General features: G+C 37.9%; 3 protein-coding genes and 2 long non-coding RNA genes across 5 annotated transcripts in view; 1 reads left to right on the top strand and 4 right to left on the bottom strand.

Moving 5' to 3' along the window:
* The window catches only part of LOC754335, a 9,974-nt gene extending 8,174 nt beyond the window's left edge, over positions 1 to 1,800 (bottom strand). Inside the window, exons 1-2 of the mRNA XM_030983426.1 lie at positions 1,726 to 1,800; positions 901 to 981 (exon numbers count right to left, since the gene is read on the bottom strand). Of these exons, the coding sequence (XP_030839286.1) occupies positions 901 to 981; positions 1,726 to 1,793 (149 nt within the window). The 5' untranslated portion in view covers positions 1,794 to 1,800. The remainder of the gene's footprint in view (positions 1 to 900; positions 982 to 1,725) is intronic.
* A 4,970-nt stretch (positions 1,801 to 6,770) lies between these two features.
* Positions 6,771 to 10,456, bottom strand: LOC115923150. The gene is made up of 3 exons (XR_004063821.1): positions 10,272 to 10,456; positions 8,262 to 8,455; positions 6,771 to 6,836 (listed from the first exon to the last, which is right to left on the bottom strand). It is a non-coding gene; the product is annotated as an uncharacterized LOC115923150 (long non-coding RNA).
* A 6,381-nt stretch (positions 10,457 to 16,837) lies between these two features.
* Positions 16,838 to 21,150, bottom strand: LOC105438442. The gene is made up of 4 exons (XM_030983732.1): positions 20,751 to 21,150; positions 18,868 to 18,955; positions 17,897 to 18,183; positions 16,838 to 17,394 (listed from the first exon to the last, which is right to left on the bottom strand). Exons 1-4 carry the CDS (start codon positions 21,010 to 21,012, stop codon positions 16,838 to 16,840), a joined length of 1,194 nt encoding a protein of 397 aa, XP_030839592.1. The 5' UTR covers positions 21,013 to 21,150.
* A 13,245-nt stretch (positions 21,151 to 34,395) lies between these two features.
* On the bottom strand, positions 34,396 to 45,505 carry LOC115923341. Its single transcript, XR_004063868.1, has 3 exons — positions 45,430 to 45,505; positions 35,892 to 35,978; positions 34,396 to 34,482 (listed from the first exon to the last, which is right to left on the bottom strand). It is a non-coding gene; the product is annotated as an uncharacterized LOC115923341 (long non-coding RNA).
* A 1,754-nt stretch (positions 45,506 to 47,259) lies between these two features.
* LOC592291 (elongator complex protein 3) lies at positions 47,260 to 68,859 on the top strand. Its single transcript, XM_030983425.1, has 14 exons — positions 47,260 to 47,362; positions 53,067 to 53,166; positions 53,819 to 53,909; positions 54,997 to 55,044; positions 55,689 to 55,823; positions 57,409 to 57,632; positions 58,506 to 58,586; positions 60,411 to 60,491; positions 61,523 to 61,649; positions 62,899 to 63,092; positions 63,409 to 63,565; positions 65,757 to 65,929; positions 66,606 to 66,660; positions 67,723 to 68,859. The coding sequence occupies exons 1-14, from the start codon at positions 47,341 to 47,343 to the stop codon at positions 67,879 to 67,881; spliced, it is 1,647 nt and encodes a 548-aa protein (XP_030839285.1). The 5' UTR covers positions 47,260 to 47,340; the 3' UTR covers positions 67,882 to 68,859.
* Positions 68,860 to 72,089: the final 3,230 nt, after the last annotated feature.

Genomic DNA, 72,089 nt, shown 5'->3' with positions numbered 1-72,089 from the left:
GCAAGTTGAGAAGGCCTGTGCTAGATGATCAACCGTTTCTGATCGATTTCACAACGTTTCTTTCACAATGCAATCGCATGACCATAACTAGTCTTTACCTTTAAGCTAAATAGGGGAATCGTACATTCAGCGCCTATATCACCTGATCAATTGTCACGTGAAACAATATTGTGAGACGCCTCATGATTTCACTGAGTGTTTAAAATTATTGCTGTTGTTGAAAAGTTTTCAGTCGGCAATCTTGTGGACAACTTAGCACCATTTCAGCAGGAGGAAATATCAACATAGATCATGATATTGTCGTAATAATTACGATAACATTAAATGATAAATTTCATTAAATATTATTGAATGAATTTCTCCTTAATGTCTGTAATTGTTTTAATACTTTTTGGAGCTTTTGTACTGTTCGATAGTATTATTTTAAAGACCATTCGTACCAAATTCAGGGATAATATAGTCTTTGAAGTTTCACATCAATTGCTTACTTCTGTATATTGATTATGATAGTACTTGTAGTTGGACCAACTGATGCGTAGTGGTCTTCATTTTTCTCCAGCTTTCGACGTAGTTGAGAACATAAATACTTCGATGGTTGTGAGTGCATTAGTGAATGTGCATTGCACGCAGTCTAAGTCACAACTCTACTCCATGTGACTTAACCGAGTGCAGCGCGTATTACTAATGCATGAGCTTCAAAACATGAATTAATTGTTTCATCAATAAGGTCTACAATATAGATATTAAGTTTAGAAATGAGCTTCAAACCCGAAAAACCACTAGGCGTGGTAGGGAAAATGATTTACGATCATGTGGTGTCGTTGCCTACATTCTAGAACTCCTTTTTATGAAAATGAGTAATGTTACATTATGCATGATTTGGACAAACAAATAACTTACAGTGTCTTTAGATTTGTGAGTTGTTCGATCGCTTTGCCTAAACCCGCGGGAGCCAGCCGATCAATAGTTGGGTGGATAGTTCTGAGAAGAAGAAAAAAAAAGTTATGAACAACTTCAGTTAAAAAAATACTTTGAGTGACATGAACTTTTATCTTGTAGCGTTCGATTAGAAATAATCAAGAGGTTCTTAAATTCCTACGCATTTTCTTAATCATTATAACTGTTACACTGACAATTTGAAATATACAGAACACAATATGAAAAGAACCTTTGCCGCAAAAAAAAAACGAGCAGAAATAATCATAACATTATAATCCATTCCCGACTCTCTCGAAAATTATGAAAAGCAACGGTTCGGCTGAAAGCACACTGCTTCATTTGTCCTCAGATTATAGAACATCGCGATCATAATACGTTCTGATTTTATATGTTATTTTCGGTTGTAAAATATGACAAGAGCTTTGGGCTCTTCTATGCAAATCAATTGAATTAGTTGGAGTCATGTGGTCGCTACATCTTAAAGGTATGAAAAAGGCAAGGGGCGAGGGGAGTGTGGAAAATGCCGATGTTGCATGAAAAGAGACCATTCTGCACTTCAGGGGTTTCTGCCATTGCTCTCAAGGGGCAAAAGTTTGAACCTTTATTTTTCGTTTCATTTGTCTAGAGTCTATGCCCCACATTGTACTAAACTTCAAGACGATGCTTATTTCTAAGCTTCGGTTAATCGCTTTCAACTAGAGAGCTAGTAAGGCGAAGGTTTAAGTTTTCTTTAGCTCAACGAGATCTTAGACACCGGTTCGGGTTTAGGGACATATATGTACTTACAGGGCTTTTAGCTGCTCAACATTCCTTAACATATCGTCTGGTAGAGGATTATCATCTGGTGACTTCATGGGCGGGTATATGCTGTTAGACAGGTAGAGAAAGAGAGAGAGGGGAGAAGAGACGAGAGAGAGGGAGAGAAAGAGAGAGAGGGGGAGAGAGAGAAGAGAGGGAGAGAAGAGAGAAAGAAAGACAGAGAGAAAGACAGACAGAGAGAGAGAGAGAAAGAAAGACAGACAGAGAGAGAGAGAGAGAGAGAAAGAGAGAGAGAGAGAGAGAGAGAGAAAGAAATATAGATGAGAGTTAACAGTCAATGGTAATTTAACGAAGATTATATCGACATTAAGTCAGAACTACGAAAGTTAAACGAAACGCTAACCTCGCAACTGGCTGAGATCAAATCTGGCCAAGATGAGCTAACTAGGTCTGTTGAGTTCTTCAGTGGGAGAGTAGACGAACTGACAAACGACATTAAGACGCTGAAGGACGACAACAAGTCTGTAAAAAAGGAAAACGCGGATCTAAAGCAAAAGTTGTCAGCACTAGAGAATCAAGTGAATGACCTTGATCAGTATCATCGGAGAATTAATCTGGAAGTGGCGGGTGTATCAGAACAGGAAGGCGAAAATGTGAGGGAGTCGGTATTGAAAGTTTTGAAGGTGGTCGCACCAGAGGTGAACTACACCGACATTGATGTATCCCATCGTCTAGGCCGCAAGAGGGAAGGTGTTTCTGGTTCGAGTCCAAGACCAATCATAGTACGATTTACAACCAGGAGGGTGAGAGATGAAGTGTATGCTGGTCGAAAGAAGCTGCGGGAGACAACTACTCGGGAGCTGGGCTTCTCAAGAGATGAGAGGATGATTTTCATCAACGAAAATCTTGCCCCGGCAACGAGGTCACTACTGAGGAAGGTGAATGAGGAAAGGAAGAAGGCTGGCTGGAAATTCCTGTGGACTGTAAATGGCACCATCCTGGTGAGGAAGAACCCCAATATGCCACCGATAGCCATCCATCGAGAAGAGGATCTCAACAAATTAAGTAGGGCCTAGTATGCTTCTGCCTTGTTGTACATTCATAATTTTATCTGTAAATGATGATTGACTTTGACACGATGACGAACATTTCCAGTGATTCTGATAATGTCACACAGGATATATTATGTGCTAATAATGAAGAATTGAAATGTGGATTGGATCCAAATGATAATGCTTCGGGTCTCATTTCCTCAAACTATTATACTGAGTCCTCGGCCAAAAATATTTTCAAAAGTATAACTGATTCTTGCTTGTCTATATTACATCTTAATGTTAGAAGTCTCAACAAGAATTATGAACAGTTTCGTTCGTTTATAGATAACACAGGAGTTCCCAAAAATACAGTATTAGGCGTAACTGAGACGTGGCTTTCAGATCAAAATAATACACTGTTTTCTCTCCCTGGATATGATATACTTACAAATAATCGTACAAACAAAATAGGTGGTGGTGTTGCATTCTTTGTGCCAAGTCAATTTGAATATGTTGTAATCGAAGACATGAAAGTGATGAATGAAATTGCAGAAACTTTGTTTATTGAAATTACTGATCGCAATAGAAGAAAAACTATCTTGGGAGTTGTTTATAAGCCACCTCAGAGCAACCATGCTGATTTTCTGGACACTTTGAATAATTTATTACACTATCACTCCGTTCAAAACAAAAAGTGTATCATAATGGGAGATTTCAACTATGATCTCTTAACGAGTGATGCTAATATTCATGCACATGATTTTTTAGAGACATTCCTCTCTGCCTCTTTCTTGCCACTTATTTCTAGACCCACTAGAATAACCAATACTTCGGCAACTCTTATTGACAACTTTTTTTCAAATGTACGCTCTGAATTTAAAGCTGGCATAGTTCTGTCAGATATTTCTGATCATTTCCCGATTTTCATGTATTATTCAGAACGATTTCAGGCAAATAACTCTCCTAGTGATGCACCTAAAAGACGTGTATATAATGACGAAAACCTATGTGGATTGAAACTAAGCCTAAAAGAAGAATCTTGGGATGACGTATTTAATACAGATGATGTTAACCAGTCGTATGAAATCTTTATTGGAATTTTTATGTCTCATGTAAATCGAAATATTCCTTTTTCTAAACCCAAGTCTAAAAATTATAAGAAGTCACCCAGACTACCTTGGATAACGAATTCGATTCTACGTTCAATAAATCGAAAAAATAAATTATACTATAAATATATATCTAAATTAACTGATCAAACACGGATCCAGTATACTAATTATAAGAATAAACTTACAGGAGTGATACGTACTGCTAAAAAAGATTATTATCATGATCAATTCAATCGTTGCAAAAATGATCTTAAAAGAACATGGAAGATCATCAATTCTACCATCAACAATGGATCAAAGCATTCTAAGATTACTAAGCTTAGACATAATGATGCAATAGTTGAAGATGAAGTTCAGTTGGCAGATATTTTCAACAATTATTTTTCTCAAGTTGGTTTTAATCTTGCTAGGCACATACCATCCACGTACCGTTCATTTCACCACTATTTGGGGGAGAGAAATGAAAGTTCTATATTTTTCTCTCCTACGTACCCACAAGAGATAATTAAGATTATATCTGGCCTAAAAATAAATAAGAGTGCAGGATTTGATGAAATTGATAACAACCTTTTACAGAAAACTATGAATTATATTGTTGATCCTCTCGTTTATATATTTAATTTGTCATTATTATCTGGACATATTCCAGAATCAATGAAAATTTCGAAAATAATCCCAATTTTCAAAAAGGGTGACAGTACATTAACAAGTAATTATAGACCAATCTCATTGCTTACAACCTTGTCTAAAATCCTTGAAAAGTTGGTCCACATACGGACCATGAGTTTCTTTAAAAAGCACAACATCCTCTCTGATACTCAATTTGGCTTCCGAGAAAAGAGTAGCACTACCCATGCCATACTTTCTTTAGTTCAAACGGTTGCCAAAGCTATCGATCAGTCTTCTAATACGGTTGGTTTGTTCATAGATTTTTCTAAAGCATTTGATACTGTTGATCATGATGTACTTCTTTACAAACTTTCTCACTATGGAATTAGGGGAAAACCGTTGACGTGGTTCAAGAATTATCTTAAAGGGCGCTCCCAGTTTGTTTCGCTGAATGGTAATTTCTCTGAAAGTAAACCTGTCCTTTGCGGAGTTCCGCAAGGAAGTATTCTTGGCCCACTTTTGTTTATTATTTATATAAACGACATCGTGAGGTCATCTTGTCTGCTTCAATTTATACTTTTTGCTGACGACTCAAATATTTTTTTGTCACATCGCGATCCAGAGCAATTGACGCAAATACTAAATAACGAACTTAAAAGTGTGGCAAATTGGATAAAAGCAAACAAACTGTCACTTAACTTAGACAAAACTAGTTACATGCTATTTAGTAATAAGGTTGCAACTTTGCCTAATTGTATAATTTTTGATGGTACTGTCATTCAAAGGGCCCGAACAACTAAATTTTTGGGGCTAGTTATTGATGAAAAACTATCTTGGAAAGCGCACACTGACAATATCTGCAAAATCATTGCTCGCAACACTGGTATCCTTAGTAAATTAAGACACTTCCTACCCCATTATATTATGTTATCCTTGTATTCTACGCTTATTCTTCCTTACTTGAATTACGGACTTATTGCCTGGGGCAGTGCAGCAACTTCCCAAATTAATAGACTCTTTATATTACAAAAAAGAGCGATTCGTATTATTAATAATGCAGATTTCCGGGCACACACGAATAATCTTTTTCTGAATAATAACATTTTGAAAATTAAAGACTTGTATATTTTTCGACTTGGACAGTTAATGTACAAGCTCAACACTAAACAATTACCTTTGCCTTTTAATGATATGTTCGTAAGAAATGATTCGATTCATAGTTACCTCACTCGCCAGGCGAGCTCTTTTCATTTACCATTAAATAGAACATCTTTTGCACAAAAGACATTTGTTTTTACAGGTCCAAAACTGTGGAATTCTCTTTCAAATGATATTATACAGTGTAATTCGATACAAATTTTCAAAAGGAGACTTAAAAGCTTTCTTCTGAATAGTTACTAGGCTATTGCATTCCCCAATCAAATATAATTTGTAGTGTGACTTTATGCAACTTTGATTATTTCTTTTTATAAACATGTATGTATTTATCAATGTTTTGCGTTTAAAAGTTTTTTTTTTTTTTGTATTACTGAATCAGTTACTGTTATTATTGTTGTTTTTGTTTTGTTTTCTCATAAAATGATAATTCATGATAATTACTTTTACAGGGGGGCTTACACCCTACAAGCTCTGCTTTTTAGTCGGCCCTCCTTCCCTTTCAATTTCATGTTTATTTTTTAATGTATTGTATTGTGCAAATTGATCTATATGTATATAAATATGTGAATATGTTAAAATATACCATCATTGTAAATATGAACGATTGAAAGAGGAAAAAATAAATGAATTGAATTGAATTGAATTGAATTGAAGTGAATTACAAAAAGAGTTCAATGCAAGTTGTCGAAGGGGTCATCCCGTTAGACCGTCTACCCACGAGACTGATACAACGGAGAAGTATACCAACATAAGAAGATGTAAAACATATTTTTTAAATCCACATTATTTTTAATGAATTGAAACGACATCAATCCAATCATCTAAATGCTATAAAGGGAATTAGATTGTAGGATGGCACAACGTTTACTTGATCATTAAATTTAGTAATATTGCATGAAGTTGATATTTGGCGCCGTGTAAATCAATGCATAAAATTAGTATTCTTGTATGACGAACGGCTGTCAAGTTTGCAAAGGACGGGGCAGGCCGGGGGTGGGGTGGGCTCAAGCCCCCCTTCAAAAGAAAACCTCGATTATAAATAAATTTAAGCGAGGAACAGGTAGAAAATGCATGCAAAAGCCCCCCCCCCCCATCTCTACAAAGCCCTCCTCAAGATTATTCTTCTGTAACCTAACCACACCCGACAACTTACACTACGTTAGAGACGTCATGCACTGCTGACAAGTAAGGCTCCACATCTTGGAATAAGAGCTGACGAAATTCACTGCAATGAGAGAAGAAAAACACATAGAGAAATCTTGGCATACATAGATGTAGAGTTATTAAAGAAAGCAACATAATTCATACCATTCAGAACATAGTAAAATCGTGATGCGTCTTACAATATTAGTTCCCATGTTATACATTGTACGTACGAGGGGCGCAGGGGGGGGGGGGAGGAGGGGTTCCGACTTCAATTTATCCGGAGTTGTGACCAAACACAGTCGTCAAGACTTTCGAAAAGTCAAGCTAAATTTATTTAAATAGCCTTGCCCATTTCTCATTGAACCCAAATAGTGAACCTTACCTTGACGTATTAAAGGTAATGCAAAGTTTTTGGGAAATTTCGAAAATTGGATTGACAGTAATTCTTTACAATTTTGATATATTTGGATGCCCCAGTGAATGCATTATATTTATAAGCACTTGAAAATTTAGCCCCTAAAACACTTCTGCTTTCGAGAAATTGAATAATCAAATAGCGCCTAAGGCCATTCCATCATGGTAGCTGCGATCATGAAAATCTCAGAATGTACAGTCCTGATATATAATTTCCAAACGGTAATATCCGATCGGTCGGTCGTAGTAAAAAAAAACATCGTTTTAGAGCTAAAGCGATATCAGTCTTGAGAGCGCGCTAGACAACATAAAGAGTTTATTATCTACAATTTCATCACTTTAGACTCGATTTCAACCGCGACAACGATCACTGAATATTGTAGGATCGCATATGCTTCCAATGTTCATTTGAACCAAATTCATGACCCCATATACTTGGTAATACCTTTAAGCCCAACGCACACTAGTCTATACAATTTTACGACGAATCGATTTTGGAAGAATTTGAAATGACATTTATAATCACATTAGAAACTTTTAAATCCTAATGATCGAGGATCCAAATAGTCATATGCTTAATAAATCCATATTTCAAGGCATTTCAAACTGCATTGAAGAACTAGCTATTAAAATTGGCTCGGAATTGTGGTGACGTCATTTTACCGTGAGTTCGGAAATTCCGACGGTCATCACGTTGAGTTTTGCTCAGTCGCTCTCTTCTCTCCTTCGAAAAATGTATTGACTATTAATACAAAGTTGGAATTTGGGCAAGAGATATTCATTTGGGAAATACCGTACTGTACACATGTCAATGCTACATCCCTTTTATTTAGGTTTTTTGTTGTAGATCTGGGACCCGTTTCACAAAGCCTTTCTTCATTGATAAATGACACAAATCAGTGACAAATCTGCTGATAACCAATCAGAAGCAAGGATTTCAATAGCTTTTAACAAAGACTGTCTCTTGTCACTGGTGACAAGTTTTGTGAAATGGGGCCAAGGACATTGTGCTCAGGGATGAGACCCCATCCATCCTCAGTCGGAAAATATCACCTCAAAAATTGTCTCCTTGGTATCTTTTGGGACTTACATTGAGGTGATCGGCTCATCAAACTCTACTGGTTTGTGAGTGTAAGGCCATGATTTGAAGCAGACAGCTGTATCCTTTTTCTCGGGACTCCCTCGGCAGATGCATCCGGTCGGACAGGCGGATGAACACCCGATATAGGTGGATACGAGTATGAATAGCAACACGCAGGTCTGACTGTAATATGTCTGCATCTTCTGAAATACAAAATACAAAACAAATACAAACGAACTAAGACATAAACAAACAAATAGATCTAAACAAAACTACCGAGTTTAATTAAGACCTTACAGCTTTTTTTTTTTTATTTGGTAAGCTAAATCGAGTACTCGAAATATTGGACAATATTATAAATGATAAATACATGTATTTATGACGCATTTGCTATTTGATGGATATTTTTCGTTAAATTTAAAGGCAAATAGGAGAGCTTTAATATAGATCTAATTTTAAGCGTCCGGATCCCCCCCCCCCGATCATAACTGTGTGGTTTTTAGTTACACACGTAGACCTGGTTTACAAATGGTTAGGTCTTTATAATGCTAGATGAAACCTGGATCAATAGGGAACTCAGTTCACACCGAACCAGATTGCCACTTGAAATCATATATTTTATTGTTCGGTATTCTGTCAAGTAGCGCAATAAGGTATGGTGTGAACTAAGTTTCCTATTGATCCAGGTTTCATCTAGCAAATTTCCTATATAGGCGACAATCTGGCGTCACAAGTAAATAATTTGTCTCTCGACAACTGCTGATTTCTTGTGCTGTATTTTGTCAAGTAGCGTAACAAGGTATTTTTAAAAAACAAAACTTATAGCGATTTTAAACTAACTTCTTCTGCTTCAAAATCTACGGTATCTTCAAAACGTCCTTCAATAAAAATATACAAAAATAAATAGAAATACAAAATAAGGTTCAACAAACCAAAACCTAAGTATGGAATTTAGGATTACAGGATTACATTACCATGTTTATACAAATCAGAGGCGGACATTGAAAAAGAGAAAGATAGAAAAAGGGCAGAGCAAGAAAAGAGGAGAAAAAAATAGATGCGAGAGAGAGAGAGAGAGAGAGAGATGATATGATGGGGGGGGGGGGGGGGGGGGGGGGGTGGGGGAGGCGAAGGTGCCCGGACACTTGGGCCACTCCAAACCAACTAACATAGCCTTTCAAAACATGAATAGTCTAGACTAGATATTCCAGCCTCTGATTTTTCAGAAAATCTCTAAATTGAACAAAAAATGATAATACATGTAGCCACCCATCCTTCACAGATCCTACGCTTGCTGGGCTACGCCCCTCGAAAAATGGTTATACGGTCACAAGGCTTGATGATGCATTTGACGTCATTGTGGGCATGTCCGATTCGATCATTTCATAATTTCATAATTAGGAATGACGAAATTGCCAGACACGTAGAGGGATTATCAGGTGCATATTATTTTTCATATAAATTTCTTTTCCCCCCTCTAATTTATACCATAGTTTGCCTTTTTAATGCCTAAATCACCCTCCCAGTTTCACCGGAGAGGCGCCTGCAGTGACGTCAAATGCGGCATCACCGAAACTGGGCTTTTTCTGCGCGTTCTGAGTCGCCATTTTTAAAGTTAGATTCCAGAATTATTGATGATTTCTAAGAAAAATCATTGTCATGTTCGGAATCTCCATCACAAATTATTCTACATGTTTTTTTTTTCTTCTTCATGTTTCAGCTCGTTTTGGTTAGACTGGCCCATAGGCTTTAATTTAACAAACATAAACATTTCTCTTCAGATTTAACAGAAAAAAAATCATCAAACAGCACTAACCATCGTACATAATCATTTTTCCTTCATAATATGATTTGTTTGTGATAAATCATGGGTCGAATATCACATTTCCTAATAATTTCAAAAATCTCCGGGAACTTTGGTCACCCCATCCGCCCCCCCCCCCCCATCATCATCATGATCATACTTGCATAAACAATCTTCAGCCGTATAAGTTAAACACGTTGTATAGATCTACTCACCGTTGTCTGCCGGCCTAGGTGAAGACAGATGGATACATTCTTTTTGGAGAACCTAGATATATTTCCTTTGTTTATGGAGGGATAAAACAGATATCACTATAAAAAACGCCAGTTTGCCATTATTTTGTGAATTCCCGAGATGCAAAACCCTATACCAAGCGCACGAAACGTTAAAAAAAAACACCTGTCAAACTTTGTGTGCGCGAATTAAAGCATTGCGCGTAACCATGGCAAATACCGCATCGGTCTGTACGCATGCGCATTAGAGAGATGTTCGACGTCACAATATAACAGCGCGCTGTTCATGGCAACAGCCGTGTATTCTTCTTCTTCTTCGTCTTGTATACCGCTTGGCGTAAACTGTGCACTAGGATCTTTAAGGTGCAAATCACTTTTTATTTCTCTTTAATATACTTTTTTTTTAAAGTAGGGGGGGGGGGAGGAGCTCGAAGCTCCCAATCCCCGCCGTTTCTCAGGCCCTGACATGTAGGAATCTCAAGAATCATATTTCTTGCCTAGCTGTAAATTCAGGAATTTGTCATTTCCAACAAACGCATAAAAAACTATAATTTACTCAAAAGTGAGGAAAATTGTCGGAAATTATATCATTTCAGCATAATTTGTAATCCACCGTTATGGAATTAGAAATAAACCACGTTTGAATTTGATTTCCCTTTCGGCCCCCCCCCCCCCACCCCCGATCTCCTTCCTCCCCTTTTCTTTTCTTCTTCCTCTGCTTTCTTTCCCTTTCTCTCCTCTTTCCCTTCCCCTTTCCCTTTTTTCCCTTTCTTTCTCTCTCTCTTTTTTTTTTTTTTGCGGGGGGGGGGGGGGGGGCCAAGGCCCGCTCGGCCTCCTTCCCCTGGATCCGCGCCTGATTTTGGTAGTCTCAGCGATCAACACTGTAGGATCAATCTGAAATGATTATCAGGGGATTATGAAATTATAAAGCTTGTTCTGTGTTACCAGATCATCAAGGCGATCAGCAAGGTGACTTGTTACAACTTTCCAACACGGCAAACTAACGCCTTCTTTAATTAAAGGTACTATGTCCCATTTGCAGACCAAACAAAAAGAAAAAGTTTAAATTCCAACGGTATTTGAAAGATATTACTAATTTAGAACTTCCCTCAAAAAGAAAGTGCTCGAAAATGTCTTTTTGTGGGAAAATAACGACCTTTAGTTTTCGAATCGGATTTAGGGATTGCAGTCCTTTTATCAATAGATCGAGCCAGTAGGTAATATTCTGATTTTCAGTCACTTGTACCGAATGGTCGTACGTTTTGTGCTGCGCAAAGATTCAATCAGTTTAATTTTGGCCATTACAAGATGTAGAAAAATGTTCATGTACCCTTTACAGCTCATTTTATGTATATAATTACCAATGAAAAAAAGAAAGAAGTCAGTTAGTATGTGACAGTGAAGTCTAGCAAGTAAACGGGTTTCATCGCATAATTTGAATATGAGGACACTGCTAACGTTTAAATTTCACAGATATAGGACGTACGTGACATATTCATAATTCCTGCAAAGATCTACAGAATTCGATGTTGGCTGCAAAAGGGATACGGTATCTTTAAAGGGAAAGTCCACCCCCAAAATAAGTTTGTTTCGATAGAGGCAGAATAATAAGAAAATCAGGTGAGTGAAAGTTTGAGCAAATTCTGAATGAAAATAAGAAAGTTATGAATTATTGAAGTTGTGATCAATCAAATACAAATTGGCAACTCTGTGACTTATTATACGAGCTCTCCTTCATTTGCTTTGTGCATAATATTCCATAAAATCATGTTTTCTTCGTTATTGATGACGGAATATATATGTGTTCCTTGCAGGGGGAGTATAGAAACATATTTGCAATTATTATATTTAGGGTGCATGTATGGTTGAAATTTTTCTTGAGGGAAAATGAAAATTTTAGATTTTTTTAGTACTGAGCAAATGGAAGTTGAGCTCGCATGATACGTCATAGAGTTGCCAATTTGTGTTTGATTGATCACAACTTCAAAAATCCTAACTTCCTTATTTTTAATCGGAATTTGCTCAAACTTTCACTGACTTGTTTCTCTCATTTTTCTACTCCTATTAAAACTAACTTAATTTCAGGGTGGACTTCCCCTTTAACGTAGCCCCATACGCATTGCCACCCTAACCTTAAAGGGATAGTTGAGTTCTGTTGCAGAGGGCGCTACACAAAATTTTTTTTTTTGTGAGATAATGAAAACTGAGTGTCAAATTTGAAAGAACATAATAATTAAATGACAACATCATCTTTGTTTGATCAAAATCGGTTCAGAGACGGCGGCTGAAATATAACGATTTCTAATAATTGTGTACCACCATAAATATTAGATATTTTGAAAATTTTGAAAAAACCTTTGAAAAAACGAAATAACGCCTTTTAAGCTACAGTCCCATATACGTCCCGGACCGTCCCGGACCATCCCGGACCCCATCCGGGGTGATCCGGGATTCGGTCCGTGTTGACACCGTGTTGGCACCGGGGTGGTCCTGGATGGTCCTGGATGGTCCTGGACGGTCCTGGATGGTCCTGGGCGGTCCGGGAGTCGACCCCGGATGTTTTTGACGGTCAAAAACTGCCGGGGTGGTCCGGGACGGTCCGGGACAATAGTTTGATCCGGGGTGATCCGTGTAGCCACCGTGCTGGGTCCGGGGTCATCCGTAGTGGCGCCGGGGCGGTCCGTGTTGATCCGTGGCAGTCCGGGAGTGAGTTATTGACCGCCCAGGACCATCCAGGACCATCCAGGACCACCCCGGTGCCAACACGGTGTCAACACGGACCGAATCCCGGATCACCCCGGATGGGGTCCGGGATGGTCCGGGACGGTCCGGGACATATATGGGACTGTAGCTTAAGCCCCAGTCCCATATAAAGCCGGACCAGCACGGACGAGCACGGACCACTCCGGACCATCCCGGACCATGGTCTGGGGTGATCCGGGATGGTCCGGGATGTTTTGTTAAAAAAATGAAAAAAAAGTGTGATGCTTTTAAAAGCATCACACTTTTTTTAACAAAACATCCCGGACCATCCCGGATCACCCCAGACCATGGTCCGGGATGGTCCGGAGTGGTCCGTGCTCGTCCGTGCTGGTCCGGCTTTATATGGGACTGGGGCTGTAGCTTTTAAAGCATCACACTTTTTTGAACAAAACATCCCGGACCATCCCGGATCACCCCAGACCATGGTCCGGGATGGTCCGGTGTGGTCCGTGCTCGTCCGTGCTGGTCCGGCTTTATATGGGACTGGGGCTTTAATTTCAGCCAATGCCGATGTTGGCTTTTTTGTTGGCATTTTCGTGTTGCTTATTATTACCCACAATTAGCCGGCTCATGTAATATTGTTATTTTTAATTAAATAACTAACTAACGGTCACCGTATTTTTTCTTAAGTGGAGCTGAATTGGTATGATCGTATTAGCTAAATTTCACACATTTTGGGGTCTAAAATTACCTTCATAGCAATTTTAGGTTCTAAAAGGGCACTTTAAATGTCATAGACAAGACAAAAGAGCAATAACCATGCACTTTGAAGGCATTTGCGGTCTGAAAACAGAACTCAACTATACATTTGGCTAATGAAGGCACTGTTGCAAAGCTGAAATAGGTTCACTTGACTTTATTGTGACTTTGTGGTTAACAATTCAACAATCTCGACTCTGTTTCATAAACGACGTTGGCTGCAAAAGGGAAACACTATACTATACCTTTAAGACGAGAAGATGATTTGTTAATTTATCTCGCCAATGCGCATTGTTTATGTCGAGAAGGTGAGTTGTTAAAAACTCACCAATTCCCCTTCTCGTTCGAAAATCAAAGCGCCTCGGCGAGTTTGAACAGCTCGCCTTCTCGCCTACCTTTGCAATAACTTCATCGGTATAGAAGCAGAAAATGAGAGAAAGAGAAAGGTGAAAGTTTGACCAATAATAAAAGAGTTACGAATATTTGAAATATGAGATCATCTCAATTGGCAATTTAGTGAATGGATTGTGACGTATACAGTTACGATTCAACTCTCCCGTTTGCCGTGGATTACATATATCATTAATTTCCCGTTTCCCCATAAGTGCCTTTTCCCTTGGGGCACTACTCAAAATATATCATGGATGTTGTCTTCACTGATTACACTGATTATTGATCTCTAAATATTTACCGAGGAAAAATTATTTCATTGTAAATTGCATTTTTTTAAAACTGTAACCGAAGACTTTTGCGCAGCGTATAGAAATTCAAACTTTAACGGAATTAAATTTTATCATACTAATGGTAAGAATAACCTATGGTAATCATTAAATGTAAGAAAAGTGGGGTTCTAGGACAATTACCCCCTGGACAATTACCTCCCGGCCTATTACCAGCGGGACAATTCACCCCGCAAGGACAATCATCCCCGGAAAATTCCTCCAAGGACAACCACCCCCGAGGACAATTAAATCCAGGGAAAATACCCCCTATATAGCTGAATTCCCCCCCCCCCGAGTCTAGTCTGTGTCTGCGGGGGGGGGGGGGGGGTATTGTCCTAGGAGTAGTTGTCCATAGGTGTACTTTCCGGGGATAATCTTCCGAAGGTGATTGTCCTTGGGGGTAATTGTTCTGATACGAAAAAGTGGTATAGCTCTTAAAGATGTAGTACCTCATCCTTTTTTCATACAGACAAAATTACCATTTTGGGGGTATAAAATAACTCTTTAAATATAGGTACGGAGGGCACAGAGACATGAAAATAATCCTTGCATTTCTTTTAATTGTGTTAATTTTAAAGCACCTGTATCCATTTAAAAGCACATACTTTAAGTGGTACGGTTTACAATTAAAAACAAAACTATATGAATATAAAAATTCCATTTATTCTATATCACTGTGTAAATACGATCATAAGTGGTTATATGATAACAAAACATATACAATATCAATGAAACATACGAACATTTTTTTGTAGAAACAACTAGCAATAAATCTGAGCGTATCGGCAGAAGTCTTTGGAATCCATCAGTTTTTTCCATTAATTTTATTCTTTATATTGTTTTAAAGAAAATTGTAAATGAATGACAAAACATACCTGAACCGAAATTTAAAAGTGTAATAAATCACTACGTATGACTGGCTTAACAGAAAGTAAAGTACTTGCAAACAACAAACAAGAAATGATAACGATACTCTTTTTTTTTCATCAGTTTGGTCAAAATTACATCTCAAATGTTCATGAATTGTGGGGGTGTCTATAAAAAACCAAACTCTAAACCTTGGACTTTGACGTAATGAAATCTGGAGCAAATGTCACTTGAACCCTCTTGTATACATTATATAGAAAGATCTGACTGACGGACGAGCTTATTTAGTTTGATCCATACAGAAGTTTGTTTTCCAGTTGCGTGTTTATAAGGGCACGGGGGGAATGCCCCCTCCAACACATCGAGAAAAGAATAAAGGGAGAAGGGGAAACGGACGAGAAAAAAAGATACCCAGGGGCCAATTCCCCAAAATTGGCTTCAGTGACAAATGACTGTTGTAGTTATAAGCTAGTAAAATTCTTGCTTCTGATTGGTTATCATCAGATTTGTCACTGATTTTGGTCATTTGTTATTGAAATTTTTTGTTTGTGAAAGGGGTCCCTGAACCTCTTCCCTCACCCACCCACCCCCAATCAGTAGCATTGTAATTTGCATTTCGTTATCCGAGTAAGACCGGAGCACACCCCCCCCCCCCCATTATTGTTCTAGTGTTCCATCAAAGATTGGTCTTACGCTACGCCATACACGTTTCCACAGTCCTCATCAAAATACAAGCAGGCTTGCGATACATTTCATCTTGTTTTCTTGTCATTATTTCACCCATTCTCCTTGTTATATACGTACAGGCCTATATATATATACATGTATAAATATATAGGCGTGAAGAAAATGGCCTAGGAACGTGAGACGTAGCTATACTTTACAAGTTTATTACGAGCTTTCGGCTTTTTTGTGAGGCCTTCTTCAGGTTCTGAAGTACAAACATATACAAAAACAAATACATTGTATAAACAAATATACACGGCATATATATATATATATATGTTTTCTCAAGTGAAGCGTAATACTTCAATAGGCCTATATTTATATAATTTGGATAGTGATATATTTATCAAAAGCATGCAATGTTTATGTAGAGTCATGCACTCTGTTATAATATCAATGTTAGTATGCACATCATGTCGATTACTATTTTTTTAAATTATATACCTCACTTAAGAAATCCAGCCATCTGGTTGGTCGAAATTGGAGTCGTGATTTAGTAATTCCCGTAAAGAAACGAAAAATGCCCAAACCGATTAGTAGTCCAAGAGTGAGATCCCTAAAAATTCCGGTTACCGGGAAAATAATAAACTTTTGCTGCGATACCCATTGGTTTAGGTGTTACGTTAAAATGTTCTTTGAGCGTACGCGGACACCATAGAATGCTTTTTGTCTGCGATTCCCAACTGTTTGTTAGCTTATTTTATTCTTTACGGTCCGGACACAAACACTTTCTTCGCAGTTGAGGTTGTACGTGTCGTTCAGACACGAAGACTATTCAGTAATCGACTGATACAAAATAGTTTCTACCATGTCATTGTCATTATCGGCATCCTTGATGAACTGCCTTTCCAGCTCATAGTATTTTGGTTCTTCCTTCCCGAGACTCATCACAGACCCTCCTCGGCTCCTGGGCGCATTCTCATACAGCAACTCATCAATGACTCCTATAATCACTTCCGGGTTATTCGGTTTCAACATCCGAACCGGACCGTTTGGATCGTAATCGGTTGCGGGGTTATCCGATTTGATTGCTAGTGTTGCGGAGTTACTCTGCAAGTCTGCACTAACGGTTCTCTGTGAAGGATCCTGATTGTTCATCGAATCTGAGCTGCTCTTGATGGAAATGGTATCTTGTAAGCCCGAGGGCAAGGTTTCCAAATAGCCAGTTGTCGATTCGGGAATTTCTGTCACGTTAGCGTAGTTTCGATAACAGCCGTTTGGTGGGTGATTTTCATAAGCGTTCATGACGATGACATTGACAACTGAGGGCCTGGCTTCAAAGAGGAGATCATAATGATCTTCATCGCCAAAGACGTCTGTGGTAATACCTAGGTTAGAGAAAGAGAGTAAGAGAGAAAGAGAGACGGAATCAAATGAAGAAAAAGATTTATTTAAAAAAGATATGAGAAAAACAACCAAAAGGGTAAGTGCGAGGTGGATTCCGCTGTTGGTTCGTAGTAAAATAAAGTAACACAACCAAGGGTAGGGGAAGGCGGTAGTTTAGCAAATCGTTTGATTGGTAAAGCGGTGTATACAAATATCAAAGAAGAATTAATTTGATTTCGCCCAATAACAGTTAAGTGGATTCATGATTTTCTATCAGGGGGTTGGGGGGGCACAGATCCCAAAATCACTAAAACTATATGTGAGAAGCATTTTTTGGCAGTTCAGATTAGCTAGGCTATGAAGAATTATTTTAAAAAGAGAAGTATTTCAGTCCATGATTCTTTTTGTTTTTTTCCTCCACCTCTTTCTTGTTTTTTCTTCAAGTAGGGAGACCCGTACCCCTCCCCCTCCCGATCCATCACTCAGAAGAAATAAATAACGCACCTTTCGCTTGGACCGATCGACCCTTTCCATCAGGGTATCCCCGAAGAACCCTCTTGGGCGATTTGATAGAGGGCGCGCATCCTTTTGGAAATCCGCCCATGATGGAAGGCTTTGTGACGTAGGTATAGTGTCCGTCATGAAGCTTGGAATCTCTTTCTCCATGCTCCACGTATATATGGTTTAGCGAGCATTCCCCCGAGCTCTCGGCGTTGAATGATGCGTTGGAAACTGTTTGGGTTGGCGTGAAAACAGGGTGGGTGCCGTTCTCCACGTGTTTATCTGCGTGACTTAAAAATTATAATGTTGCCGCATAATTATAATGTTATTTAGAAAATATATAACAAACTAATTATACACCCTCTCTCTCTCTCTTCCTACTACTACCTCCCCCTACTTCTCTTTTCTCTCATCTCTTCCTATGCATTGCTGCTCCATAAGAAAATGTCCTGACAGTTTAAAGAATTCTTGCACGTAATAGTGTAGAAAACATGGGTATAGACGTTAATATCTACGTTGCCCTAGAGCAACAACAAACATAACACATTTCGTGTAGAAGGAGAATTCATCAATATTCAGAGTTTGACCAACTATGACGAGATAACAGACAATGCGACATTTTGTTAATTATCCGCTGATCATCAAGTAGGTCCAAAGACTGCCTATGGATGACTCTTTGTAAAATAAATGAAGAGCGCCATCTAAAATATCAAACTATTTAGAAATAAACATGTTTTTAAAGCACTAAACAAGTTGTCTTCACCCACTTCTTGTACACGCCCCCTCCCCATCCACCCTCTTCCCCTCTCTTTCTCCTCTCGTTTTCTCTCCCTCTCACTTTCTCTGCTCTGTTGTCTTAGGTAGGTGAAGGATTTGTTTTATGTTTGATTACGTGTTGACAACCATGCCTATTTGGCGCTATTAGGATACCGCTTTCACTTTATTTTTCTGTACGAGGTGAAATGGCAACTTACTGACGACGTCGAACCACGACGACAATGAGAACGACAGCGACGATGAGGAAAGATGTTGACATGACGATGGCCACAGGAAGCAAAAAGGCTACAATTCAAGATACAACGAAAAAAAATGAGGATCAGGGATGTCCTTGATTAAAGGAACAAGTTTATACGAATGATTGAACACATGTGGCCCTTGAGTCATGTTCCCAAAGTGCATGGAGACATTTTAGGGGACAGGAGCACATCAGGTAAAACAGCGAGAAAAGAGGAATCTAAATGGAACAGGGGTAAAGGGTGAGAAAAGGAGTCGTCTGGACCACCTCTAGCACCCCCTTATCAAGAGGCCTTTCAATTCGCATGTCATTTTCTGAGTAAGACTGGTGCCCCCAATCGTTCCAGTGCCCCTCAGTGCCCACTGCGAGCTGGACAGCTACTTTTGGGTAATGTGACCATAGCATTAGTCGCGGCTTAACTTATGAGAATATCACCCACTTCCTTTTGCAGCCAACATCAAATTCTGTAGAACTTTGCAGGAATTATGAATATGTAATGTATGTCCTATCTGTAAAATTTCAAACGTTAGCAGTGTCCTAATATTCCAATTATGCAAGGTATCTCGTTTTCGTGCTAGACTTCACTGTCATACACTATTGAGTGACTGACTGGCTTTTTGTCTTCTTTGGTAATAACATCCATAAAATGAGCTGTGAAGGGTACATGAGTATTAGTCTACATCAATAACTCACTTCTTGTAATGGCTAAAATTAAACAGATTGACTCTTTGCGCAGCATAAAACGTAGGGCCATTCGGTACAATGGTCTGAAAATCAGACTATTACTTACTGACTTGGTAGCACTTAAGTCGATTGGACAACTAATAGTCGTTATTTTCCCACTAAAAGACATTTCAAGCCCCCTATTTTAAGGGAAGTTCAAATACCATTGGAATCTAAACTTTTCCTTTTTTTTTTGGCCTGCAGTTTGGTTTTATGGTCTGAAAATTAATTTGCGAGCAAGCCAAGCGAGCTAGGAATTTTTTTAAAGATTTGTGAGGTCGCAGTGCGAAAAAAATTACAAATCCAGGTTTTTTTTTTCATAAAGCTGTTCGTAAAGTTACGCATGACTTTACGAACGACTTGTATATGTCAATGATTATTAAATACATCAACTAAAGTTGAACTGTGCAGATGTAGATTAACATTCTTATGATAACAAACATTTTTAATGCAAAGCATATCTTTTGCCATAATTTAATTAAGGTTATTGATAATATCAGAAAAAACTTTGGGCATCCTATCTGGCACTTCATATACAAGTCATTCGTAAAGTCATGCGTAACTTTACGAACAGCTTTATGAAACACCACCCTGATTGGATTATACGTATCCGGACACCTACCCCCTAAACATCCACCCCCCCCCCCGGATAACCACCCCCAGTCAACTAACCCCTAGGACAACTACCCCCTAGGGCAACCACCCTCTAAGACGACGACTCCTGGACAACTACCCCCGGACAACTACCCCTTAGGACAACTACCCCCTAGGACAACTACTCCCCGGACAACTACCCCCTAGGATAGTTGTCCGGGGGTAGGTGTCCTAGAGGATGGTTGTCGTAGGGAGTAGTTGTCCGGGGGGGGGGGGGGGTAGTTGTCATTCATAGTACCCCTTTACCGGAGATTTTGGGAACACGCATGCAGTCCTTTCGGGAAGGGGGGGGGGCATGTAACAAGGAATTCAAGCAAATCATGCTTACGGGATTGGCTCGGTGCTGTTTGGGAAGGTAAAAACGGGTATAGAGTGCAGAAAGTGGTGTCACGTGCAAAGGTGGCGTGCCCAAAACGGACGGTGACATAATCATTGTGGGCGTGGTGCAACATGCAAGTGACTTACTCTCTAATTGGTTGATTGATGAGTGGGTAATCAAACCTGTGGATGTGACACGAGCTGGAGTTGTAGTGGTGTTTAGCGGAGTGGTGGTCAACGGAGTGGTGGTCAGCGGAGTGGTGGTCAGCGGAGTGGTGGTCGGTACCGGAGTTGTTGTGGCGATGGTTGGCGGAATCGTAGGAGTGATAGGTTTGGTTGTAGGTTTTGTGGTAGTGTTAGGCGTCGGGCTGGCAACCACAACATTTGGTTTATTAGATTGATTCCCCATTTCTCTAATGAAGTGGACGCTATGAAAGGAAAGTAGGTTGAACAGGTATAAAACAGAGATTTAACAAATAGGGGCCGATATAAACTTAACAGCTTTCAATACTTTGGAGAGGATTCTCAATCATTTGAAATGGATTCAACTACAATAGTATCAGGGAGGGGAAACAAACAATAAGTTCAAAGGAGGCGATTCCTGATGATCATTTTATGACTCAGCACAAATGTGGATTTCCTTGACTCTGCACAACAAAAATGTCGAGTTCTTATTATTTCAAATGTAGGTTTTGAAGAATATCAGAGAAGGTATGTCTGAAGAGCTTGCTCTTTAGATGCCCTCATGTTCAAAACATGACGAGAATAATGTTTAGTTTTAGAAATGAAAGGTTTAGATCAGTGAAGCTAATCCTGAGCGCTGGTATCGGAATCGTATTTGAAATTTGAGAGAAAATTGCTATGATTTATTCTGGATTGTTTACCCTGCTGTAGATTGGTTGTTTGAACCAGTGAAATAAAAAGAAACGCATCCAAACTTACTGGGCATCATCTTCGATAAAACCCACAGGTTCCATTTGCACATAGTGACCTGTGTTAACAAGCACATGATGAAGTGTAGGGCCTACTTACCCGTATTTTCTTCCAAGATTGTTTGGCACATGTCATCTACTTGTAATCTTGAACATTCAGTGTAAGTTTGGTTGGATTCTGTGAGAATGTATTTTTTTAATTTACCAGAACTCAAGTTTATCTGCAAGTTGTCATACCACATAATAATTATGTGCGTATCCAATTCATGTATTCAGCTAGTGAATGTGACTGTAAGCAAATTATTAAAAACAATTTCTTATCAATGACTCCAAAATCTCAAGGTATACACCAACACAAAACCAACTATTCCAACTTGCTTCCAGGCAGTCTATCTTACACTAATCGCTTGAACAGAACTCAGCTTTATATCTATATAAGACCGAATATGTTGTGAAAATGAACAATTCTTGGGTTGATGTCCGGGGTTGATGTTAGCCTTCACGTTTTTCTCACCGCAGCAACGTGGAGTTGAACCGGATGTACATGTCGCACTCCTCACTCAGAACTGTTTCCTGCCCAGTTTCCGGACGGACTTTTTAAGGCTAGAATATTAGTTTTACGTCACAAAAACGCGCCTAATAAGTCGTCGTAACAATCATGCTACGTGTAGATTGCTCGAAACTTTGAAATTTTCGTTGTAAAGTTTGAGAAGATAAAACACGTTCGCAACTACTATCGACAAATTCACTGAATGAGTGTCCCATAGAAAACATACGTTTTTGATTACGTTTATGCCATTGCATGGAATAGCCTTAGGTTGAACTTTCGAAAGTAGTTGGGATCGTGTTACATTAATGGTGATCATTAAAGATATTCGACGTTTACCCGCTCAAGGAAACATTATATAGCTACATCGCATAACTTTTAAAATTGTCGTGCAGAACGTTATTATTTGGAATACACACGTTTGCATCTTATATGGAAGGGAGAACGATAGGAAGATATAAAGAGAGAAAACAATTCATATCATTCCTACCAAAATGATTTAACTTTCACGCGAAATACATTGTAATTTATTGAAATGAATTAGGAGATCTATATTTTCATTCGATTTTCAAAGTTACATTTTAATGACATATCTTACGAGTGGGGCGGAGGGCTACGGGGGTGGGGGGGGGGGGGGGGGGTAGAACTTACTATCAGTAATAGTTCCATCGCAAAATCTGGTCAGGATATCAGCTGTTGAGAGCTAGAAAAGCCTTGACTCTCGGTTAATTATAATAAAATTGCATTACGTCTCTAAGCGGCTTCCAAGGAAAATAGTTGATAAGTAAAATGAAACAGATTTTGCATCAAACACCCTCATAGCTCAGAGACAGAGAGAGAGGGGGAAAGGAAGAGAGGGACAGAGAGAGAGGGGTGAGAGGCAGAGAGATACAGAGAAAGAGAGAAGGGAGAAAGAAAGGGAGAAAGAAGCTAGAAGAAGGGAGGGCAGAGAGAGAGGGAGAGAGAGAGAGAGAGAGAGACAGGGGAGAGAGAGAGTGAGAGCGATAGAGAGAGAGAGGGGGAAGGAAGAGAGGGACGGAGAGAGAGGGAGACAGAGAGAGAGAGAGAGAGAGAGAGAGAGACAAATACAGAGGGAGGGAGAGAGAGAGAGAGAGGGGGTGGGGGGGGGGGGGGGAGGTTTGGTCTGTCTCTTCATTCAGTGCGTTTCAAGTCGATGCGCAATGTTGGAAGCATGTTGACTGCAGTAATGAATATCCCATGGTATCAATCAGCAGTCTTCTTTATATAGCTCAACGCTCTCACCAAGAGGAACCTTGCCTAGCTGAGATTCTACTCCTATTTCTTTTCCTCTTTCATCTTTTCTGTCTATCTTTAAAAAAACTTTCTATATTATCCCACTTCTTGGTCATCGAGTCCGTTTGATAAATTCCGTTTATTTCATCCTCATCTTTCTTATTTTTCTTTCTTTCTACGGAGGAACAACTGCGATGGCACCACATTCTACATTCCCGTTTTTATGATCTTTCCATTTTGAACTTCAAAAATTCGCCTTTTGGCTTCTTTTTGTTCTTGTTTTTCTTTCTTTCATTCGTTGTTTTGGGGTCTTTTTCGATCAAAGCGGCAAGAAATTGTCGAAGTCTCAAAGATCACATGCACTGCGCACAGGTATCAGTATGCGGGACTCCATAAAAACGTTTGGACCAAAAACACGTTATCTTTTTCTTGTCTTAATATCAAACCTTTCCAAGAGACATTTCTGCTGTGATATTCTTCTGAATTGACATACAAACGGGAAGCTCACAAATTACTTTTCAATCTTTACTAAAACCTTTTCTTGACAGTAATGTTCTATACTGGTGGCAAACTGGCAACGTATTTCAAATCCAAGGACAATTTGCTTAAATACATCGTAGCGAATTGAAGATATATTATAGTATGTTGATGTTAATGAAAGCCGACTCAGGATATATATTTCAAGACCTCGTAGATTCAGGAAAGCAAAATTAACCCAGCTTCCCTCCATAAGCGCTCTTGACGTGTAGATTAGGTTTCAGGCATGTAATCTATTTACTAACATACAAACTCGCCTGAAGCTATATTGCCGGTCGAAAAGGATGTTGATTTTTTTTGTTGAGGAAGGGGGTGGGGTAGTTTTGTTCCATCAGTCATATCGGTGATGTTTCTTGCATATGTGAGGAGCTGGATGGGTGCGATCCATGCTTTACACTCTTGCTTGGACAATGTGTTTTACCCGCATTTGTCTCTCTTGACCCAGGGTTTGTTAAATGAGTATCTAGCGATTCTGGGGGCAATAATGATCGCAAGGGCCTCAAGAAGAACAGCATTCATGCCAATGCGGCTTCCCTGGGTTAACAGAAATATTCTTACTGTTGTTGTTCTTGTTGTCTATCATATTATTGTAATTTTTCTTCTTATTATTATTATAATTATTGTTATTATCATTATCATTATGAATATTAAAAGTGATAATAACAATAATTATAACAATAACATAATAACAATGGCAAAAATGATAATAATAAAAATAGTAATAATGATTTTTATTTAGATAACGCTTTTCCAGACCGTCCTTTTAATAGCTCTTCCAAATGAGTTACATATCTATTTCAAGTTCTAAGAGATTTTAACTGTTCCACTTCCCATTTGCCCCATAATTTTAAATAAGAACTGTTCCCTTTGTGGAAGAGAAGAAGAAGATATGGTACACTTTTTTTACTCCTGTAACGTGACCAAATTGATTTGGAGTTGTTTGACTGACTGGTTAACTATTGTAACACGCTGTAAAATAAAACTGTCCTTAATACATGTTTTGTTAGGTTTCATTGAAAAAAGAAATGATGCTTTAAACTGTATAATAATTTGGACTAAACAACAATTATATTTTTCTCGAATACAAAAGTCTGTACCGTCCTTTCGGACAATAAAACAATATATCAAGAATAGTTACACAAAATTAATGAGAGGCAAGTTAGTATATTTGCTAACAAAACTGACAAATTCGATAAAAAATGGATAAATTTTGAGAGGATTTTGATCCTTTAATAGGAGTATATTGAATTTCCCACATCCTTTTCAGTCATGATGTTGCATTATTATTTAATTTTTGTTTTTCTTTCCCTAATCTACCTGTATGTTCTTTATATACAGTATTATGGTTGATATTCGTTATGTATATCTTATTATGAATTATTATATGATATTCATTGGAACATGTGTTCAAATATGTTATCTTGATATTGATTTTCAATAAATGTCTGTTGGAGGGTCCAAAAAATGGAGAAAAAAAAAAGAAAAAAAAAATTTGTTTAATGGCAAACGTTTTTCTGGAATGCTTTCAAAATGATAATATAATCAATCGAACAAATCGGGAAAGAAAAATTAAAGGTGCGATTCTAGCTATATTTACGCGTTTTGGCTGCCTTACAAGGACAAATGTACGATGTAATTAAGTTCGTAAAACATTAACCAATAGGGACTCTTAGATTTGCACGTCGACATAGTGGACTGCTACGTGTGACGTTAAAGGCATTGGCAGTGCCTTGAAAGATGGGTCACACGTAGCAGTCCACTATGTCGACGTGCAAATCTAAAAGTCACAATGCCTTTAAAGGACGTCACACGTAGCAGTCCACTATGGCGACGTGCAAACCTAAAAATCACAGTGCCTGTACGTCACACGTAGCAGTCCACTATGTCGACGTGCAAACCTAACATCACAGTGCCTTTACGTCACACGTAGCAGTCCACTATGTCGACGTGCAAACTTAACATCACAGTGCCTTTACGTCACACGTAGCAGTCCACTATGTCGACGTGCAAACCTAACATCACAGTGCCTTTACGTCACACGTAGCAGTCCACTATGTCGACGTGCAAACCTAACATCACAGTGCCTTTACGTCACACGTAGCAGTCCACTATGTCGACGTGCAAACCTAACATCACAGTGCCTTTACGTCACACGTAGCAGTCCACTATGTCGACGTGCAAACCTAACATCACAGTGTCTTTACGTCACACGTAGCAGTCCACTATGTCGACGTGCAAACCTAACATCACAGTGCCTTTACGTCACACGTAGCAGTCCACTATGTCGACGTGCAAACCTAAAAATCACAGTGCCTGTACGTCACACGTAGCAGTCCACTATGTCGACGTGCAAACCTAAAAATCACAGTGCCTGTACGTCACACGTAGCAGTCCACTATGTCGACGTGCAAACCTAAAAATCACAGTGCCTGTACGTCACACGTAGCAGTCCACTATGTCGACGTGCAAACCTAAAAATCACAGTGCCTGTACGTCACACGTAGCAGTCCACTATGTCGACGTACAAACCTAAAAATCACAGTGCCTGTACGTCACACGTAGCAGTCCACTATGTCGACGTGCAAACCTAAAAATCACAGTGCCTGTACGTCACACGTAGCAGTCCACTATGTCGACGTGCAAACCTAAAAATCACAGTGCCTGTACGTCACACGTAGCAGTCCACTATGTCGACGTGCAAACCTAAAAATCTTTCATATCTTTCCGTCCTCTACACACCTTCTCTTTGTATGCTTCACGATTGTGGTGTTACCTCCAAAGGTCGGTAAGCTAAAAAACCAAATGATATACACTGCTTTCACTGTGTTCAGTCTGACCTAGATTGAATCCCGCCCCCCCTCCCCCCCCCCCCCCCCCCCCCCCCCCCCCCCCCCCCCCCACTCAGCTTTATTTAGGGTATACGCGTATGCATGTTCAGGTTTAATCGTAACGTTTATAGGCTAAGAAACAAATGTTTAAGATGATTTATAATGAACATTCATTCTGCTACTTATTTGTATATAAACGGAACACCTGGCGTCAAAGAGTTATCGCTATAGAGTCTAAAATTATCCAAATACTATTACTTAAATTTGGCTCAGGAACAGGATGGAGGCGAGAGGAAGGAAGAGGAGAAAGAAGATGATTCGGTGAAGGAGGAAGAGAAAAAAAAACGATGAGGGCGAGATATTGAGTACGGAAATACATCTTGTTATAACCAGGATGCGAGGTAAAAAAAAGAAGAGAAAAGTAATTCCAGTAGAACGTCACAAAACACGTCACTTCACATCAGATGAAAAATGCCACCCCCGTTGTTCCAAATCTCTAAGGGATTAAAGATAATGCTGCGTTCTGGCAAAAATTGAAAAAATAATTAGGAAGATTCTTATTCTTTGTAGGTCAGGTTTAAAGAGAATAGTAGAAGTGTGTCGTGAAAAGGAATGCCCCATAATCCGAAATATGACTACAAACAGCCAAACAGTTTTTTAAAACCAAACTCTAGGGCCTCATGCGTGTGTGTAGTCCCAGTGATTTTCAGCAAGACCTATGTTAATTTCTCTTGTTGATTCTTAACTCCGGGAAGCTCCAACACCGCCGGTGTTGGAGCTTCCCGGAGTTAGTTGATTCTATAACCTCACACTAGGCCTATAAACCAATTCTCATATGATATATACACAGTCAATTCTTTCATCATACATTCACAAAATGACTATGATGATAATTATGATCATTGTAATATTATGATTTCATCAAACATTCACAACTCTCTTAATAGTAGTCCGATATATCTCAAACTTTTGCCATGTCATTAACAAAATAACTGGCTACAAAGTTGGGTTGCCCTTTAACTCTCTTTCGTACGCAGGGACATATTTGATTTTTATTCAAAAAATGACTAGCTCGAATAAACAATGATCAAGACAAAATAAAACAAGAAGATAATATAGTCTAAAAATGATTAGAATAGTACTATTAAGTATAGATGGATAATCAACTCATATTCAAAGAGACTATAAACAAGTGGTGATAGAAAGACAGATGTAACACAATAAACACATGCAGGAGCTACTAAAGGTCGAGTGTCAACTCATCTTCATTATATTAATGCAATGTCCTGAGCCTCCTATTAATGTGAGCAAATAAATGATCTATGTAATTGGACTAACAAATTAAATAAAATTAAAGAATGACATGATACCAGCATTCAATTATTGACGAAAGAGGAAGAAATAGGCAAGTGAAAAAATCCAATTAAGATATCAAGGAATGCAAAACCATGGTAGATACGATGCAAAAAAGACAAATCAATATAGGAAGCTTACCTCTTTATCTCGATGTCGATCCTGTAAAATAGACCAATGATGTACCTCTTGAATGACAAAATGTAAAGCTTTATAAGAAACCAAGCAGTTAGTCCATTTTAAATTTAAAACAAAATTGTTGCGAGTTTTTGTCGCCCGTGATGAAAAGTAAACTAAAACGCAAAAGTCGACTGGATCAGATCCCTTATTCACTGAAGGATTCGGTCAGAAATGATTTTTCTTTTTAGAGCGAATTCTGAAGTAATACGAGACGAAGTGAACGGATTCGTGAGTAAGTGACGTCATACGTTTTCGACAACTACCGGTTAGGCAATCCGGGAGCTCGCATTTTTCCAAATGATGTTATAGATTTTGTTTAAATAAATATCACACACATTGCTCAAGAGTGTTTCACTAATGTGTTCATGATTCCCCTTCCTGGAGACAGTAAATTGCTTTGAATTTCCTGTAGTTTTTTTAAACACGTAGGCCGACTGAGCTTGAGGTCATGTATTTAAGCAGGGAGGTCGGAGGACCCAGCTCCCTGAAGTAAGCAACCATATTCTTAGGCTAATAGCTTGGGAGCTGGGTCTCCCTCTCTCTCTCTCTCTTTCTCTCTCTTTCTCTCTCTCTCTCTCTCTCTTTCTCTTTCTCTCTCTCTATTTCGCGTGCGCTCTCTCTCTCTCTCTCTGGAGATAGGTTCCCGTGGTTGATCACTCATTAAGAAGAGATTGATAGATATGACCACGGTATATAAATGTATAGTGAGGTATTCCTAACTAAGAAAATAATTAAAAAAAATTGTTAGGAATTATTAATGTTTATATTTAAAAAACTGAAGTTATGATGTTCTCTTTTCCGTTTTGTTATTGTGTATTGTAATTATTTAATCCTGCATGAGATGCATTCAATGTCATTCAAATCTCGGTCCTGGGTTTTTATGTAACATCTTTATTACTATGTTATTATGTTGTTTCACTGTCTGCCTGGAAGCTCATGGTTTTTAGGTATTAAAATATGCCGGAACCCCCGTAAGCTCAGGCATTTAATTACGGCCAAATGAGCATATTTTGATACATCATTTGTGACATTGGCAGGTCACTCTTTTTTGTTCTCTCTCTCTTTCTTTCTTTTTCTCTTTAACATACTTTTTCAAAAAAGTGAGGTTGGGGGAGGGGGATCGAGCCCCTGAGCCCGACGTTCTGCAGACCCTGACATGAAGGCTTCTAAATAAGCATATGTTTCGCCAATTGTAAATTTAGGAATTTGTAATTTTCCAACAAACGCATAAAAAGGTATGATTTACCCAATTTTTTTTAGAAATAATACCGGAAAATCAATTTTTGTTAATTTTGTTCATACTTCATTAGAGTCATCAATCTTGGTTAAAAAAAATAATAGTAAATAACTCTTTTAATGATTTTTAATCAATATTCACTTCAAAAAAGCTGATTATATTCAAAATATTTTATTTTGGGGGGCCTGCAAATGGGCCATCCTGCCCAGAAATAATGTCCCAGCCTCAATTTTTCATCATATCGAATTGCATGATGCAGGCGAAACCGCCGAGAGCGTTTCCCTTATTTTTAAGGTGATCCAGCGGTCGAGTGGATACGTCGCCGGACTGTCGATCACAAGGTCCGCGGTTCGAGTCCCGCCGCCGCACTAATGTCCTTTGGCAAGACATTGATCTACATTTACCACACTCAACCCAGGTGATGTACATGGGTACCTGGTAGGAATTTATTCCTTGAAATGCAAGAGCACATCGTCAATCCTTCGGACTGCAGTATCGGCACAAGGTACTTTAGCCCCGCGCTATAATGCGCTTGATCCAGATCAGCTGGTAGCTAATCGGCTCGGATTATAAAGAAGGGATATTAAACAAACATACCAAGCATTTAGTTCGAAAGAATAGTGGAAATTATTTATCTGAGGAGGGACTGGCATAGTACTATTTTTTCCGAGGGGAATTTATCACTCATCAACAAAATTACACAGTAAAGGTGGACACGATGTAAAGCTGAAAATAACTGTCAAATGATCCTCTTAGTCCGAATCAGCATGATAATTTAATGCTTGTTAGTTACTTGTTAAGTGACCACAATATTGTAAAGTAACAAACGTGACATTTACTTTGGTAACAAATTAATTAATTTGCTCTTTTTGCTTGTTTCACTTTGTATATCATCTTTTGCCCACCTATCATTATTGTTACGTCTTTCACCATTGCAACCACTTCAGTCAAATATTATTTTGTATTAAGGGGAACCTATAATCTGCAAGCTAAGCTTCTTAATAGGTTCCTTACATTTCACTCTGTAAAACCTACCTTTTAATACAATTAATTTCAGACTTGATTATATGAAATCATACCTTGAGTATATTTTATATTATGTTCAAATTTCGTCATCTACCGGTATGTGAAATTCTGTTTTGTGAAATGTGAAACAAATAAACTTGAAAACACTTTAGAATACGTGGCACATATAACAAATCTGGAAAATCATCCTAACAGTGAAACAATGCCAGCAATTCTTAGTGGGGGGGGGGGGGGGGGCAAGCTATGCACCTCCTTCTCAAACGCACAGGAGTCAAGTAATTTAGTGTTTAGGTGAATTTACTTAGTCTCTATTGATTTAACCTATTCTGAACTGGAATTGTTGAAATATTAATAACGCATATTCTCGAGTCGCTAATAATGTTAGTTTAAAATCTTCTTCGACCAAATTAAGCTTCCCACTTGAATATAATTAATGAGTGTCAATATCTAATTGTGGCTGAGCAATGAACATGTATTAAACTTTCAACACGGTTTCACATTAATAATGACAAGGAATGTACATGAACGAACATTTCTAACTTAATAATTGTGGGGCTAAATCGATGATATATTAGTCATTTACCTCTATGACAATGACTGACAAGAAATACAATGACATTGAAAATGATATTGACGTTTTATTTTCTTATGACACCCGAACCATAATTAAAGAAAACAGCTACAAAACATCAATTCACAGATACAGTGAAACCTGGCTGTTCAGATTTGTACGACCGGGTAATAGTTCCTTTAGTACATGTATCAATGAGAAACCATTTTCAAGGGGGGGGGGGTGGTCTTTGTAGACAGGTAGTCTTTCTATACAGGTGGTCACAAAAGCAGGTTTGACTGTACATACATTATCAATTCATAGATATATAGCACAATACACTTACTGATGAAAAGTTGGATAAATTGTAGATCAGAAGATAAATAGATGAATAGATAGATATTAGTACATGTACATAGGCTACATCGTTTATAATCGTCATAAGAGAACAGGAAACTGCATTCTAGACAATTAATCTACTGGTATGACGTCACTAAGATTCTGAGCTTATTTAGCCTGTCTTCCTCCAAGAAAGCTTAAATTCATTGGAATTTAAATTCTATCAATAACATGATTACTCAGATCATCGACCATTAAGGTTTTAGAACTTTGGATGTTCATATCAAATGCTATTGTAAATTCTTCCAAAATCGGGGGGGGGGGGGTGTTTCACAAAGATCCTAAGTCGAACTTAACTCTAAGTTGGACTTAAATATTATGGAGAGCCATTTGTAGCCTTAAAATTAAATATAATACAAAGCGAAAATTCGAATATTTAGACTTTTTATAAATTCCGCATCAAGAACATTAAATCTCCTTGATAATAGAAAATATGAATGATTTGAATCAACATTTTATGCCTTTTAAAATATTTTTACAAAATATTAACAAAGTTACTAACAGCTTTCCATATTTTTTAAAGTCCAACTTAGAGATAAGTTCAACTTAGGATCTTTGTGAAACATTCCCCTGATCCTAGTCAGATCGTATATAACGTACGGCGGGTGGGCTTGAAGACGGTATAGATCCACCCATGAAAGTATTGATTCGATTAATTTTCCTCCAAAATATGGCATCTGTGAGACCTAATCTATATTTGATCGTGGCTCAAAACATCATAAGTGGTTTCATCCGAAAGGGAAGCTACAGTACCATAGCGATCACGGTCAAGTTCTGCTGCTTGGTAGGTCACGTGATGCAGATTACTCTCGAAAAGGCGTGACAGATACTTCACACTGAATGTAGAACCGAGACTGTCGGAAACATCGTCTTTGAGCTTGGAGATCACACCGCCTTCTTTAAGATCGTCCTCAACTGCAATGCAGTAGTACCCGTCGGTCCCAAACGACGAACGGTTCGTGGTCGATGTGTTGTTGGTTGTTGAATATCCTAAGGTGGAGGTATACGATTGGGTGCTCGCAGTGCATTCATAGAGATCCGTTTCTTCCTCTGAAGATGACGCTCGCTGTTTTGAAGAGCAAATCTCTGTAGCATACACTGGGGCATCACGATGACTTGTTGATGGCAATTGATGCCTCGTCATAGTCATCCTGTAATACCGACAATCATGGGAAGGAAATAAAATCATTTTCTTGGTGGACATGATTTTTCAAGACGTTTGGTGAAAGTTTCTAATTCTATCTAAACTGAAATGAAATATTTGTCTTATTTATATTCCCTTGCTAAGCCCTTTTCTGATGCCAATTTCCTGCAATAAAGACCACTGAACAAAATGTGTTCGAAAAAACGACCTCACGAACTTTAGGATAAATCCTCATTTATATCATTCCAGTTTTTCACCCGTTTACCGATTTATTTCAAGAATAGCTAAGAATTAGTACACTAATCACGCTCATGAAATTTCGCAAAAAAACAAAGTCAGGATATATTGGTCTTCAGATCAGTTTCTAAATGAAATGCCTACTCCTTGATCGTCATGCACTTCCATGCGGAATTCTGAAATATGGGATATAATAATACATTAACCAATAATTAACATTTCATTTGGTGATTTTCACAGTATGTTGCTCGTTTGCCAAGAGTGCAGATCGGCACGCAAAAAAGGCACGCAAAATGTTGCTTTGTGCGCCCGCCCCCCCCCCCCCCAAAAAAAAACAACAAACAAACAAAAACAAAAAAACGAGAAAATTATTTTAAAAAATCGGTCTTGATTAACTACAGGACAAGCTTTTAAATAATGTTATTATATTGTTTTGTTCTTCAGTGGAGTCTGGACACATCGAAATCATATCGAGGCCTATTATGACATAATGACCCCGTGAATAGAAATCACATGGCACAGGGAAATCAATTGGCAATGCATGCATGGCACATGAAGACTTAACCTAAATTCTGTTTAGTTCATGATTTTATAGACTTTTTCACTTTTAGTACAGCCCATACCTCCTACTCCAGCACATCAACATCATTCCCTACTTAAAGATTAATCTATTTCAAATTTTGTTTTGAAAAGTTATTTCTAATTATTACGAAAGTTTAGGCTTATCATTATTTCAGGGGTCCGCATTGTACAAGCCCTGCTTTTCAGTGGATCCCTACATTTTCATAGTAAAACACGATACATTCTCTTCTATAAGTCAATTATTGATTTGCAAAATGCATTATATTAATGAACATTGATTTCTGTGATTGATTTTTTTTGTCATAATTATTTATATTGAATGTTCTGTTGGAAATTAAAATAAAATTGAAACTGAAACCTATGTCTCTTGAACATTGCACATGAGGTCTAAAACTTTGCTCATATAAGAATTTATTTTCATAATGATACAAACTGTTTTACTAAAGTACACTGGAACATCAAAATCATCTCAAAGCCTTTGTTTTAATTACCCCATGAGAAATGCATTGCGTGTAAAAAACGAATTGTGTGGCACATGAGGTCTAAAACTTCGCTCATATAAGAGTTTATAATTATTCACAATGATACAAACTGTTTTTATTAAAGTACAGCCCTTACTTCCGTCTCTAGCACACTGGAAACATCAAAATCATCACGAAACTGCGTTTGTTTTAATGACCCCATTAGAAGAAAAAACAAGGAGACATGAGTTGTTCGGCATTATGAAGACTAAAACTCCGTTCATATAAGAATTTCTGTTCATGATGATATACTCTCTAAAAAAAATCGAGAGATCACGGACGTTACTCCTCTGGAGAATGAAAATGTAGTGAAAATAGAGTGAACATTCACTCTTTTCTTCTTAGAGAGCACTCTAAAATCAATCGATTTTCACTCCTAAACAAGTGATCACGGACGTCACTCCCAAGAAAGTGAATTTTCTTTTTTTTAAGAGAGTAAACTGTTTTACCTGCGACTCTTGCAGTAAATGACCAAAACTACAATGGCAAATGCAGTGACCAAGGGAGCAACGATGCACACCAAAACTCTTCTATTCCAATGGAATCGGTCCTCTGAAATAAGATTTAAGAACGATAATTTTTAAAACTAAAATGAAAAGATCAAATTTGCAACCTGCATATCTTTATCGGATTCAATCGAGACTTTACAATGAATATTATTACTTAAGTTTGACTTTAAGGTACGAATATTGAAACACCTATACAATAGCTTTTAAAGATTGAATGTTAGTCGATTTTTGTGTTAAAGGCCCAGGTCTGTCGTTTGACGGGTACACGAGTGTTAAAATAAGAAGGCAAATGTCTGACTACTTTTAGCAAACAATATTATTTTCGATATGAATATATTCAAATTGATGTAAATGATAAATGGGGGAGGAAAATATATGACCGCAACTTTTTTCGAAATATCAACTCATTAACAAGGGCAATTTCAATATCCTAGTGTATGTACCATAGAAACCATGTAGGGATTACGTAATATATCATTGCCATGTCGGTGTCACCGAAGGCTATTAACATTGCCTGGGGTTGATTTTTTTTAAGAGTTGTTGCTATCGTGTTATATAAGACTGATATTCCGACACATTTTTTTTTAATTGATAATAATAATAATAATAATAATAATAATTGATTCTTATTGAGCACTACTACAGACAAACTGATCAGAGCGCTATACAACAGAAAAGAAACATACAAATCATAACAATTAAACAAGGAACAGTAATTAAGATATTATGAACGAACAGAATTTTAGCTACTCAAAATGTACATTATGGATTCAAGATGGAAAGAGTTGGGTTTTAAGTTTCTTTTTGATAGCATATAATTATAGGCGTTGTGTCTTCATAATATTTCTTGTTCGCCTTAAAGGTAAAGACCAGTTATTTTCATGCGATTGCATTGTGAAAGAAACGTTGTGGAATCGTTCAGAAAAGGTTGATCATCTAGCATCTAGCATCTGCAAGGTTCTGGAATCATCAAAATGATAAGAAATTTGGCCCATTCTTCGTAAAGTTACAAGCACGTACACAGAAAGATGTATATGGGACTACCCTATATCTCTCACAGACCATGAGAGAAACAAATTTACCAAATATGAATTAGTAGGCGGTTTCCCGGCAAATTTTTTATCATCATGTATTAGTCAAAACATATTCTTTCACATGATTGGTAATGAGAGCTTCCATTTCATTTTTTGAAATTGGGGCGTTTCCAATACTGGTCTTTACCTTTAATCAATGATAATGTTTCTCAAGGGCTGAAATCGAGAAAAAATGATGATACTAAAAGTATATACACTGCCAAAGAAAAAGAGGGGCATAGCGTGAGTCCAGCAATTTAAGGGGCATTAGAGGGGAAGGGGGTACCTGTCTCAATGGTATATTGAGAGCGTAATCATTTCATTCGGAAGACCAAAGTAATTAAAAATGGCTTTCTTTTACGATTAGAGAATTATTCACCATTTTTGGAATCAAGTTCCCAACCTCCGTCACCATCATCTGCTAGTTTAATTCCACAAGAGCCGTTGTTAACGGAGCAGTTCCAACCTTTCCAACCGGCATCCATAGGAAGATAACAGATACAAAACCGTGTGAGTCCAAAATTATTTTACACCTAGAAATTGGTAAATTATTATACATCTTATGAAAGAGCCTTACACTAAAATGAAGAGCCTTTTATTTAGATACACAATACATTGCAAGTTTTCCTCATAAGTCATTAACAATGCTTAATGTGTAAAGAGACACAATTATTTAATTGCAGCTTGATTTCTTTCTGGTTGTAATTTAAAAAAAAATCATCATGAAGCCAAACCGAAGGACTTGTTATTATTAATTAAACGATATTTCTGACACCCCAGGCGCGTAGCCGGGGGGGGGGGGGGGGGTGACGGTGGTCGCCACTTAAAAAACCACGCCGGTGTGACCGCGTAGATTGTAACCCGCACCGATCGTCCGACTATTAGAGATCGATCGAGAGCGGACGATCGGTGCGGATTTTATCCGCGCAGAATGTCCGTGTCGGACATTCCGTGCGCGCCTCAAATGTCTGACGGACAATCTGTGCTGAAGAGGTCTCGCACCAATAGTCCTCCTGCCGCACCGAATGTCCGTACGCTAGTCCACACGTATACATAGTCAAAACAAACAGGGATGTACTCTCATATCCCTGATACAAGTATAATTATACTTAATGAATGAAACGACTGGATAACCCATATTCAGCTTAACCAGCTAGCTAGGGATGAAACTACAGGCAGTGGCGGATCTAGTAGGGGGGATGGGGGGGGGGGGGGGGGTGGTGCAAATTGTTAAAATTTCGAGGGCCAAAAAAAAAAAGGTGCTCACTACCCCCCCCCCCCCAAGATCGCGGAGAAAGGCCTTTGCCTCTGCCCCCCAGACCAACCCCCCCCCCCCCATTCTCGCCAAAAAAAAAAAGAGAGAAAGGAAATTAGGGAAAGAGGGGAGCTAAAATGGAACACAAAAGAGGTAGAAAAAAGAAAAGGGTGAAAAGAAGCAGAGATCAGTTGCGATTAATCCCATCAACATCGTGTGGATCGGGAGAGGGGGCGAAAGGCCCCTGCCTCCCTCAACAAACTTAAATGAGAGAGGGTGAGAGAAGTATGGGGGGGGGGGGGAAGAGGAAGAAGAAAGGTAGGGGAGATCAGTTACAATTTTTCTTTAAAGCAAAAAAGCCAGATATTAAAAGTTAATCATTTTTTCCAATTTTGGTGTGATAAAATAATTATTGTTGGTGTTGTTGATGTATTGGAAAGGGTTCCAAAGCACAATATGTCAATGGATTCCTCAAAAAAAGGGGAAAAAAGGGGCCTAGAGTGAGGGAGAGCAGTGCAGGAAAAAACTGTTAGGGAGCCCCTTTGGGGGGGGGGGGGCCCAGGCGCAGATCTAGGATTTGTTAGGGGGGCCCAATTTGAAATTATTCTAGCCAAATATTGGTACGTAATGTTGACACCGGCAGTGGCGAAATGAGCAAAAACGTTTGGGGGGGGGGGGGGTAGAAGAAAAAAACCCGCACCACCCACTTTTTATCCAGGCCTCGCTGAACGTTTCTCTAAGTAGGTTGGGGGAGTGGTATTTACGATAAGGCAGAGCGTAGCGTTTATTGGCGTGGGGTCTAGGGCCTTTTGGCCCCTCTGAACTACAACTTGTTGGCGGCAAAAATGCAACTGATATCCCGCTTCTTTCTTTTCTTCTTCCGTTTTTACCTCCCTTTATCTCTTCTTTCCTTTTTCTTTCCCTTTTCATCATTCTCTCTTATTTTGTAATGGGGGGGGGGGGTGACAGCTGGGATCCAAGACCCTTTCGGCCCTTGATCTGCTTCTTCCCCCCCCCCCTTTTTTTCCTTCTTCTTCCTCTTCCTCTTCTTTCTTTCCCTTTCTGTCCTCTTTCCCTTTCCCTTCTTTTCCTTCTCTCTCTCTCTTTTTTTTACGGGGGGGGGGGGGGGGGGCAAGGCCCTCCCGGCGCCCTGGATCCGCGTCTGCCTTTAGGGGGTATAGCTGCGCCTGCCCTCAGCTAGCTGAAAGTGTTAACAAATAAAAGCACAGTGTTAACAACTAAAAGTGAACCAGGTAATCGCAGTGAGGCAAAGTGGTCTTGTGGATAAGCAACCGCCTAGTAAGTGGAAGGTATCGGGTTCGATCCCGAGCTAGTGTATTTTGTTTTAAAGCCCAAAAGCCAGATATTAAAAGTTAATCATTTTTCCAAGTTTGGTGTAATAAAATAATTATTGTTGGTGTTGTTGATTGTTGATGTATGGGAAAGGGTTCCAATGCACAATATGACAATAGATTCCTCAAAAAAGCTTGAAAAGGGGCCTATGGTGAAGGGGGAGCAGCTGAGTGTAGGAAAAAGCTGTTAGGGAGCCCCTTTGGGGGGTCTTTTTTTTGGGGGGGGGTCTTTTTTTTTTTCTTTCTTGCTAGCTGGCGGCCGTCAGCGTAGCCGGTGGCCGGTAGCGTTAGCCCCAAAGCTATGTCCAATTTTTAAACTACATTCAAGAGTCCCTTATTGCCAGGTTAAACAAGTTTTTTACATTTTCAGTACTACTTTCTTCCTTTTATTCACTCTGTACACTCCCATGCTTTCCTTTTCCAGTCTGTAAACAACTTACAACATAAATTCAATGATGGGCAAGGTTTTACTTCTCATATGAAAGCGCCCAAACTTCGCGAGGTGAAACAAAGGGTCTTTCAATTCAAGTCTATTCAAGCCCAATATGGGCTAACAACTGGCCTGCATACCCGAGCAGAATCATTTTGTGCTCGACAAAGACACACAGCCTTGGGTAAAGAGGTCCAATATTATTAATTTTTTTTAGTTATATTTTTTCATTGACAGTATACTATTAAATATCAGGCATATTGGATGCTCTGTTTCAAATACAGTCCAGATTGCGCGCAATGAATTATCTCATGCTTCTTGTCCAAAAACCATATCTAACTGGTTTTTAAAACGGTATCATTTTAATTTCCATTTCCCAGCATTATTTTGAACTGTCTTGAACTGAAGTTGTTTTCCTTTCTTATATTTCGATACCATTACGTCATCAAAATAATGCAGTCATTGTTGCAATGTCAGGAATGCTATTATTACCTCTCATGTAATCCTCGCAATTGACAAAAATATTCCGTCAATGAAGGGAGGGTCGGGTTTTTTTCTTCAATTCATTAATTGATGCCATGTCAGAAAGAGCTGAATAATGTGTTACATAACTATTCAAACATTGCAGGTGCAAGCTATTGAACACGGAATCGAATAGCCAAGCTTCCCTATTCATTGGTGCCCTGTTATAGAATTCGTAGCATATCCTAAATGGAATAGATCCGTGTTCTGTTCATTATGCTATGTCAGGGCAGTGGCCTATTGTCATATCACTGGAAGTTTAAGTCAGCAGTTTGCAAAATAAATGAAAATAACATAAAACCTCACTATTATATTAGAAATATCAGTAACTGAAAGAAAACATTTACGGGCAATCTTGACAACATCGGACTGCAAAAAATATGAATAATTATGCATCCCGAAATCGTTGAATCAGTAAATCAACATATTAAAGTCATTAACATGCAGAAAGTGCTATAAGACCAAGAAGCGAACCAGTTAGTAGCATTGAGGCAAAGTGGTCTTGTCGATAAGACTGATCGCTTCACAATGCAATGTATGTATGTACTCGGGTTCGACTCCCAGCTTCTTCTTTATACCTCATGTTATTATTTTTTTCTTTACCCCATGATATTGACGTGTCCATCTCCTTTTTAAAGGGGACACCCCCCCCCCCACCTCCTCAACAAAGGAGAAAATAACATTTGATACTCTTTTCTTTAACAAGCGACTCTCTGAATTAGTTAGAATACCTCTTCTGCTACATCTACAACAACAAGTATCAATATGAAAAAATACATGGAGATTACCACTGTGACACATTGGTCTAGTGGATAGGCAAACGCCTGGCAACTGGAAGGTATCGGGTTCGACTCCCAGCTAGTGCTTTTTTTTGGTATAAATCTTTGAAAACTGATGTTAAACCCATTTTTATCTCACTCAAAGAGTGATAAAATAATTATTGTTGGTAATGTTGATGTATGGGAAAGGGTTCCAAATCTCAAAATGTCAATGGATTCCTCAAAAAAAATTGAAAAAAGGGCCTATGGTGAGGGGGAGCAGCTGAGTGTAGGAAAAACTGTAAAGGAGCCCCTTTGGGGGTCTTTTTTTGGGGGGGGGGGGTCTTTTTTTTTTCTTTTTTTTGACGCGGTCGTCAGCTAGCTGGCGGTCGTCAGCGTAGCCGGCGGCCGGTAGCGTTAGCCCCAAAGCTATGTCCAATTTTTAAACTACATTCAAGAGTCCCTTATTGCCAGGTTAAACAAGTTTTTTACATTTTCAGTACTACTTTCTTCCTTTTATTCACTCTGTACACTCCCATGCTATCCTTTTCCAGTCTGTAAACAACTTTACAACATGAATTCAATGATGGGCAAGGTTTTACTTCTCATATGAAAGCGCCCAAACTTCGCGAGGTGAAACAAAGGGTCTTTCAATTCAAGTCTATTCAAGCCCAATATGGGCTAACAACTGGCCTGCATACCCGAGCAGAATCATTTTGTGCTCGACAAAGACACACAGCCTTGGGTAAAGAGGTCCAATATTATTAATTTTTTTTAGTTATATTTTTTCATTGACAGTATACTATTAAATATCAGGCATATTGGATGCTCTGTTTCAAATACAGTCCAGATTGCGCGCAATGAATTATATCATGCTTCTTGTCCAAAAACCATATCTAACTGGTTTTTAAAACGGTATCATTTTAATTTCCATTTCCCAGCATTATTTTGAACTGTCTTGAACTGAAGTTGTTTTCCTTTCTTATATTTCGATACCATTACGTCATCTTTCATACGCCTCCCCGGCATGCACCTCGAGCATTGTATACGTTTCTGTAGATCAATGTAAAGCGCTTAGAAAGCAATGTACCATACTTGGAACACAAGCCACCTCCAATCTCATATAGTGTAGTTGACGCAAATTAGGCTCCGTCTCATTTCATCTCTATCGGAGCTTCTGATACCGATTATGTCGAATTATGATGTTTGGTTATTTTGGCACATCTGCTCCTACTTCTATAATATCAAGTTTTGGTTATATGCCAGGCTTATGTTTAGGAATGTCACTAGACGTGAAAAACTAAATGAGAGAGAGAGAGAGAGGGGGGGGGGGGGGGGGGAGGGGGCGAGTTAGAGCGCGAGAGCATTATCACAATCTTTATTCCTAGATCGTGTAAGGGATTTCCTGACTACTTGCATATTTTGTAATGTTACTCATTTTTACATAAAGTTTTCACAATCTTTACTCTTTACCAATATATCAGATATAATCTTTATTATAAAGTACCGAAATGTCACGTCATACTGGCCAAGTTATCAAGGTTGCTGGTTCCAAACAATCTTGTTCTAAACAATAGTGTGATGATCACACAAGCCCCATACCTAGTATGTTTCATTTTTAAGAACTTCAGTTAGTGATCTCGCTCATTAATTATTAACTCCATAATATCTCCTAGCATGATTTTATTTAAAATTGCCTAGCACCCCTCCATTGAGCCTTAGAGATATTAGCTCCATCTATCTCCTAGCATGATTTCATTTAAACTTGCACTAACTACACCCAGCCTAGCACCCTCTCGATCTAGCCTAGCACCCCTTCCATTGAGACTTAGAGATATTAGCTCCATCTATCCCCTAGCATGATTTCATTTAAACTTGCACTAACTACATCCAGCCTAGCACCCTCTCCATCTAGCCTAGCACCCCCTCCATTGAGCCTTAGAAATATTAACTCCATTTCCTAGCTAGTTTGCCATTAATGCTACACTGTAAAAAAATAATAGTCGAAATAACTCAATAAAATTGAGGAAAAGAATTGCCTTATTTTTATTAAGTAAATATTACCTACGGCATCTTAAGTAGAATTTACTTATTTTGCTGAATAAATTTTTACTCAGTTAAATCGAGTTACATTAACGTAAATAATTTAAGTATTGTAATCATTTTGGATAATTAAAAAAAAGCTATGATAGGATTACATATTGCACGATTTGGTACCCATCTAATCTAGCAAGTAACATCCACTAATCATTCACTACTTCTATTTAAGATTAATCACTAATCACTAACACTACTTCTATAATTATAAGATTTAATCGTATATATATATATATATCTACCACCATCACAAACTATTACATACGCTTCAATTCGACACATATTGAAAGGCTCCAAATTTTTGACAATTTCCTGAAATATCAAGTTTTGATTTGTTTTGAACTGGGTAACAATTAAAAATTGTCTTGTCTTTGCTTAGCCATGTTAAATGAATTAGTAAATGTTTTAAAGTCCTTAAATTTTCATTCAACCACAAAAAAAGAATTGTTTTATTTAAAAAAGAGTTTAATTTGGTCTTAATGAATATTCATAAATTATGTAAATATTTCTATTACGCACTGCATCGGTCCTTACTTTAAAAAGATAAGAATAATCAACATAAATTGTTTGAGTAATACGTATAATTTCTGATTTTGAGTTAAAATTACTAAATTAATACAAGCTGAAATTACTTAAAGTTCTTATGTATTTGATTTTACTTAAATATTCCACGTATGTTCTACTAAATTGAAAGTTTGAGTTAGCAAGACTTAAATTTAGTGCGTAAGTGGCAAAACTAATGTTTTCAAGTAAATTCTACATGGAAAAAATACGTAAAAATTACCAATGAACAAATTCTTTTTTACAGTGTAGTTTTCAAAACTAATTTATGTATAATACTGTTACTTTCAAGTTGCCTTTGATACCAGGTAAGGAAGTAATGTTCGATAATGTCAAAGTCTTCTGCGTCCCAGAAAAAAACCCTGAGAATTATCGATGTTTTATCATAACTTAATCAGGGGGAGGTGGTGGTGAGCACTAATTTGTACGGGTGTAGCTACGATGTTGACTAAGTTAACGAAATAAATCTTAATATATTCATGTTGTCGTGGAAAATGACCAATTGCCCATATCGCAAGTAGGCCTACTATACAGTGCGTCCCAGAAAAAACGAAACCGAGAATTAATCACAGTTATAATTAATAAATGACATATATTTGTAAAGCATAGATCCTCCTCTTTCATTTGATGTAACTCATATGATGCATATTTCACGCACGAGTGATTAAAACAAATTGAAGAGAGGGTACCAAAAAGTCATTTGGCGGGCGTTATCTGAATTTCAAAGAGAAAATCACATTTCTAGAAAGTTTATTTTCTGCCCTTTCATACGACACCTCAATCAGGAATAACAAAGTTCTGTTTGTTTAAATTAATGCTTGCATTTCCATAATTTGATGAAACGAATTGGTTTTTAATGGTTGCCTGCCATAGCAACGAGCAGACTTGACAAAAGACTTAACTCCGTTTCGTTGACAATCAGCCATGCACAAAGAGGACGAAAGAGCCCCCAGAAGCTTAGGGATTTTGGGCATTAAATTTCCATCAGATTAGCATCCAGTGGACCGCCTTAGGGCAAGCGAATCACTTAAAGAGCGCGCGTGGGGGAGGGGATGGGTGAAAGGCCAAGCGCGGTAACTTAGAAGTTTCATTAAATTATTTTCAAAAGAAGACGATTTGTTGTACCGTTCTCGACTCTTGGTGATGATGGTGATGATTGGTTGATTTAAACGACAATATAGTTATCACATGAATGATGCATATTTCTGAAGATATCCTTTTTTTTAAAAATCGAAATCTTGTATAACAATGAATCAAATATAATTTTTTTCAAATTCAAACAAGGATTAAGACCCTAGAACGAATCGTCTTCGCTCTCTAACAATTTAATGAATCGTCAAAGCTTCCGCGTTTCGCAAAAGGAGGGGAACTCCCCCCTCCGCATCCCCCCCCCCCCCCCCCCCTAGGCAGCGCACGAGTAAGAGTAAATTTTCTAGGCCTACTAAATATCTCCCTATATACCTCATTTGAAAAATCTGAAAATCCCCGTCCATCGTGAATCTTCAAAATAAATAAATGGTGTAGCTTTTTTATAAAATATTTATAAAAACCTTCCTCGATAACAAATCTCTGAGGAGCCCCACAGTACAACTAACCCGCATGAAAATATCATAATCTTTTACATCCACTAAAGTAGAGGTATCCCTTTTTTTTGCTTTTCAAAACAGCTTCCCCAATATTCGATACATCAACAATTTTGTTACCTTTTAACCCTAAATGTTAAAAATGACATATTGACTGAATTCCAAATATTATTAGAAATAAATTGGTTATTTCTTTTCTTCAAAATTACTACAACCTTATAACTCTTCCCATGCTTTTATCATGTCTAAATAGAACCTAGATACTTTGAAACTGAATAACTTACAGCCATAGTTACACAAGGAAAAAAAATCTACCTCCTACCATCTTGAAGCAGAAATCAAAGTGTAGCTTCCATCTCATTGAATTTTCTCCGTACAATAGTCTTTTACACATTACACGTTGGTTTTTACAAACGAGTCAAAATTAGTCATTCGTAATCCCTTTTCATTACACGTTGGTTTTTACAAACGAGTCGAAATTAGTCATTCGTAGTCCCCCTTCATTACACGTTGGTTTTTTACAAACGAGTCAAAATTAGTCATTCGTAATCCCCCTTCACTACACGTTGGTTTTTTTTTTTACAAACGAGTCAAAATTAGTCATTCGTAATCCCCCTTCATTATAACCTTGATACAATATTAATCTCTTAATTCGATCTTTCCCATTCCAAATAAATTAAAAACCTATTTTCTGTATTTCCGATATGACCCACTTTGGAGCCACTAGTAAAGCAAAAACGTAATTTAATACATACACGCCCCCTTCACCCCTTGCCCAAACACACACTCACAAAACAAAAAACAATGCCATACAATTTATGTCTCGATCTCCCTCCCATACACCCAAACCCAAACGGACACACACCCTTTCTCTCTAGTTCTCTTTCCCCTTCCTTCTCTCGTCTTTCTCCCTCTCACAAACTCTCACACACGCACACACAAAAAACACACACACACACATCCGTACAAACACATACAAGCGCGCACAAAATCAGTGTTCGTTGATATTTGATATTTGATACGTGTAGCATGATTATTTTGTTAGGGATGTTATTTGGATCTGCAATGACCGAATTAATACCCGAATCCCAATTGTTTTATTCAACCGTCACATTAGCAACTTTGGCTCAAGACGATTTTTATACTCTCGCAAACCATGCCTCCTTTTCATCCATGCGTGAATCCCACACAAAAATGGTACTAAATGATTCGGGATGCACTCTTTCATAAGATGTATAATAATTTACTGTTCATAGATTATTTTTTAAATAATTAGCAATTTTCTACAGTGTAAATACTTCTTTGTATTCTTGGTAATGTATGTGACAACAAAATGATAACCAAATACCTTGCACTCACTTGGAATAGACTCTTGAGCATCGGTTGCATAGAAAAGGAGCATACATATCGAAAATGAAACAATATTCAACTTAGGCTTTCCGGTTTTCTTTGTAATTTAGAACAACTCTTTAATCCGAAGGCTAGCATTGTCCTCATCAGAAATACATGTAAATCCAAAGAAATCCGTTCACCTTACCCGAACAAAGTTGCTCCAGAATAACGTTTAAAACAATATCCAGTACTATTATGAACTAGAAAACTAAATGGGTTCTCTTTTTTTCACACAATAAATTATAGAACTTGATTTCAGTTTTGCTTTCGTGATAAATCATAATTATGGTATAGGCCTGTTATTTGTAAATACTTGTATCACACCATTTCTGTTTTCAAAATAAATGATTTAGAAGACACAGAGAGCATTATTGATGTGACAATTAGAGTTTCAGTTTTGCCCTATTTGATTAAGTTCGAACTTAATAACAATTAGTATAAGGAAAAAGTCAGGAATATTAATTACTGAATGAGGGGAATACCATAATTAAGTAACACTTGTAAACTCTTCACAATAACGTTAGTGTACCAGTCACCTGATGAGGTATAATTTGTGTGCAGCTAGAATGTATCAGATCGCCGACAAAAATGACATCACATGACATTATATAGGTTAGTGAATAAGGAGTATGAAAAAAAGTAGAACAACGTACGGGCCAATACATCACCGGACAATGCATGGTTTGATTACAGTGTCTCTGTCTAAATCCCCTAGGTACATGTTTTTCAGTCACGTATCAGGACAATTACCCCTTGGACAATCATCCCCGGCCAATTAACAACGGGACATCCCCCAAAGAATTACCTTTCGGTAAATTAACCCCCCGGTAAATCCCCCCGGTAAATTCCCCCCGGTAAATTACCCCCCGGTAAATTACCCACCTGGAAACTACTCCCAAGGACATTATTAAAGTGAAGGCTACCTTGATAATAAGTTTGTTTCAAATTTTTCGGCGGGTAATTGTCGTCGGGGGGGGGGGGGGTAATCTGTATCTGTCACCAATCTGGTTGTCGCGTACGTAGGGTTAGGGTCAAACGCCAAACATGCCTAAATTTTGAGGTGGGCTTCAAAATGATTTTCCAAGGTGGGAATAAGGGGGTAGTTGTCCTCGGGCCCGGGATAATTGCCCTCGGGGAGTGGTGTGATCGTCCGAGGAGCTAATTTTAAGGGGGTAATTGTCTTCGTGTGTTAATTTTCCTTGGGGATTGTCCTGGGGGGCCGGGGGTAATTCTTGGGGGAATTGTCCCGTTGGTAATAGGCTGGGGATGATTGTCCAGGGGGTAATTTTCCTAGAACCTCCAGTGGCACCACCCTATGTACTTATACTAATAGCTAGTCCTCTTTAATAATAATGATGATGATGATAATAATAATGATAATAATAAATAACAATAATAACAATAATAAAAGAAAATATCAATAATTTTTCCGACTTCTACGCAATCGTACATTTTCATTATTGTTATAAGTCCATTTATTTTCTTATATTATTCCACTTTGTAAAAACGATTTATATCCGTGTTTCCATCTGACTATACGTCATTGTAACTATGCTAGTGTATTATCTATTTGTGTATAATATTTTCTGTTGTAAATTGTTCATGTGCTCTATGTAATGCCAACAACTAAAATTAATCTGAATTTCTGAATCTGAAATTAATTTTGTTCAATATGTGCATGTATGGGAGGGGGTTGGGGTGGGAGAGGGTTCCGTAAAGTTAGTTCGGATACAGTTCTAACGCGTAGATTCATGCAAGGTGTATTTAACTCGGATACTTGCATGTGTATTGCGACACGCCGACACACACATACACTCACAAGCAGCCGTAGGAGGAATCTTTGCTTCGCCCGTTTCCTGATTTTGAAATTGTTACATCATGGGGAAAACCAGGAAGAAATGTAAGTACTAATCAATTAATGTTCGAAATAGAATTTAACATTAGGAATGTTGACGACAATAATTGCCTTTGTAATAATTAATCGATGATTACGGGAGCGCAAAATATTACCACAGTCCCACTCGTTTCGAAATTTGGGTGTTGAAATCTGTGAAAATTATTCCATGAAGTAGGGAGGCCAACACCCGGGCGTACGATTTGTGCGCTCGTCGTCCAATTCAGAAAATTGCCAGAAAGAAAAACAAAAGAAAAATATATAACAAAAATACAATTGAATTAGATCTAGACCTAGATTAGGGAGGCCAATGACCAAATCTAACCTTTTAATTACGAATTTGTCTAAAATAAAACAAAGATTAAAAGAAAGCATTTTCTTTCACTAAGTAAGACAATTCACCCATCTGCCGACTCCAGAATTTCCATAAAATAGGAGATATCCAGCTCTCTTCTATGCCTTTCCTTCTATGCCTGGCCGTACATAAGAGCCTTGAAACAATCAATTTCATGGTCCCAAAAATTATGTTGAGAATTAGACAGGCCCGAGGGAATAGGCGTGTCATCATGGTCATTGCCCGGACAACAAGTTCAAAACTTCGCTCGAAAGTACATTCATCATCACCGGCTAGCCTTGAATTAGTCACACACACCGACACAGTACTGCAGGCCAGGTATGGTAATTGCATGCAAGCCGCGATCGAGCCATGCTAGCCATGACATGGAGGGTCAAACATAATAGTAGGGTGTCTGAACGATTTTTTAATTTTCAATTTGGGATCGTTTTTCACCATTTTTGTTTGATATTTGAATAAAAAATGTTATCAGAATAATACATTTCAAATTTCAAGTCTCACCGATGTTTCTATCAAAAGTTACAGCCCCTCCAAAATGCTGGTATATTCATATCATTTTGGTCAAAATCGAGGAAAAGACGTCCACGCAGAGTGATGTTGTTTTGCTAAATTTAGCCAAACAGCTGTATCGCGCGATATGCAAGCGTATGCATATCGTACGCATGCTGCTAAGCCAATCCGCGACTTGCAGCTTGAGCTACGCTGTCTCCGCGACATGTGCGATTGACTAGTATGGTTGGCGTTCGTCGCACAATAAACCCGGAAGTGAATGCACGTTATAGTCAATGGCAATATCGCGGAGACACGTTGTCTCCGCGATATTGCCATTGACTATAACGTGTATTCACTTCCGGGTTTATCGAGGGAATTGCCAACCATAATTTCAGTCACTATAATGTGTAATTGAATTTGGGGTTTCGTTCGTGCGCGGAGATGTTACGCGATGTAACCATGGTTTGGACTGAGCGGAGCGCACGCCCCTTAATTAGCTGATCCACCAAATAGCGAGAAGGGTATTTTTAAACTGTTATCAGTTGTGATCCCTGGGGGCTAGCGAAAATATAATCACATAGAATTGTTCCTTAGGACTGGGACTACTTATCGATCGGGCGTCATATCTCAAAAGTGACAAACCTCAGAGTTAGCCAGGACACAATGTTTAAATTGCTGTTTTGACCAAGATATGTTTAGAATTTCGGGGGCTACGCCCCTTTGGAAATATTGGAATTCACCTGCTCTTTCATATGACACCTCATTCATTGATTATCACCTTCAGGATCACAACTGATAAAGGTTTGAATCTCGATTTGAAAAAAAAAAATTGACTTTTTTTGCATGGTCGCGCAATGCACGTAGGCTGCATAGGGATGCGTGTAATCTCTATGGGAAGAATTTTAGCACACAACATCGGGTGCGCGATCAGACACCCTAATAATAGAGAGAAAGCTCGAAAGCCACTCATTGTAAATTAAGAAAGTGATTGAAATAAATAAATAGGCCTACCTTAGTTTTGAGATGTATTCCAATTACTATTTCCTCATGAGTAAAGATCAATCTGACACTGCATTATCAACGATCGATAAATCAAACTTGCAGTGAACACAATACGGAATCAAACATGGTCAATAGGACTGCACACATTGATAGACGTGTACTGACGGAGATATTTCTCTCCCTCTCTCTCTCTCACTAACCATATCATACACTAAAACACACACGTTCAAATCATGGCATTCATTACACTTCTCAATTGGAGTATAGATCTAGACTGCTCACATAGACTTTTTTTTTTTTACTGAAATGTCTTTTTTTACACTTCTCATACATTACTGCACGACACTGGTGTCTAGTGCTGAGAATAAGGTACTATGTGTGAGACTACGTCAAATTTGTTTTGCGCGCGATGAGACCGGAGCTCATACATATTCATATTATGATGTCGCAAGACTTCTATTTGGGGCTGGAACAATGACATCTCTGTTCACAGTTTTCCTTCTCAATTTGAGATGGCTCTAGCCAGGCGCGTACGCAGGATTTTTTCAAGGGGGGGGGGGGGGGTTTAACATTTATAAATTGGGCCGCAAATTTCGCAACTGCTCAGCCAGCCGCTGAATAAGCGGGGGGGGGGGGGGGGTAAGAGGACACTTTTTTTTTTTTTGAGGTCTCAAAATTTGACATTTGGCTCCGTTGAGGGGGGGGGGGAGGGGTAAGGTCACCTTTTTAGGGGGGGGGGGGGGGGGTAAGAGGACACTTTTTTTTTTTTTTGAGGTCTCAAAATTTGACATTTGGCTCCGTTTAGGGGGGGGGGGGAGGGGTAAGGTCACCTTTTTAGGTCAGCCATGGGAATATTTTTTTTTTTTTTTAATAATGAAAAGAAAAAAGAAAAAGAAAATCCAAAGGGGGGGGGGGGGTTTTAGGGGGGTAATGAAGGGTTTACACACATGAAAATACCAAAGGGGGAGTTTAATTTTTTGTCATCATATTTGGCACATTTTCCAAGCATTTTGATACCTTGTTCACCTTTTTCTGACCAGTAATAACGCAATGAGGGTCCGTTTCTTAAAAAATTTCAAAATTTTCAAAATTTTCTGGCGTTTGTCATGCAAACACTCGGAAAACATCTGAAAAACACCAGAAAATTGTGGAAAATGGGGTTTTTTTCCAAGAAAAATGACCCCTAATATCGGGTAGGGGTTTCAAGGCTCGAGCGGCACACCCCCGTCCAAACCAACTCCGAGTATCCCCCCTCCCCCCCCCCCCCGGGCATTAACATCACTCACCATGTTAATTTCAGTTTGTACATATACAAATTAATGTTGTGAATCGAGAAATATGTTTCAAATGCCATAATTGTCGTGAAACTTACAGCCCTTTTCTCCCGCCGTTGAATTTTCTCATGAATCTTAGTCTTAAACTGGATAGTCCCTTTTCCTTTACATGCACTGCGTTCAATGAGATTTTTTCATTACTGATTTGTTGTTTGCTTGTTTATTTTTTTGTGCAAAATTGCAGGTGTGTACACGTATTGCATGAGTGTTTTTTTTTTTTTTTTGGGGGGGGGGGGGGGGAGAAGACTACCTATGGCCCGCCAAGATATGCAAATCGTTAGATGTGGCCCGCGAGCTTTACAAGGTTGGCCACCCGTGCTCTAACTCTTCAGAATGGATGGGAACTCCAAATTGTTTTCATATTTGGATAGATTACGAGTTGGACATATGATTTCATGTCTCATTTTACCCTCAATTAACTCATGACGTCATCATAATGGCCTCCGAACTAAAAATTTCAATTTGCATATTATGACGTCAGCATATTTTTAGGAATTGATTGTATATCTGTAAATATTGATTGATTTTCTTCCAAATTTTGAAATGTTCTAGCTGAGACAATTCTCTACAAATGCAGTCCACACAATCTTTCATTTTGACCAAGGCATCATGGCGTATTTTTGCGATTAAAGGAGGCATGTTATTTTTTCACATTTCGCGTGTATTCTCGAAGGGACATGACTTTTTCTCAAAACTGGATTCTACATTCCTGTCTTTCGCGAGAAATATCTCCGTTGTTTTACCTTTGTTTTCGCTAAGCTTCAAGTATATTGTAGCTGAGACAATAAGCTTTCACAAGTGATAGTACGAGACCAGCCTGTAGGTCCCGTGACCAATCTCTGGGAACAAAGGTTTGAAAGTGTTTTTGTGTTCCCTGATGAATACCGAACAATTTTGACTTGGGCTGCCCCCTTATAAATCCCAGGTATTTTCGTGAGGGGTCAACAAAGGTCACACAGGGATAGAAATTCAAATAGTTCCAATCGTGTCATTATGCATATCAAATTACTTGTCTGGTCATGAGGATTCCAAAAATGTATAGTTTGCTATACCTCCAACCTTAAATGAGGGGGCTATGGTCAAAAATGTTGAAAGGTCAACACACTTTTGACTGGTGGTCAAATTCACCAACACAGTTAACCTTATCAAATTGCACATCAAATTACTCGTCTGGTCATAAGGATTTCAAAAATGTATAGTTTGCTATACCTCCGATCTTAAATGAGGGCGCTATGGTCAAAAAGGTCAATGCACTTTAGAAATTCACCAACACAGTAAACATTGTCCGATTATAATGATTTGAGGGTCTAATAATATGTTTTTTGACATGGCAAATTCAACTACCCGTATACAACTTTCAAAAGTAAAAGTACTTACCTTGACTACGTACATTCAAAATGGCTGCTGTTTCGGTGACAAACATCTAACAACTTCTTATCCATGGGTTTGGAGGAAATTTCAAGGTTATGGCAACCACTTTTAAGAGTGTCGCTATTCATATAATGAGGGTCACTAGGAGTAGAGGGTCGCTATTCATAATAGGAGAAGAGGGTCGCTGTTCAAAATGGAAGAAGAGGGTCGTTATTCATAATAGGAGTAGGGGTCGCTATTCATATATGTTTAGGCCAAATAACAAAAATAATGTGTTTTTCGTTGGGACTTTAATTTTTAAAAAGGAGGAGGCAGGGCATTACTATTTAATACTATTTTGCTTTATTTTTGCTATTTTTTCCAACATGGCTGCCATGCTAATTATAGCTGGCCAAGCCTATTTATTCACAGATATTGTGCTATGTGAGTATACTGATGCAATTTATGACAAAACATGATTTGTATCACTTTAGAAGCTATGTAAACCAAATGTATATCGCCAACTTTTTTTCTTCTGAAGTATTAGTAGTGAAAAAAGGAGGCGCGCCGGGACGAGAAACATTTTGTTATTTGGCCTTATATGTGAAGAAAAAAACGTTTAGTTATAATGTTATTTTTTGATTTGGTATACATGTACATGTGCCTTTTGTAACTAATATATTTGATGTTATATTCCACATACTAAGAATCTTGCTCTACGATTGGTCAAAAGTGAATCGTTACACTGTGTACTGCTTTCTTCAGTACTGCATGCACTGTACGTATCGTACACTGTTTGCTACATGTAGCTGTTAATGAACTGTTGCTCTAAACTGAAGGAAAAAATGAAATGTTTCCGATGTGGAATATGAAGCAAATAATCACCTTTTGGTTTCAGGTGATGGTTAACTATCACTTCCTCGGCTATCTGTATGTACTGTAGCTACATCCAGATCGCCTTGGAAGTGATAGCTTGTCCCATCAGCCTCACCAACAGTAATTATTTGCTCACTAACGCTTTTATATATATATATATTCTTTCAAATTAATCCCATCTAATGTATTTGTATATAAATCTTTTTCCACACACGTTGTATCTGCTCTAAGAAACGAAGCTATAAAAACGTTTCAGATTGTTAATATTTTTACCAATAATGTTACTTTCTCTTTCCTTCAGCAAACTTGTCCCATGCTGAGATGATGATGATGACTGTATCAGATATAGTCAGTCAGCTTGTCACTGCGCATGATCAAAACAAAGATGTCAATCTCAACAGGTGAGACTGTTTTTAGTATATTTGTAAAGCATTAAGTGCTATATAAAAATTAAATCTTATTATTTTTTTATTTTTTCTACCCAATATAGAGTGCTGAAGTGTGACTTCATCAAAAATCTATTTTTTGGATTTCTCAATTTTTTCTTCATTTTCCGAAAGAGCATCAAAAATAATGTCCAAATGTCGAAAACCAATTGAATAGGTTAAGTATTGGCTGAGATATGACCATCTGAATAAATAGATAGATAGTGTTATGCTCTGGTACATAACATTACGAGCCAGAGTAATATAACATTGAGTTCCTAAATTTGATTTCGATTTTCCAATCATAAATATCTTGATAATCAGAAAAATTATTGGCTTGTAAAAGTCATGGGGTTCCTGACTGACTTAAAGAGCTAAATCCAGGATTTCGTTAAAGAATCTGAGACGAAGTTACCTGATCCCTTTAATGAAAGTATTTGGAGACTAGACAGGAAGGCCAGGCCTAATGTAAAATCTCTCTCCAGTAAACTATAAAGTACATTATTTAAATTATTAATTTTTTTAAATTCTATGTTATCATCATCATCATCATTATCATCATCATTATGATAAGATCACTACCATTATTAACATCATTCCTGTGATGATGTAATTTTCTTTCTACTAGAATCAAGAGTTTGACTGCTAAGAAGTATGGTTTGACAAATCAACCGAGGCTGGTTGATATCATTGCAGCTGTACCCCATGCTCACAAGAAGGTAGGAAGGTCTCATTAGGCCTGTTTTCATCAGCTCAAGATTGCCAAATAGCCCGCTATTCTGATTTGGGAAATAATCCGAAGTTACAAATTGCGTCCTCATCAGCTCGATATCGACCACGAAACTTGAAACTCGACCTTGAGAAATTAGCTAGAGATATTTTGCTAAGCGTTCGTGCATGGTGCGAGTCTTCAGGCTGGTGAAGACGCAAAGGACAAATAGCGGGATATTTTGCAAACTATCCCAAGACATCTTGGGATGATTATCCCGACCAAATATCCCGCTAATTGCAACTTCGGGCTGATGAAGACGCAAACTAACTGGATAATTTGCGATCGGGATAGTTGAAATAGCTGGATATTTGGCAATCTCGAGCTGATGAGGACAGGCCTAATGTGTACAGTATGCGATCAACCAATAAATGCACTGTTACCAGGGCAGTGTTTCGCAAAGACTAAGATCGACTTTAAGTTGGACTAACTATGGCAGGCTGTTAATGCCAGATATATATGCCCAAATGTTTAATGTTAAAGTGCATTCGCGATATCTATCTAGCCTGGATCAATACGATAATTTACAAAATATATCAATTAGTAGGCGGTTTCCTTGCAAAATTTGTATCATCACATATTAGTCAAAACATATTCTTTCTCATGATTGGTAATAAGAGCTTCCATTTCATTTTTTGAGAGGGGGGCATTTTCACAACTGGTCTATACCTTTAACACTGAAGCATGAATCAAAGATATGTAGAGGTGTTGTGGTCGAGTGGATACGTCGCCGGACTGTCAATCACAAGGTCCGCGGTTTGAGTCCCGCCGCCGCAACAATGTCCTTTGGCAAGACATTGATCTACATTTGCCACACTCCACCCAGGTGAAGTAAATGGGTACCTGGTAGGAATTTATTCCTTGAAACGCAGTGCGCGTAACAGCTGCACTGCTAAAGCCAGGGTAATTATGCTGCATTATTGTAGAGCACTTAGAGACTTCTGATAAAGTAAGTGTTAGGTGCTATATAAGCAAGGATAAGCAAGGATAATTATTATTATTATTTTTATTATTTTTATTTTGTTTTGTGTCCACAGGCTCTTATACCCAAATTGAAAGCCAAACCGATCAGGACAGCCAGCGGGGTAAGTACTCAATGCTGCTGACTGTTGGACTGTAGATTTACTTGAAATACAAGAATAAATAAATAAACACTGTTTGTAGTTCAGGGCCGGTATTTAATTCAATACTTGAATTAAATTTAAAAAATTACTTAGTAAATGACTAAGCTAAGAATTTTACTTATCTCATATTCAAATCGCATTTTAGACTTGTTCTTACATTGTACCTTAGACAAAATCTAAGTATAATACATACTGAGAAGCATTGTGACATCACACGGTCAAATAACAGTAATGCGCAACTAATGCGTTGCAATAAATGTGCGCTAATATAATTGTGGGCAGGTTATGATACTGCGTTAGAAAACCATTGCCTGCCAATCTAGTCTAGGCCTCCAAATAATTGTGACCTTGACGGAAGAAATCTAAATGAATATTGTTTTCCCCTATAAAGTGTGTAAAAAGAGGTGTTGCTAAAGAGTTGATTTTGGGTTCTGCCCATAAATGTTAAATTTCTTCGAGCCATGTCGGCCGATCATGAACATTAATATTTTTGTGAATGTTGAACTTGAAACTTGAATGTTTATGCCTACATTTTTTCTTACACAGGTAGCTCTTGTAGCAGCAATCATGATACTGTTAATCTGTACATATTTTCCTCCTTACAGATAGCTGTTGTAGCAGTGATGTGTAAGCCCCATAGATGTCCTCATATTAGTATGACTGGTAACATCTGTGTGTACTGTCCTGGAGGGCCCGATTCTGATTTTGAATATTCAACTCAGTCATACACAGGATATGAGGTAATTACTCACATTATGAGAAAGTATTGTTTCATAAAAAAATTGCAGGTCTTGATTTAGAACTTTGGGGGTCACAGCCACTTTGATTCTGACATCCTTTAGCAAAACAAACACCATATCTGCCACTCTCCAACCAGGTGTCAAATAGGTACCTGGTAAGATGAGAAAGTCTTTCTAGTTTGCTCAGCATTGTGAGTGTCTTTAAAATGGCACCTGCTTAGATTGCTCCCCTGGGAGTGAAGAATGTGCATACATTTGTGTCTGGGTAAGCCTGAATTCAATGACCCAGGTAAAAATATATCTGTAAAGCTGCAATTAGAGACATCAGTCAGGTGTATTAAGCCCTGTATATACATGTACTGTACATGTCCCAGGATTAATATTATTATTATCAAAAAACAAAAACAAATTGTTGGCATATTCAGTCCTTGAGTAAATAATGCTTTTCCTTGGCCCTGTTACACAAAGCATAGCAATTAATTGTACGATTTATTGATTGATATAATGTACAATCAATTAATTGTACATGATGGTCAATTGCAAAATAGCAATCAATTGCCGACTTGTCTTTGTGTTACGAGGCCCTGGTAAAAAAAACAAATTTTGTCCATGATCTGTTCCTTTACATAGATGACATCGATGCAAGCAATCCATGCCAGAAACAACCCCTATACCTACAAACCTGCCATATAGTCGATCCATTGAAGAAGTTTTGTAGTGTTATTTATATTCATGTGCATACATACAAATGGTTCAAAACCAAGTTGATGTGCTAATGCCCTTTGGTAAGGCATTAATCCTCATTACCAGGTCCCTCGGAGAGGACCTAAGGCCATCGGCCGTCTGGTTGCTTACTTACAAGCATTCATGCTTTCTTAGCAGTCAAGTAAAAAATAACCACCAACCACCACTAACTACTAGAAAGGCATTCCCTGTGTGTTATAATAAATAAGTGAACACCCCTCAGGCTGCAAGCTTTCAGAACATTTCAGGTAACATCCAAAGCTCAATCAATTTTCTGTTTTGTGTTTAATAACCGATGTTATTGCGTACTATTCGTACCCAATAGTACCCCTGACTGCAAACCAGGCTTAAATTTAATCAGTTAAAACAGCTTCAGGCCTGATAAAAACCCGATTTAAATCGGTTTCCTGATTTTTTTCCTGATTTTTTTTTTTCTTCCTGATTTAAAAAAAAAATCCAGATTTTTTTTTTTTTTTTTTTTTTTTTTTAACAATTTTTTTCTTCCCTATTTTCCAGATTCCTTTCTTATTTTCTCTATTCTTCCCTATTTTTCCCTATTTTTTCCCCAATTTTCTCAATTTTGTCCCAATTTTCTTACTCGAAAGGGGGGAATGTTGTTAGATGCCATTTCCCCCCGCGAATCCTCTTCTTTTTTTTTACTCAAGGGGGGCGTGGTTGAGGGGAAAACAAAAAACCTATTTTTTTTTAGTGCTCACTATCACCCCTGCAGCTTAGTCATGCTCCCTCTATTCGTGTATTTCCATATATTTGCTTTCCGAACATCTCTATTTTGAGTAACAACTAAAGCTGAATTGATCTTTGTTTTGTTCCTGTTGAATAGCCAACATCGATGCGTGCTATACGTGCCCGATACAACCCCTACCTGCAAACCAGACATAGAGTAGACCAGTTAAAGCAGATTGGACACAGTGTTGATAAGGTGGAATTCATTGTCATGGGCGGGACCTTCATGGCACTGTCCGAGGAGTACCGGGACTATTTTATCCGCAATCTGCACGACGCCCTCTCTGGCCATACAAGCAACAGTGTGGAAGAGGCAGTCAAGTGAGTTTCACTTATCTTTTTTAATTTTTCAACCAAATTCCATACTATACATAGTTACACTGTTGATCATAATGGTGGAATAATTATTTTTACCCCAATTTATTGAATGATTTTGACAATGATTTATTCCTAATAGATCTAGATAAAAGTATACATTCTCAGATTTAATTGAATGATAATTGGGGAGTGTTTGTTTTGCGTGACTGCTAATTCATGTGTGTGCTACTATGCTAATCAACTAAGAGACCTACGTCCTTAAGTCATAACTGACATTAATGGGGATTAATGCCTCATAAGAGGGCACTAATATAGCACATCCACACGGTTTTGATCCTGGAGGCTCACAGTAACGAGGCCATTGCTTAGCCAATGAATCATGACTGCATGCAGCCGTCGCTAGGGTACGTCGACGCCCCCACAAAAACAAAAAAATCAAAGAAAATGCAATACATTTTCAATAATTCATTGCATTTCGCCCCGACCCCCAACAAAACAAAATCCTATATGTGGGCATGCCTTGAACCATAATACACGGCCCTACAGAGGAATTTTTCCTGTTTGGGATTGGGGGAAAATGCAATGAATCATTGATAATTTATTGTATTTTCTTTGTTTATTTTTTGTGTGGGGGCGTCGACGAACCCTAGCGCCTGCTGCGTACAGTCATGATGGGGCTCATCTGGGGCTCACATTGGGTACAAACTGCCTAAGGTGAAATAGCTTTCGGTTACATGTACACAGCAAGTCAAAGAAAAATATGATTATTTCTACATTATTTATATCTTATGAATATAATTTTTGGGGAAATGATCAGAAAAATACTAACCTTCCAATGATTTGTGCTCTTTATGTTTTTCTCTCTCAATTTAACAGGTTTTCTGAGAGGAGTAGGACCAAGTGTATTGGTATCACCATAGAGACCAGACCAGACTATTGCCTTAAGAGACATCTGAGGTTAGTGAGAAGTCTTTGCTGTTTGAACTGTTGAGTGAATACAAATTGCTCTGCATATCTCCCAATATGCCTAGCAGATGGGTATACGTCACCGGACTGTCGATCACAAGGTCCGCGGTTCGAGTCCTGCCGCAGCACTAATGTCCTTTGGCAAGACATTGATCTACATTTGCCACACTCAACCCAGGTGATGTAAATGGGTACCTGGCAGGAATTAATTCCTTGAAATGCTGGAGCGCTGTAATGGCAGCTAGGCTAAACCCGGGGTAATAATAAATGCACCTCGGAATAGAATGTCTAGATAGACGTCGTTATAGAAATGCCTATTATTATTATGGTAAGTGATTGTAAAATGAGTGGATATACAAATCTTTAAAAAAAAGTGTTTTACAGACATGTTCAATGCAATACTTATGTCAGAAATATGAGTATCTTACCTAGTTTTCAACTTAGATCAAATAATAATGTACCCTAAGTGTAGGACAGCTCCCTAGCAGACTAAGCCAATCATTTTGGAGGCCTTGATTGGCGCACATATGGTTTTTATCCAATTATTAGATTTCGCATTTAATACACAGCGTTAATTGTACATACTTTAGATAGACCATGTGATGTCAAAATACTTATCAGTAAGTATTTAGCCTTAAAGTCGACTTGCTTAAAGCCACACTGTACTACTTGTAGCTACTAGCTCCCTCTATATAGAAAACAATGCCTAATCGGTGACCATTGGTCACCCATGATCCTCTTTTTCTTATGTTAATTGAGAGCTGATTTGATGAGATAAACACCTGTCCAGTGACCTTGCAGGGTGGTCTAATCTCTCCTATAAACTAGTACAGATCAGCTTTAAGTAATAATTATAATAATAATATGGGATATTTACATATTGCACATATCCACCCTGCAAGGTGCTCAAGGCGCTCCAATATATTATTACCCCGGCTTTGCTAGGCTACCGATATCTGTGCTCACAGCATTCAAGGAATTCCTTCCTACCGGTACCCATTTAACACCTGGGTGTAGAATGGCAAACGTAGATTAATGCCTTACCAAAGGACATTAGTGCCGCGGCGGGACTCGAACTGCAGACTCTGTGATCCACAGTATATGCTCAGATATCATCTTTCAAATAAGAGTTTAAAGACATAACTTAGCCTAGTAAAATTGAAAGTGAAATACTAACTTGGTATTAGTACTGAATTGAGTATGGCCCCAGGTTTTAAGGTCACCATCTGAAAGATGTGACTCAGTTTCAAACCGGGGTCAGTCAGAGTCAGTTTGACGGGAAAGACAGAGAGCTAAGACCAGCTCACGTCATACCCTGTACTTGCTTAAAGACACTCAGTAGTTAGCTCTCATCGGGAATTCAACACCGTTCGGGTGTTTCACAAAGCCTTTTTTCTATGACAAATGACAAAAGTCAGTGAAAAATCTGCTGATAACTAATCAGAAGCAAGGATTTCAGTAGCTTATAACAAAAACTGTCATTTGTCACTGATGACAAGTTTTGTGAAACGGGGGCCCTGGTGTTTACCCAATAAACGGTGTTGTCAATCACCAGGATTAGCCCTGAGTTTTATGACCATTCGACCTCGTGTAATGCTTTGCTTTTCCCTCACCCGATCCGAAACGGGATCCGAAGCTAGACTCTCCGAGAGATACGGGGGTAATTCTTGACTGGCCAACGGGTTTGATGTGTGCAGATTTGTACTCCCATTAATGGTTTTCCCACCAAGTCTGGTGTCAGCGAATTATGGCCTTCTGCACATGGAAACTGACGCGTAACTCCCTTTAAAGACACAAACTTTTTTTTTTTTACAGTGACATGTTGAAGTATGGTTGTACCAGGCTTGAGATCGGTGTGCAGAGTGTGTATGAAGACGTAGCTAGAGACACAAACAGGTAAGCCTAGAAGATATGATGTGAATTATGAATTTAATTTAATCTGAATTGTGAATTTAATTTAACCTGAATTATGAATTGAATTGAATTAACTAGTCTGAATTATGAATTAATTTTAGTCTGCATTTTGAACTATAGCATTCTGTGCAATCTATGTTCAAGTCAAATGTACTATTCTATATCCATTGGTATCTTATTGATGTCCATAATCTGTAATTTTGTATTGTATTGACGTGGAAAAAAAAAAATCCAATAATTTGACAATAAAATTTGAATTAGTTCAATTGAATTGAAAACTATCATCAATCCATGGTACTTCTTCATTAATTAAAAAAAAATATGTATGCTAATAATAATAAATATGTATGTCCATTATTTATACCATATTACTCTACTGAGCTAAGATGCTGATCAACCATGATAAGACACTGAAACATTCAAGGAATTTCTTCCTATCAGGTCCCCATATAGTTCACCTGGATGGAGAGTGGCAAGTGTAGATTAACTTCTTGCCAAATGGCATTTTAGATAAAAGGATACTTTATAAGGTCCCTTCTTTATGTGCGTAGGTTCACCCAGTTCGATATGTCATTTGTAAATGTAATTGATTATTAGAACAGAAATAGTTGACATGAGTATTACCTTTTCCTTACTGAGTTTGAATAGTATTCTCCCCTTTTACCTCACGTTAAATTCCTTGCCAGATTTATAACACTTCATTGTCTTTCAAGACAAAATATCAGATACTATCTGTAGGTAGTGCAACCTGCACTCTTAAGGTTGATGAAGACCAGACATGCAATGCCTGTAGCTTCTGCATTGACAGCAGAATTGGATAGTGGAGCCATGTAAATCCTGTTCAGATATGAAAGCGTCGAGATAGAGCATGAGAGAGCGTTTTTCAGGACCAACTAACCCTGGCAAAAGAATATGTGGTGTAACGGCAAACCTCGTTCTCCCCCACCCCCCCCCCCCCCCCCCAAAAAAAAAAAAAAAAAAAAAAAATTGTTCTCCATGATTTTTGATTGCAGGGGTCACACTGTAAGGGCTGTCTGTGAGTCCTTTCAGATGTCCAAGGACGCTGGTTTCAAGGTCGTTTCTCATATGATGCCTGACCTTCCTAACGTTGACCTTGAGAGAGACGTTGAGCAGTTTATCGTTAGTACATTTGATTCACCTTTTATTCAAGATTCAGATTCAAGATTTTATTGTCCATACTATAATACAGAAATTTGTTTTCCATTGGTATAACATGTAATACATAAAACATAAGACAAGAACATGGTGTCGTGTGCTGAAAGCCAGAAGGGCGTCAAGACTCTATAAAGATAAAGTCTATGAGCAGGTACGGTCCTCCGGCTTTCAGCACAAAACATGACAAGACAGTAATATATGACTTATACATACCAAGAATTTTAAATACACTTCTGAATCACATCATGAATAAATTCAGGTATGAATATAGATGTGAATATGAAGGTAGAATAGGAGCAGCATCACAATCGAAATACAAGATGATAATAGTCCTCTGAATAACATATTGTTAGGATTTTTTTTTTAAAGAAATTTCTGGCTTGCACCAAGTAAATGAAGTTTGTGCGCTCGATCTTGTAATTGAAAACAAAGTCAGAAAATATCTTGGAACCATCCACTGCTTGCCTGGCAGCGACTCTACTACCAGGCCATCACTGGTCAACGGCACAGTCAGGATGAACTGGAAACAAATACCTCAGCTCTCCTGACTTATTCTGAGTTATTGATATTTTTGCAGGACCCAATATGAGTGGTTATGTGGACACATTACGGGCAAATCACAATATTCAAATTTAACAGGAGGCTCATGCATACAAACTCTAAACATTTCAGTCCAGACCCTATACAAAGGCATTAAAAGGTATAGACCAGTTTAGGAAACGTCCCCCTCTCAAAAAATGAATTGGAAGCTGTTATTACCAATCATGTGAAAGAATATGTTTTGACTAATACGTGATGATACAAATTTTGCAGGGAAACTGCCTACTAATTGATATATTTGGTAAATTATCATATCTATCTGGCTTGGATAGACATCGCGTAGTCCCATATACATCTTTCTGTGTACGGTACAGTGTTTTGCAGTACACACAAATACTTATATGCTAGATGATCAACCTTTTCTGATCGATTCCACAACCTTTCTTTCACAACGCAATCGCATGACCAGAACCGGTCTATACCTTTAATGTGAAACCCTGCCTGAGGTGCATGTAGATGTAGCTTCATGCTGAAGATGATCATAAACAAATATGTATCCAAAGTTGCAAGTCTTCTTTATGAGCTGGCCTAACCTAACCCTAACCGATATCACATATAAATATGGTCTAATCCTTGATTCATGCGTTTTTTTTATCATTCTGTTTCTTGTCAGGAATTTTTTGAGAACCCAGCCTTCCGACCGGATGGTCTGAAGCTCTACCCGACCCTAGTCATCAGAGGAACAGGTCTTTATGAACTCTGGAAGACTGGCCGCTACAAGAGCTATCCTCCAAGCACCCTGGTGGATCTGGTTGCTAAGATACTGGCCTTGGTGCCACCTTGGACCAGGGTCTACAGGGTTCAAAGGTCAGATTTTATGACTATCGCATATCTCAACATTTATCTGTAGCAGCATTAGTTTATGAAAGTATGTGCTAAATTTCAGATTACAAAACTCTGGTTTTCTCTCTATGGGTGAAAATTGAAGCCCTCATTATGTACACAAGAAATTGGGTGAATAAAACACTGTCGGTTGCATAATTCAAATTTGAAAAGAAATATGACTGTAACTATGCTAATAATGAATATTTTGCAACCGTCCTTTCAGAAAAGTTTTCGATTTTGATTTTTACAAGTTTTGAGATTTTCTAGTTTGACAGTGTAGCTCTTTGATCTATTGCAGGGATATCCCGATGCCTTTGGTCAGTTCTGGAGTGGAGCATGGTAACCTGAGAGAGTTAGCCCTAGCTAGGATGAGAGACCTAGGTACACAGTGTAGAGACGTGAGAACCAGGGAGGTTGGCATTCAAGAAATACATCACAAGGTCAAGCCATATGAGGTAAGACTTCATTCGATCCTCTGTCATAAAAGCAGGCCTGATAATTACCCGATTTAAATCATTTTTTTGAAGAAAAAAAATTCCTGATTTTTTTTTTCTTCCCAATTTTTTACTCTTCTTTTTTTTTTTTCCCCAATGTTTTTTTTCTTTTTCTTCTTCTTCCTGATTTTCTCCTGATTTTCCCTGATTTTCTCTATTCTTCCCTATTTTTCCCAATTTTCTTATTCAAAAGGGAGGGAATGTTGTTAGGGGGGGGCATGGTCAAGGGAACAAAAAAAAACTTTTTTTTTTTTTTTATTGCTTTCACCCTTGTAAAAGTAAAAAGCATGAATTCAGAGAGGGTTTTTACTAATGATTTTCTTTTATCTTTCAAAGTACCTTTCATTTGAATGGCAGGTGCTCAGCTGTGATCTGGCAAAAAACGTGTCATTTTCGACCTTTTTCAAGTTTTTAGATTTATGGATATATAAAACAATTTTGTCATCTGTCAAAATTTCAGTTTTTTTAAATCGATTTAGATTTTAAGAAAATTGCATCTAAAGTTCAGCAATTTTCCCATTTTGTTCCAAATAATCTGGCAGAACAACGTATGTCGACTTACGTTGTTTTACCAAAATATTTACGTCCCGATTAGAGATATCTTATTTTGCCAGATAGTTACGGCCTTGTTGGAAATTGTCAATTTATGAACAAAATGTTAATTATTTTTTGAAAACCACTATTATTTGGGTATGACTTCACATGGATCTTATCAGATTTCCCTTGATTTTAATTTGTTGTATGTTTTTATTTCTGTGATGTAAGAATCATTTTGTTTTGTGAAGATACTAGGTGTTTATAAGGCATTGATAACTTTTATGATTTATCAGAAAATGTGAGTTTAGATTTTTAACATCCAAGGCAATGTCTACAATTTACTTGTCTAAATTTGTGACCATGTTCTGGAATAAAGAAGATGCATGTTTTTGTTTTTTTGTAAACTTCTGTCAATTTACGAATGTGGAATGTGTTTTTACTGAATTTCACCTTGAGGAGCATTGTAGGCCAGTTGACTATGAATGACATTTGGTTTATTGACATAAATCTTTGTTTCTCAGTAATCCTTTAAGGGGGTAGCTCACTGAGCGGCACATGCTTCTAACGAATCAAATTTGGGGTTTCGCCAGGTTTCATAAAAGGTTACAAAAGAATTGTGGTTGCAAGAAAGTTCGCAAACTGATTTTCTTTGCGAATTTATTTTTCCGCAAACAGTTGCAAGCGTTTGCGAAACAGTCGTAAGCCTTTGCAAACGGTTGTAAGATGGTCTTGTTGAAGTTCTCTTATTTTCGCCAATGCTAGCAACCATGTTACCATACAGTTCCTATATAAAATTGACCCATTGAGTACCAGGAGTTAGCAAAAGGTCCCAAACATTCACAAATAGTGGCAAAGGATTGGAAAATAGTTGCTAATCTTCGCAAAAACTTGTGCTAACATTTGCTTACAGTCACTAATAGTCGCCAACTGCCTTTCGCAAATACTTTTGCAAACATTCGCTCAAATGTTGCTAATTGTCGCTAAAAATCACCAAAAATCTCTGATTTTCATCAACATTCTTTAGAAAAGTTGGCGAATCCAGTGAGAAACCCCCTTTAAAGATTACTTTCGGTATGAGGCTCACATGATGGAGGTTTTGTCAATGCACTGATAACTGAATATGATGTTGCTCTGGTCTATGCTCTAATGACCATTGACTCTAGGCTTTACGTTGTGGAAAATATAGGGTTGGGGTTAGGGTTGCAGTTAGGTTTTAGGTTAGGTTTTCGGTAAGGCTTTAGGTTAGGTTTTAGGTTAGGTTTCAGGTTAGGTTTTATCTTAGGTTTTAATTGAGGCTTTAGGTTAGGTTTTATCTTAGGTTAGGTTTTGGCTAGGACTTTAGGTTAGATTTTTAGGTTATTTTTTGGTTTAGATTTTAGGTTAGGCTTTAGGTTAGGTTTTAGGATAGGTTGTAGGTTAGGCTTTTAGGTTAGGTTTTGGGTTCTGTTTTAGGTTGTGTTTTGGGTTAGATTTTAGGTTTGTTTGTGTGTTAAGTTTTGGGTTAGGGTTTACCGATAATAGGCATAGTTTGTTTGTTCCATGGTTGAGGTTCAGAATCTTTAAATAAAGGATACTCACCACAATGCATCTAATATCTTTTGCCTTTTTCTTCCAGGTTGAGTTGATCCGGCGTGATTATTACTCCAGCAGTGGCTGGGAGACGTTCCTATCATACGAGGATCCAGAACAAGATATACTGATTGGCTTGCTCAGACTGAGAAAGTGCTCTGAACTCACGTTCAGGTCCGAGCTAAAAGGAGGCGTGTCAATCGTCAGAGAACTTCACGTGTATCCTTTTTATAACGATTATAATTTTAATTCATTATGGTTAATTAATGTGGTGGGGGTTATTATACCTGACTGCTAAGAAAGCATAAATGCTTGTAAGTAAGCAACCAGATGGCTGACGGCTTTAGGTCCTCCCCGAGGGACCTGGTAATGAGGATTAATGTCTTACCAAAGGGCACTAGTGCATCGACTTGGTTTTGAACCCGGGTCACTGGATTACGAGCTCTGCTTTTCAGTGGATCCCTCCATTTCCACAGGTTGATCTTTAAAAAAACCTTTAAAAACCATTATACTGGATATTTATGTATACTTTCTATTTCATAACTTTAAAGAATGTAAAATGTATTCTATTATTGAATGTTGAATTGTATATCTGATTTCTTGTCAAAATTACTGTTCTGTTGGAAATGAAAAATAAAACTGAAACTGAAACTACATTCATCTGGAGCACATATCCGAAAGGAATTAACATAACATGTAAATTCCTGGGAAAGTTAACATATTATATTAATATAAAAGCAAAAATTAAAACATGACACAATGTAGGCTTTGTAATACAAATTCAAATTAAATAGCTGCAATATCTGCCTGCATTAATTGAATTTCATATTAATACTTTGAGAGCAATAATTTTGATTCAAGGATGATGTTAGTTTTGCTTGACCACTGTTATTAGATATGGGAGTGTTGTTCCTGTCAGCTCCAGAGATCCAAGAAAGTTTCAGCACCAGGTAAGAACGATAATCCAACAAGTTATTGTATTTTGTACAGTATTTTATCTGATGCATCGGTATGTGGAAAGACCTTTTGGTTTTAAAGGCATTGTTTAACAATGTTAAATCTGACATGCACGGCCCTACGTGCTACCAGTGTCTGTGATATGGTGTAATATTGAATCCCTAAAAAAAAAAAAATTGCGCTTCAAAATGATCAAGAAGTGCCTCCAAAAAAGAGCTTTGAGTGACCGGTTTTACCATTCAATCATCAATTTTGTTTCAGAATCTGAAACAAAGTTACCGGATCCCTTAATAAAGGGACTTGGTAACATTGCTCAGATGACGCTAGATGACGCTAGATGTACGATTAAAGATAATCTGAAAGTTTGAGTGATAACGGACCATAATTAATGATAACAATTCGAAAATACTGATCTCATCGATTAATTAATTCTCCGAACTATATTATTACAATTTAATTACATTTTGGGTGAATGTAAATCTTCACAAAGCAATGAATTGGCTCTATATACCATTCCAGACATTTAAAGATGAAGTTGAGTTCTGGTCATGCGATTGCATTGTGAAAGAAACGGTGTGGAACCGACCAGAAAAGGTTGATCATCTAGCATATAAGAATTTGTGTGTATTGCAAGGTTCTGGAATCATCAAAATGATAAGAAATTTGGCCAAGTCTTGGTAAAGTTATAAACACTGTACACAGAAAGATGTATATGGGACTACATGAACACGTGGCGTAAAAATCCGGCCCCCCGATTTTTACGATGTTAAATGCATATTTAGAATATGAAGGCATTTGAAGAGCCATGCTTTTCAGGGAACATGTCTTATCTGATGTTCTTCCACACTTGCATAATAAGAATGAGTAATGCTCACAAATTATTTTTCACCTCTTCCCAGAACTCAACCTTCTTTTTAAGTGTTGAAAGATATTTAAAAGCCTGTCTTACGTTTATTTTCAAGGAAAACCAGTAAATGCAGCCCCACGCAAATGTGTCTAATATCATTATTATTATTATTATTGTTATTATTAAACATCTTTTCTTTTCTTTGCAGGGCTTTGGAATGTTACTAATGGAGGAGGCTGAGAGGATAGCACGGGAGGAGCACGGATCAGGAAAGATCTCCGTCATATCAGGAGTCGGGACTAGGAACTACTATCGCAAGCTGGGCTATGAGCTAGATGGCCCCTATATGTCAAAGTCTCTGGAATGATCAGGAGTAGGGACTAGGAACTACTATCGCAAGCTGGGTTATGAGCTAGATGGCCCCTATATGTCAAAGTCTCTGGAATGATCAGGAGTAGGGACTAGGAACTAATATCGCAAGCTGGGCTATGAGCTAGATGGCCCCTATATGTCAAAGTCTCTGGAATGATCCTTCATACCATAGGTCGTACTGTCGTGATTTTATGATTTCACAGGATTTCATATAATAATAATGATAGTGGGTTCTTGTATAGCGCTCATTTCTGTCGTATGTGACACTCCTGGCGCTCCCAATTATTACCCTGGCTTAAAAAGGCTGCCATACGGCGCTCTAGCATTTCAAGGAATTAATTCCTGCCAGGTACCCATTTACTTCACCTGGGTAGAGTGTGGCAAATGTAGATCAATGTCTTGCCAAAGGAGATGGCAAGATGTTTTACTGCAAGCTATGGCATGCTCATTGTCTATCTTCTATACGGAAACAAATTCCAGATCAAAATGGCTACCGCAAATTTGAATATGAGCAGAAAGGATCCCTGTGCAAGTCCCAGTCCTGTTCCATATCACATACCTGTCACAGGCCATACCTTGAAAATCTTTTGATATGAACATGTATTGTTGAACATGACACATGTCAGACGGAGGCACTCTTGAAACCCAATCGCTGCACAAAGGCAAAGCAGAGACTGCCCTAGTGACAAGCTAGACATTGACAATTTGTGCTACGTAAAATTGCTTGATTTCATAACGTGCAGATATATGTTTGAGTGATGTCATCGGCGTCACATAGAACTGTATTACAATTTCCTAATGGGAATACAGAAGTGTGCATTTTAGCTTTGGAAATGTTGGCTCAAGATCTTGAACATAGAGAATATTCATTATTGATTTCACTTTCCTTTAATAATAATAATAATAATATTGGATATTTATATAGTTCACATATCCACCCTGCAAGGTGCTCAAAGCGCTCCAATGTTACCCTGGCTCTGCTAGGCTACCTATTTCGGTGCTCACAGCGGTCAAGGAATTCCTTCCTACCGGTGCCCATTATACCTGGGTGGAGAGTGGCAAATGTAGATCAATGTCTTGCCATACTGTTATTACAATGAACATTATTTACAAGATAATCTAAAACTAAGTATTCTGTTCTGTTTTGTATGGTCATTACTGCAAGACCAGCAACTGCCGTGACAAGACATTTACGAACTTTAAGAATTCAAAGTTTGATTATCTTTGAGAATACAACACATTTCAACAACCTGTAGTGCTTGGGTAGTTTTACATTGTAGTAGATCTAGAGAAAGTTCTGGTTTACAGTACACTGTACGGGTAATTCATAAAGAACAAATATTAAAGTTTTTATTGGATGAAAAACTAAATATTTCTCTTCAAATTGCTTACATCTGCTTATCATGGAATGTTGTAACATAACTATAATATGCACTAGTGCAGCAGTGTTGTTGCGTGGTCATTTCCCCAACTGTTATGTCTCTCAGTATATGGAAGTGTGGGAATATATAAAAACCCATGCAAAAACAGAGTGAGCTCTAAACAAAAATTTCCCTAGTAATGCAGCATGTATTGTTAAATCATGAAAAAAAGTTTTTGACATTTACATCTTATCCAGAAAGGACTTTTTTTTTTGGGGGGGGGGGATAAGTGCAGATACAGCGAGTGATTTCAAGTTGGGTGTTTAGGGCTGGTGTTATGTTAAATAATCACTTACACCAGCCCTAAACACCGAAATGGAAATAAGCTGGTGTTAAGGCTGTGACCTCTGAATAACTTCAACTTCTGGTATCTAGTTTTATCGATTTTGCAAAATTGTCGTCTGCTGAACTAACCTTTGTGGCCAATGTTAATATTTTACGTACAAATGTCCTATTCACTAACACTAGCCCCTAGGGATTAAGCAAATGTTGATTTCCAGTTCGGTATTAGTGTTAAGCTATCGATATTGATATCGGCACTGGGTATGATTAAGAAAACTACTGGTATTAATGAATTTCTTTATGTAAAACTCATATTGTAAAAACATGTAAAGCCTTATATTATCATGTCATATCATGGAATAAATTGTAAAAAGGTAATGTGACTGCCGTTTTGTTTCCAAATTATGTGTTTAATATGTGTTTCTACTAAGATATTCAGGCCTAATAAAAACCCGATTTAAATCGGTTTCCCTATTTTATCCTGATTTTCCCGATTCCCCTCTTATTTTCTCTATTCTTCCCTATTTTGCCCTATTTTTTTGCCAATTTTCTTACTCGAAAGAGGGGAATGTCGTTGGATGCCATTTTTTCCCCGCGAATCCTCTTCTGTTTTTTTTTACTCAAAGGGGGCGTGGTTGAGGGGAAAACAAAAAGCCTATTTTTTTGTTAGTGCTCACTATCAGCCCTGGATATTGTAATAACAGATAATGGTAGGAATTATTTAAGATTCAGTGGGGAATTTTATTATTATAAATAATACACTGATCATTCTTAAGAATGTAACAGATTCTTTTCTGTTCAGTTCGTTTTGTTTCCTTTTTATTAATTCTTAGTCAAATTAATGAAAACAGTCAAGTATGTTAATGACCATTTGAAAACTTTAACTTGCACTCTACAAGTATAGATGAGAAATACATATCCATTGATTTGATTTACAATGCCAATCACAGAGTTATGACCATTAAAACTACAATAAATAGCATCAAACACTCAGAATATTCTTATTTATGCCATCTGAATCATACAATATGGCAAGATAATTTATTTTAAAAGCAATATTAGAATATTAAAATCCAGATTTACTGGCATAAACAGAGACAAATCTTGCACCGTATACCACTCGTTATTCGTCACAATATGATTATTACACACCATGAAATAATAAAATCAATATGATATTGTCATTTGTTAATAAATTGATCAATAGAATTTAAGAAGTATTCATGGTAACAAAACTTAAAAGAAAGAAAAAAACTGGACAAAAGAAAGTAGGTTTGTATTAAACTAACCCATTAAAATGAGCTACAGCATGAACAATTATTACAATTTTTTTTTTTTTACTTATGTTGAGTTTGTGACTCTTTTATCAAAATAATTTACAAAGAGGGGGAGGGGGGGGGGGGTCATTTCAATTAAAACGACATGTCTTTAGCTGAAGGTTCAGTCAACCACAGCAGTCAACGTCATGCCCTTCAACTAAGTATAGATACCATTTAATCATTGCCCAAAGTTCTACATAAGTTATATGCTAGAATTATGTTATAAAGAACATTGTCGTAACCATCTTTCCTTTTGCAAAGAGATTTCGCTTCTTTATTTTTTTAGCCCTGATATGACACAGTTTCGATATAACGAAGTAGTTTCACGAGTACCAAAAAGTTAGTTATGAGGAGGTTCCACTGTACCGGTACTTTATTCTGGGTTTAAAGCCCCACTGCACTACTGTTAGCCACTTGCGCCATCTATATAGCAAACAATGAGATATGAGATAACTACCTGTCAGTGACCTTGCAGAGAGGTCTAATCCCCCCTGGCCAAACTAGTACAGACAGGCTTTAAGATTGATCTATATCTAACACTGAAACAACTTCTGTCTGAGTGAGAGTCTCTTTGATGAATAAAACTTGGATTAAGACAAAATAAACTGATATCCAAACTTAAGCATAAGTACATGTAGAAAACAGACATATAAAAAAAGAGAGCAATGCATATTACCTACATAAATGTAATGGAATTCATATCTCTACTTTTGTATTTTGTCACCTTCGATAAAATAGGAGAAAAGAGAATACAAATTGTCTATTTGCTCAGGTAATACTGTAATTCATCTCAAGGTTCAAAATTAAGAACAGAATGTCGCTGATTGATAATGGAATATTTTAAAAAGAGGAATACTCATTCTGTTTGTACTGTCTCTCTGTACCTTACATTAGCCCTAAAAAAAGAAAGATGTTGTATTGCCCTTTCGGTGCCAAAACATGGGTCGCTCGGTCACAAATCTCTTCTTCCCCCCCCCCCCCCCTCCCTCTTTGGGCTGATATTTCTCTCAGATTTGAATGATTTAATATTTTTTTTCTCTAAAAAACGGTAAAAAAAAAAAAGCCCACCGTAGATTTCAAGATTTTTGGGTCGGTCGCAAAGGGCAATACAACATTTTTTGTAGGCCTTAATAATCTTATTCTTCTGAACAGCCCAATAGTAGTTGAATGTCATTTTATGA

Source organism: Strongylocentrotus purpuratus, unplaced genomic scaffold, assembly GCF_000002235.5.
Source record: "Strongylocentrotus purpuratus isolate Spur 01 unplaced genomic scaffold, Spur_5.0 spur5_scaffold_13, whole genome shotgun sequence".
Taxonomy (NCBI): domain Eukaryota; kingdom Metazoa; phylum Echinodermata; class Echinoidea; order Camarodonta; family Strongylocentrotidae; genus Strongylocentrotus; species Strongylocentrotus purpuratus.
The sequence above is the reverse complement of the archived record's forward strand: the minus strand, read 5'-3'. Positions and strand labels throughout refer to the sequence as shown.

Excerpts from the sequence above, each read along its gene's own strand:
- LOC105438442 (XM_030983732.1), bottom strand. The coding sequence starts at position 21,012 with ATGGGGAATCAATCTAATAAACCAAATGTTGTGGTTGCCAGCCCGACG. Across the intron at positions 18,956-20,750 it reads ATCAATCAACCAATTAGAGA|CCTTTTTGCTTCCTGTGGCC; the intron begins GTAAGTCACTTG and ends CTTGAATTGTAG. Across the intron at positions 18,184-18,867 it reads GTCGTGGTTCGACGTCGTCA|TCACGCAGATAAACACGTGG; the intron begins GTAAGTTGCCAT and ends ATAATTTTTAAG.
- LOC592291 (XM_030983425.1), top strand. The coding sequence starts at position 47,341 with ATGGGGAAAACCAGGAAGAAAT. Across the intron at positions 53,910-54,996 it reads TACCCCATGCTCACAAGAAG|GCTCTTATACCCAAATTGAA; the intron begins GTAGGAAGGTCT and ends TTGTGTCCACAG. Across the intron at positions 65,930-66,605 it reads ATCGTCAGAGAACTTCACGT|ATATGGGAGTGTTGTTCCTG; the intron begins GTATCCTTTTTA and ends CACTGTTATTAG.